This window comes from Arachis hypogaea, chromosome 16 (genome assembly GCF_003086295.3).
Source record: "Arachis hypogaea cultivar Tifrunner chromosome 16, arahy.Tifrunner.gnm2.J5K5, whole genome shotgun sequence".
Lineage (NCBI taxonomy): Eukaryota > Viridiplantae > Streptophyta > Magnoliopsida > Fabales > Fabaceae > Arachis > Arachis hypogaea.
This window is the reverse complement of record NC_092051.1, coordinates 9174124-9230017: the sequence shown is the minus strand read 5'-3', so window position 1 is coordinate 9230017 and position 55894 is coordinate 9174124. Positions and strand designations below refer to the sequence as shown.

The 55894-nt window shown below is 30.8% G+C and overlaps 1 protein-coding gene, 1 long non-coding RNA gene, 1 other non-coding gene and 1 pseudogene across 4 annotated transcripts; 3 read left to right on the top strand and 1 right to left on the bottom strand.

The window, feature by feature from the left end:
• Nucleotides 1-5041: 5041 nt before the first annotated feature.
• LOC112756317 (ferredoxin-dependent glutamate synthase, chloroplastic) lies at nt 5042-22478 on the top strand (the record flags this gene model as incomplete). Its single annotated transcript, XM_025804850.3, is given in 33 exon segments — nt 5042-5359; nt 6751-7063; nt 7636-8078; nt 8156-8287; nt 8585-8683; nt 10078-10148; nt 10894-10990; nt 11562-11654; nt 12441-12586; nt 13001-13160; nt 13498-13608; nt 13717-13932; nt 14794-14951; nt 15307-15436; nt 15741-15799; nt 15939-16044; nt 16430-16526; nt 16613-16728; nt 16815-17012; nt 17156-17266; nt 18301-18540; nt 18623-18721; nt 18836-18931; nt 19027-19224; nt 19312-19386; nt 19529-19657; nt 19751-19849; nt 20354-20496; nt 20587-20680; nt 20906-21144; nt 21272-21350; nt 21698-21781; nt 21926-22478. Coding segments are annotated over 33 exon segments (4884 nt in total). The 3' UTR covers nt 22094-22478.
• A 10954-nt stretch (nt 22479-33432) lies between these two features.
• LOC140179889 (uncharacterized) lies at nt 33433-35566 on the top strand. Of its 2 annotated transcripts, none has more exons than XR_011873775.1 (3): nt 33433-33687; nt 33886-34084; nt 35332-35566. It is a non-coding gene; the product is annotated as an uncharacterized lncRNA (long non-coding RNA). The 2 variants fall into 2 exon arrangements; XR_011873776.1 differs by having other exon boundaries at nt 33463-33687; nt 35299-35566.
• On the bottom strand, nt 33876-34094 carry LOC112762081 (small nucleolar RNA U3). Its single transcript, XR_003182438.1, has one exon. It is a non-coding gene; the product is annotated as a small nucleolar RNA U3 (small nucleolar RNA).
• LOC112759848 (U2 spliceosomal RNA) lies at nt 34414-34636 on the top strand (annotated as a pseudogene).
• Nucleotides 35567-55894: the final 20328 nt, after the last annotated feature.

Genomic DNA, 55894 nt, shown 5'->3' with positions numbered 1-55894 from the left:
CACATGTTGACGCAGGTAGGATAAGAAAAAAGCCAACGACTCAGCATTCTCCCCCTCAACAAGTGCAAATGCAACTGACAATATATTCGATTTTTCATCTTGCGCAATAGCCAAAAGCAAAGTCCCGCCATACTTTCCATCAAGGTTGCGAGAATCGGACCGGTCAATAAACCGGTAAGGTGACTAGTTCACTGGTTTAATGGTTCGATCGGAGTTCAATCGGGGTTTGACCGATTTAATTAAATATTAAATAAAATTATTAAAATTTTAATATATAATTTTAAATATTTAAATTTCAATAAAATTTAACCTAATAAAATTTAAAATTTAAAATTTCAATCTATAACCTAATAATAAAAAAAACAAACAATTGAAACACAGTAATAACCACTAACCATTGAATTTGTAAACATAATCATAATTTAAATTTTGAACATACATAATCATAATTTGAACAAACAAACAGAATTATAAAAAATATTATGAAATCAAACAAACAGATTATGAAATCAAATTGCAGTAACAAATTAAAAACAGAACAAAAAAACTTGATTAATTCATTTAATTAACAAAATTAAAAGGTAAAAAGCAAAAGACAGTAGCAATAAACAGAAATTAAATGCAGAAGACAGCAATGAAAAACAACAATTAACCCAGACAAACAAGCAACAATCAACATGATCAAATCCAAAAAAAATAGCAATTAACTCCCAAAACTGAAAACTGAAGCAGGGCAGGAATCTGCTTACAAACTCAGAAATTCATAAACTCAAGCTAAGAAGAAATTAGTAAACTTAGAATCAGAAATCAAAACCCAAATAAAAGTACAAAAACAAGAAAAATTAAATTGAAGACTGGCAGCGAAGGAGGAATCCAAGTGATGGCGATGGAAGAGGGGAAGTGAGCTCAGGCACAGAGGGGATTGAAGACAAGCTTGACGCGCGAGAGAGGGGGATCGACGAAGACACGATTTCAGGGTGGCCAACGACGACGAAGACAGAGAGAGGGCTCGACAGCGACAGAGAGAGAGGACGGCGAGGGGAAGAAAAACGATGACAGCGACGAGTATACCTTCACCTTCCACAGGCGACGATTCTTGTTGCCACCACGGTCAGTTCCACTCAGTGGCGACAGCACCTTCTATTCGTTCCGCGATGAGACCTAGCGACGCGAGGAGATGCATGGGATCTAGGAGAAGAGGATATGCGACGACGAGGCTGGATGCTGGCTGAGGAGACGAGTTCGTCGGCGACGACGGCGTTGGGCATTGGGCGGTGGCTTCTGCTGCTGTTGGCTAGGAGGGAGAAAGAAAAGGGGGCTAGGGTTCCGTGGAGTGGAGAGAGAGAGAGAGAGGAGGGGGTGGGTCTTGTGTGTGAGTAAGATAGAGAAAATGGGGGAGGGTAAAGGGTTTATATGTTTTTTTTCTTTTTTTTTTTAAATTGAAAATCGGGAAAAAACCGTTCGGTTCAAACAGTTCACCGGTTAACCGTCGGTTTGACCGATTTTTTTACCGATTTTCTGCCAGACGATTTTGCACCTCAACCGAACTGGTTAGATGACCGGTTCCTGGTTAATTCGGTTGAACCGGCCGGTCCGGTTCAGTTTTTAGAACAATGCTTCCCATATAGATGCGTTCTGTCAATGCTGATTAGTGGCTTGCAATGTTTAAAAGCCTCAACGCATGGAGGGAACGTCCAAAAAAGTCGATGAAAGTACTCTGTAAACTCATTTACCTCACCACCAACACGCACTGGAGAAGTCTTCAACAAAGCTACGATTCCGTCCATCGTTGCTTGCATCCCAAGGATCCACCGGGGCAACTCCGCATATGACTATTTCCAATCTCCGTAAATCTGGGCAACTGCCTTCTGCTTTGCCTTCCACACCTTCCTGTAGTTAGGCTTGAATTCATAGGTTGACTCAGTAGCGTCTTGCAACACCTTTATGGTAACCGCTGCATCTGCCCTAACCAAGGGATAGATCATCGCACAAATTACGTGGTAATTGAGTTGTCGGTGGTCGCTCGATATCGATGTGGCTAGGCATGTGTGGGCTCTGTTGTACCTTTTAACCTCCCAGTTACCCTTGCGCTGTCGAAGTGCCACGCGGATGATCCAATTGCAGCCATTTCCAAACTCCTTGCATCTCTCAACATACTTCAGATGATCAGATTCCATAACCCGATACTGAACTCCACGACGAATGCTATAATACTTAACACTCATCACAGCTTCCTCCTTAGTCTGGAAAGATTGACCAATCTGAAATTATCCAGAAGCATTGCCCTCATGTAGTCCTTGGTAACTGAAGGTGTGTGCATCATCTGGTTGTTGACTCACTGCTTCCAGATTAAGCGTCGAGAAATGCGGAGGTTGTTGGTGGGACCCAGAACTGAATGGCTCCTGAGGTGCAGGTGGGGGCACTGGAGTCTCCTCCTCACTATCCCCTGATATGTGATCAGACTTATCGTCCGAATCATAGTCCCGTATCGCGTCCTCAACGTGATCCGGCTCACCACTCCCAACAAGATCAGTAATCAAAACGGGTGACCTATCTGCCGGTGCTAGAACAGGTGGAGGTGCAGGTAGGAGACAGCCAGGTGCAACGACAGACATCAAAGTAGAAGCACCCCCATCGTCGTCGACTGAGGATTTGGCGCTGAAGCCCAAGAACTTTCCACACGGTTTTCCAACTTGGCAAACAACTCGTGTATTCTCATCTCCAGAAAACTCCGCCGACAATAAACTACAACACCCCATGTCTTCATCCTACCCTATGACAAATGTTTCATACTGCACACTACTTGACACGACCGCCATCGGAATCTTGTAGAACACTTTCTTCACCAACTTAGCCCCAGCTAACCCTGCCTTCTGCAATATGTTCCGATTCGACAAAGTATCAGTCGAACGGATAAAAATGCTCAACGGTTCTTTATCCGTGAACTTAACACTATGCCTGTTACTTTTTTTTATTTTACCAAAACAGTGGATTAGAACCATCAAGCTTTTTTCACTATCTATTTCTGAAAGTGTGAAAATGACTCTCTTCATATAACCTACTCCCTATCTTGCTTGGTATTTATAGGCAAAGTTTACAAAGCATAAACCGCTACACCCCTGTAGGGGTTTATGCATGTATCAAAAACGCATATAAACCGCGACATTCTTGTAGTGGTTTATGTGATGGTTCTTTGCCAACGTAATCCCCGACACTCATGTAGCGGATTACGTCCATTTTAAAAACTGCAATACTCCTGTCGCGGTTTACATAATTTATTAAAAAAATGCATTTCGATATCTAGTTTGCATAATGTGTATTTTGGTAAAATTAGTTGGTAGTTTATTTAAAATGATAAATTACCCTAATTATTATATAAAAATATAGAAAAAATAAATTTTAAAATATACATTTGAAAGGAAGAAGTGGGTACTTAGAGAGTAAGTTTAAGATAAGTAATTTCAATAAAAATGAGACGAATTCTGAATAAAATAAAATACGATGGAACAGGTCAAAAATTCATCAACACAGATGTGATTAATATATGTTTTTTAGAATGGATATTATTATTAATTAGAATTTAATTTTATATATTAATAATGTAAAATATTTTAAAAAATTATCTAATTGTATTTGTTCTTTTAAATAATTATTTATATAATCAATATAAAAGATAATTATTTTTATTATGTATTATTATATAATTAGATAAATATAAAATTATTTTATAATAATAATATATATATCAAAATTAAATTCTTATTATTATAAAAAAATATAGAAAGCTCTTAGTGTCAATTAAGTATTATACCTAGCAAGAAAGCTAAAATAAATTATCAGTCAATCTTACATTTGATAAAGAAAAATATTAAATAATTAGTAGAATTTATTATTTTTATTAATAATTAATTAATAATATTTAAAGGTATAAATTAAAAATACATTATTAAATTATTTTTAGATTCACACCAAAATTGAAATCAACGTTGGTCGTTGAGCTTTTCTCCTTGATAAATATGAATATGGTACGGCCATTATAACTTATAAGAGCCGTATATATAGCTGATAAAGATGAATATCTAATCAAGGAATCAAAAAGTAAATACGTGATCGACAGAGATTCTATGGTTGAATTAATAAACGGTTGGAGGGTAGAGCAGCAATCAGGTGTACCCGCTCCTACCGTACTGCTTCCAGCACTCCCCTGATGTGATCAATTCCTACTTATGCAATTTAATTTATTATTCTATTCCATATTTCCATGCATGAATATTATCTGGACTTATTAAAGTTTATGCCATAATATGCCATCACATTCCGAGGAAAAAGAAAGAAAATATTTTCTAACCTAAACTCGCAGGTGTATTGAAACTTAAAAATTCAAATATCTTCTTTTGTAATACAAGTAAGATTAACTCGTATTTTTATTGGAGAATATAGGAAGTTAATATTGTTTCGTATTGAATACATAACATTTCTAATTTAATTATTACCAAGTAAGGCGTAGATTGGATATTTGGATGCACAGTAATTATCTCTGGTGATAAAAGACGACAACAAATAAATAAAAGGTGTGTGGTGCGTGAAGGTGATCCTGATCCAAGACCTGACTCCTGAGCCAGTTGGTTTCTCCAATTATACTGGAAAAAAAAGAAGGGAGCGACACAGGGTGAGGAGCGTGGAGGCGCGAGGCAGGGTGACAAAACCCCGTGAGTGGGTAAGGGTCAACACAAAAACAAAAAAGCGAGTAAGAGTGGTGTGGTGAAGTGTGGTGGGTGCAGATTCATTCACAGTTCACACATCAAACCGCAACAACACACCCACACGTCACTCTCACCACATTACCAAACAAAAATCCAGAAAATAGAAAAAATAGAAAAGAAAAAGAAATAGTGAGCGAGTCATGAGCGAGTGGTGAATACTATCTGAGAGTTGCAGAGAACGCTTCCTAACCTCTCCCTCTTCTTCCTTTTATCCTCATTCTCACTCACACATTTCCATTTCTCCACAAACACACTCTTCTTCTCTTTCACTCTCTCTGCTGCTCTGTTAGTTTTTCGTTATTATTATTATTATGGCGCTGCACTCGGTGCCTTCTGTTTCTCAGCTGCACCGAGAGCCGTTACCGTCCTCGATCTTAGCTGCCGGAACCGACTCGCGTCTTCTACTCCAGTTCGCCACTCTCGGCTCCAACACGTCAGCGCGTCGCCGCCGCCGCCTCTCTGCTTTCCCTTCTACACCGGCTGCGCCGCTACGTCGTCGTTCTGCTGTCAGAGCTGTTCTCGAACTCGACCGATGCAGCAGTGACAAGAGTAGCAGCGGAGTTCGCCATTCTCAACCTTCCGATGTCAAACCACAGGTCCGATTTCGGTGATCACTTCTTCAGGAGCACAGCAAATTTTCTTTCTTTTTTTTTTTATTTTTTTTAGCTTTTATTAACTGGAGTAAACTCTCTCTCTCGAAATCGTTAGTGTTAGTTACTTAGTTACGTTAACGGCTCAATGGAAAATTGATATACGTTATGATTAAAAAACAGAACGGCTATCCAAACGAGGAAGAAATTTTTGTCAGTTAGGGGAGGGAGCGATGAGAGCAAACCAGAGACTGTAACTTCCCTGCAATGGCGAACAAAAATTGAAAGAAAATGCTGTCCGTACAGTCATAGCTAAAATTTGCTGGATGATGTAGTTGATGTAGTAGAAATTATTGTTGCGATGCGGCAGAACATATTACCACAGTAACAACACTGTTGCTAGTATTGATGTACTGCCACAGCACGTCGAATTTCCTTGATCTGATCTCGCTTGTGTTTAGGCAAGGGAGAGTGAGAGGGAGCCTTGTAGTAGGTGAGGGGACACAGTAGAACTTGACTACTAATTAGAGAGGTTTTGAAGGAAATTAAGTGAACATTCACATTCAAGCCTGCCAAATGGCTATTAACGTGGTTGGCTTTCATGTTTTCGCCCAAAAGCTTCAAAGAACTTATCATTGAAAAGAAATTTGCATCGTTGTCTCTGTTTTGTTCTGAGAGGATATTAGGAGAATAGCACCAGGAAATTAAAGTAGACCTCAAACCTCATTGTTGAGCCAACTAAAATTCTAAAATGCACTTGCTAATAAAAGATAAGCACCTGTGTAAAGGAAACAACTGGAACATGAATGGTCGAGGAACTGTGCTTTGGGTCATGGCTACCCAGTAAAAAAGTTAGCAGTTAAGAGACAAGTAGAATTCTAGTTTATCCATCTAATGCCGAAGCTTTCTCCTTCAAGAAACTTATATAAGAGATAAACCCACAGTAAACTCACATTAAGCTTTATCAAAATCTAACCTGAGATCTAAAGAACACTCCCCCCCCCCCCCCCCCCCCCCCCTCTTCTTTTGATGTCTTTCACCTCATTAGCTATCAGATTATGTTGCCCTGAAATGGTGTTGGGAATGAAAAATTCAATCTAACTGAGAGGACCTTGAATAAGTTGGATATAACTTGTATTATAGAGAATGTTTCTTTTTGTATTTCAAATCTTAATTAGCAGTCTTGCATAAGAAGAAAGAAATATAGATTATAGATTGACAAATTCTCAATCGTGGGTACAGATGTATCCTTACTAATTGCTGTAAATTTAAAGGGTTCGGACTATCGTGGATAGTTGTTTCTCAATTTCTGGCACTTGGCAGGCTTGCCTTCTGTTCATTGTGGCATGTGCATTACATGACAATATGCTGAGGGATTCTAGTCAATTGTTGGCCAGGTTGCAAACTTGGAGGACATAATATCAGAAAGAGGAGCCTGTGGTGTTGGATTCATTGCCAATTTGGAAAATAAAGCATCACATGATATTGTAAAGGATGCTCTAAATGCTTTGGGCTGTATGGAACATCGTGGTGGCTGTGGGGCAGATAATGACTCTGGTGATGGATCAGGGCTGATGACTTCAATTCCATGGGATCTATTTGACAATTGGGCAGATAAGCAAGGGATTGCTTCCTTTGATAAGTTGCACACTGGTGTTGGAATGGTTTTCCTACCCAAAGAAGTTGAACTTCTGAATGAGGCCAAGAAAGGTAATAATAATGTTACTTTGGTGTCATCCATTGATGTCCGTTTTTGTTTTTTGGGCTTCACTAAGATTTGCGTGTATAACTACTTGTGAATACATTCGTGATACTTGTTGAATCTCTAATCAAGGGCAAGGGAGTCAGTCATTCTTTATTTCCTATACAGTTTTGTAGCTTTGCATAGTTATCAGCAGCAATACACCAATCTTTGTAGATGTGCGGTATGTAGAATCTGCTTAGATAAAACAATAATAACAATAGTAAAGAGGAGGGATGTGCAAAAAAACCTATGTAAGGTTATGTTGAATCTTTAAGGCTTGCGTCAAGATGCGATTGTTTTAGATAAGGCATCAAAGAGAAACTATTTGTTTAGATAAAATATGGAGCTCAATGTAATGTAATGTTAATTGTGTAATGTTAATATTTTTTCTTCATAAATATTCTTGTGCATAGTAATTGGTCAAAAATGATCTATTGCTTAACATTCTCTCAACTGTCTCAAACTGAATTTTGCACTGTAAATCAGCAATTTTAATATAGTGGTGTTCTGACTTGCATTTCTAAAAAATCTTCTGTAGTTATTGTAAATATTTTTCGGCAAGAAGGTCTTGAGGTGCTTGGGTGGAGGCCTGTCCCTGTAAATAGTTCTGTGGTAGGTTATTATGCGAAGGAGACCATGCCCAACATACAGCAGGTATTTGTTAAGATTGTGAAAGAAGAAAATGTTGATGACATTGAACGAGAACTGTACATCTGTCGGAAATTGATTGAAAAAGCAGTAAGCTCAGAAACTTGGGGAAGTGAGACTTATTTCTGTTCTTTATCCAATCAAACAATAGTTTACAAGGGGATGCTTCGCTCAGAAGTTCTTGGGTTATTTTATTCTGACCTTCAAAATGATCTTTACAAGTCCCCCTTTGCCATTTATCATCGAAGATATAGTACAAATACCAGTCCCAGATGGCCACTTGCACAACCAATGCGGCTTCTTGGTCACAATGGAGAGATCAATACCATACAGGTTGAGTTTCATTGGCATGTTCTTTCCAAGAAATTTTAATTTATTTCAATGTATGAAATGACCAAATATTTGTGCAGGGGAATTTGAACTGGATGCAATCAAGAGAGACATCGTTAAAGTCGCCTGTATGGCGAGATCGTGAAAATGAAATTCGTCCATTTGGAAATCCAAAGGCATCAGACTCGGCAAATCTTGACAGTGCTGCAGAAGTATGTCAATTACTGACAAATTAAGTTATTAGTTATGTAAATTCCATGTGGCTGTCACTCATGATATGTTTGCAGAGAAAAGGGGGGAGGGTTTCTTTTGAGAAAGTACATAGGGAATGGTGAATGGGATCTTCTAGGCTACTCTTCTTTTGTCCTGTCCTTTTTTCCTCCTCTTGGATGATTCCTTATCCTCCTTTGTTTAACTGTTGTTTTTCGTTTATTCCTTTCTTTGTCAATTGAACACAAGAAACTATGGTCATTTTTATATCTTAATTTGAATGGTCTTCTATGGTTCAGTTATTAATAAGAAGTGGTCGCAGTCCTGAGGAAGCTATGATGATTCTTGTTCCCGAGGCTTACAAAAATCATCCAACACTGTCAATCAAATACCCTGAGGTAATGTGTCTTTTTCTTTAACAACTGACATTTTATCTTCAAGTGCTTGTGGTATCCACATTGCCGTTTTATGTTATAAATTCTCATTTTGTATGCTCTATCTGTCCTATCATTTGCATGTCATACTTGTGATTGTTTCTATTATTTCTCAAATTGTAACAAAACTTTGCAGAGAGATTCTTTGTTTATCCACAGTGGGGAACAACCCTGTTTGATTGGCACATTAAAAGATTGTGTTCCTTTTAACTCAAAAAAAGTGGTTTTCACTAAAGAGAATAGTGGAATGGGATTGCTTGGGGGAATGGGGGATGGATGACCTGGTGATAGGAACTCTCAGTGGAATGGAGGACTGATCCAAGTGTTTGGTATATATTTTGTGTTTACTTTTATTGAAGTCTCAATATAGCTATTAACTGGAGTGTTGTTGGTATATCATGAGTAACTACAGTGTCGAGTGTAATAGTAATCATAAAATCAGGGGTCGACCACGTGAATGATTCTGAGGCCGTTAGATGTGTATCATCTAACGCTCTAGGTATAACTTCACGGGTAACTGGTTTCCTTTTTAGCCTTTTGATAGAATTGTTCCGTATCAACATAGTGAAGTAGTTTGAAACTGTAACCATTTATGGAATGAAAGGCATTGATAGGCAATTGAAATATGGTTTTCTGACAACCAAATTCAACTTGATCTAAAGTTGAATTCATCCTTTTTCCTTGCTCTCATATTTTGGGAAGATTACTAGTTTAAATAGATTTTACCCCTTGGTCTCCTTTAGTCATTTTTTTATTTTTTAATAAGAAAAGAAACGAAAGACCATATCATTCTTAGTTAAATCTAAATTTATAAATTTGAAAGGCACCTAGGTTTTGAAATGGTCATTCCTTTTTTGTGTTATCTCTTATCCATTCAGTTCTTTGTGATATTTCCATTATGTTTTGACAATAATAATTTACTTTTCTACTTCAGATTAAACAGAATATCTTGATTTTCCTCATGTTTATCAACATTTAGCTGGAACTAGCGAACTAGTTGAATGAAGATGATGAGTATAGGCTTGGACAATGAGTATGATTACAAAAGTCAAAGCAGTGTTAAATAGAATTTCTGCCGATGTAACGTGAGCTTAAGTTACAAGTGGATGCTGAGAAAGGGGGGAAAAAGAAAAAGAAAAAAAAGAGTAAATAACTGAGTAGATTTTCTGGAGTGGCTGACTGGCTGTAAGCCCCCACCCACTTTAAGATGAATGCTTTCAATACTCATTTTCCAAGCTTGATTCACAAAACTGCAAATTCTTGTCTGTTGCATCTTCTTGATTATTTCTAACAATCCTCGGAATCCATTCTCTTGAATTATGCATTAAAGGTCCCTTAATTCTGTCTTCACTTCCTAGGTGGTTGACTTCTATGACTACTACAAGGGTCAGATGGAAGCTTGGGATGGACCAGCCTTGCTTTTATTCAGGTAAAAAGGCTAAGGCCAAGTTTGGGTAAACAACTTAATTAAGTTACTTTTGAAAAAATAGCTTAAATAATAAATGATTATATTAAAAGTAATTTATAAATAAGTTATTTTGTGTTTGAATTTTTAGTTCTAAAAGTACTTATTTTATAGAAATGTGATAAAAAGTAGTAGTATTATGAGAGAAGTCATTTTTTTTAACTTCTCTATAAGCTCCTAAATAGCTTCTTAGAAAGTTGCAATTTGGTTTTGAAAATTGCACCAAACATTAATACTATTAATACTATTACTTTTCATAAGTCAAAAACTCAAAAAAGTTACTTTTGAAGCTTCCCAAACGGGCCCTAAATAATCCAGAACATGATTACCTTGTTAGTATCTTACTCCATCCTTATTTATGGGACCTGACTTTAAAGCAATTGAGAGTAGCATTATTCATTGAAGCTTAGTCATTTGACACTAAAAGTACAAGTGAGGAGGTTCTAGCTTAACCTTTGTTGGCTAGAGTAGGAATCTGAAGGGCTTGCTAGGAGGATAATAAATATAGGGGAAGTTTGTTTAAAGTATTTTTTTTTTGTGTTGCAATTTTATTTCATCATGCAAATATTAGCTTTGTGCATTATTTAGACAAAATTTCCCAGTTAATTTGAATTTAATCTTTGTAAACTGTAAATAGTATGAATTAGTCTCCTCCCCCCTCCTTTTTTTTTCTTTCCTGATTGTCTGTTGGCCAATTGTTGTTGCACAGTGATGGAAAAACTGTTGGTGCATGTCTTGACCGTAATGGACTCCGACCTGCTCGGTATTGGCGAACATCAGACAATATGGTCTATGTGGCCTCTGAGGTGAATTCCCTAATTTCCATTCATTGGATTATATTTTTTATTGATGTTGTATGATCAGAGCTTCTGTATCTTGGGTAGAGAAAAATAATTGATTATTATGTCCTTTTTATTTTTTTGCTTCTCAATATCATGATTTTGATTATTTGCTTAAAGTCTGTTTATTAAATAAGTAACAAAAGTTATGTTAAACAAAGACTGATTTCACACATAAATGCAAAATAAAGGGTAGGATTACAAATATTGTATTTCTGATCATTTGTCTGTTCTTTCCCATGTATGTGGGTCTTGCTTTCCTTTCCTTGGATGGTTTCACTTGTAAATAACTTATTTTCCTTCAATGGTTTCACTTGTAAATAACTTATTTTCCTTCAATGGTTTTACTTGTAAATAACTTATTTTCCCTTCAGAGTTTTTGTTCTTTTTAAAACACATTTTATAAAGTTTATTATCCTTAATACTTATATGCAGTAATGATAAGTAGTTCCACATGCATTGATTCTGGTTCATGACTTTCAATTATTGGATTCAAGACATCATTGAAGATTTTATGGCTTGTCTCATTCTCTTCTAGGTTGGTGTGGTACCGGTGGATGATTCGAAGGTTATCTTGAAAGGCCGATTAGGTCCAGGCATGATGATAACAGTTGATTTGAATGGTGGTCAGGTTTGCACTGAAACATTTTCTTGTTTTTGGGATAATTGAAATAAGCATATTTCTTCTAGTGGCTGTAACCACATTGCTTTGCTCTTTCCTTTTTCCCCTTTTTTATTGTTGCTGAAATTATGTAACTTACTTTACAAGAGTCAGAGAATAGTTAAAAAAGCTCAACATGGTTAAGAGTTATATAATATGATTGGAGAGTATAAATGATCCTGTTGGAAACATATGAGAGTTTTGGAATTCACCATTCTGTCATATTAGGTTCTTATTTGTCAACATTCACCAGTCTCAAAACTAAAGCTGTTAGGTGAATAACATAGTTATTAAATAGGTTCTATATCTAACAAGTCACCACACTGGTGAGCCCTTTGAGCTAGACGTGTACATACCATGTGTGAAAAATTTAACTATTTTACGCAGACAAGTGGGTCAATTAGGATTGGACTTGGAAGTTGAGGATATAATACTAATACCATATCGATAACCATATCTTTCAAACTCTTAGGCGTTAAGTGAAGCCTCATCAGTAGTTTTTACATTTAACTGTATCATAAAATGTGTTTGATTAACTAATAATCAATCCATGTCACTTGGTGTTTCCTTGTAACAATATGTGGTGGCAGTTATGATCGATTGATTCTATTGTTTAAAATTGTGGTTGCTGATGCAAGAGTGCCTACATGTTTGTTTTTTCTCTACTCACCTTCCATTTTCAATAAATGCCTATCAAAAGCAACAATGTATAATATCCTGTGTGATTATTTTACATACCAAACACTTATACGGCAGGTGTATGAGAATACAGAGGTTAAAAAGCGAGTAGCCTTATCAAACCCATACGGGAACTGGATTAAGGAAAATATGCGGCCTTTGAAGCCTGTGAACTTCCTTTCAGCAGCTATGATGGACAATGATGCAATATTAAGACACCAACAGTGAGAGTTTTATGTAGCTTTTTCCTAAAATATTTATCCTTGATGATGGAAGTTGTTCCAAAGCGGTGTTGTAATAAATCATAAATTATTGTTTTACATGCTGCTATCACTGTATTTAGAGCTTTATTTGCTAGCTTGACTTTTATGAGGATTAGGAATACTGGTTTAAAAATGAATTTTTGCAATTGTAAAAGATGAAATGTTTTCTTTTGGGGGGTAAAATATTGTTCTCTATGAAGTGGGAAAAGTACCTTCATGTGTATAGTGTCTCCTGCTTTAACAAATATCTTGTAACCATATCTAAACTATAAGTTAATGTTCTATTCTTGTTGTTCAGTTATATTTTTCTTTTATTGCAGCATACAATATAACATCTTATGTAGTTCTTACTAAACCTCTGTTTGGTGGGAGCAGGGCATTTGGGTACTCTAGTGAAGATGTCCAGATGGTGATCGAATCCATGGCTGCTCAAGGAAAGGAGCCCACATTTTGCATGGGAGATGATATTCCATTGGCTGCATTGTCTCAGAAGCCTCACATGCTTTTTGATTATTTTAAGCAACGGTTTGCACAGGTCAGCTAAGTTTCTTTCTGATAACTTGTTCAACATGTAACCTATTTATTACCTGTGACTTAATTTTGCTATCATAGTATCAACTGCCAAGTCACTCCTATAATTATGTCTGTGACCATGTTTTACACATCGTGCGATGTCATGGCATAATTGACTGTGCTGTTTGCCTTGGTAAATACTGTATGTCACTTTTTAGATTCTATATATCTGTCTGTTGTCTTTATCTTATATGGTTTATTTCATTGTTAAATATGACATATCTTTTTATGAATATTCTAAATTTATTTCTGTCTTCTACCACCTGTTTTATACTTTTATTATATATTCTGGAGTACAGGTTACAAATCCTGCTATTGATCCACTTCGAGAAGGATTGGTTATGTCTCTTGAAGTCAATATAGGGAAGCGAAGGAATATTTTGGAAGTTGGACCACAGAATGCTTCTCAGGTATCTTAACATACCTTTGATAATTTTTTTTTTGTTCTTTTCTCTAGTAACTTCTATGATTCTGTTGCTCTTTGTTGTCCACAAGCTTGATTGTATTATCTGGAGCAGGTTACATTGTCTAGCCCTGTACTGAATGAAGGAGATCTTGAGCTGTTACAAAAAGATGCCCACTTAAAACCACATGTATTGCCCGTATTTTTTGATATAAGTAAGGGGATTGATGGTTCCGTGGAGAAAGCATTAAATAAGCTTTGTGAAGCTGCAGATGAAGCTGTTAGAAATGGTTCCCAGTTGCTAATTCTTTCAGACCGCTCAGATTCACTGGTAAAGACCATCTAATAGTGTTTTTATGCTTCTACCTAATTGGATATATCAATATCATAGTGCTTAAGGATGGATTGAAGTGATGATTTGAGTCATTTTTATTAGATAATCCTTAAATGTGATACACTTTTGTCTGCATCAATAATAGATAGTCCTCATTTCTTAGTGTTTGGAGACTTTGTCTGCTTCTGGTTACAATCCTATCAGTTGGTTGTCTTTTTAGAAATCTTAATTTAATTTTAAATTTAAATCTGTTGAATGAATGGATAACACAGTCTTATGTAAATTGATAGAAGTGTATTGTCTAAGAAGCACTCTGGAGATCTTAATTGTGATGGTATAAATAGGCTCAAGCCAATAATTTCTGTAACTACTTGTTTTACCAAAGACACTCCTGGAAAGATAACCATGTGCTGAACTTAAGACTGGTTGGAAGTAAATCTAGTGACACATATCTTCCTGTAAAAATGTGAGAATTTCTTTCCAACAAAAGACACCATATGGAGAAAATGAAGTACAGTGCCCCAACTTCTGCTTTTATACTTTGGCCAAAACCTGAGAGATTAATCACAGGAAAATATTTCAAGTGATCTCCCTTTTCTGTAACTCCCCTCTGCTTAAAAAGTTGAACAGTAATTTGACTTTGGAAAATGAAGTTTTACTTGAGACGATGAAGGGAACTGAATATTATATTATGGTATCAATAAATACAATATTATTTCTAAATTTTGCATTTATAATAACAGTGAAGAATTTTTGTGAATAGCTATCAATAATTTTCAATGATCCTTTTTTTAATCTTTTTTTCCTGTCTAATTTGTCATGATGCATTCCCCCTCTTTTGTCTTTGTTTAACCCCAGGAACCAACACATCCTGCAATTCCAATACTTCTTGCTGTTGGGACAGTTCATCAGCATCTAATCCAAAATGGCCTGCGGATGTCAGCTTCAATTGTAGCAGACACTGCTCAGTGCTTTAGCACTCATCAGTTTGCGTGCTTAATAGGATATGGTGCAAGGTTGTTTACTGTCTCCACTGAAGCTTTTTTGATGATTTTTAAGTCTCCTGTTTCCATATTGTTTTTTTTTATCTTAAATTGGACTAGTGTTCTATTATCTATTTTTCATTTTTTGTCTTAGATTATTAGTTTGCCAGTTATAACACAGTTGTATTCTCACCCTTGTCAAGAAGCCAATTCTCATTTAAACTGGAACAAAACTGAGTTTTTGGTTTTCCCATGAACCACTGTTTGCTGGTGTGACTATAGATAGGTCCACCTTGCGTGAGTTGTTGGGAGCAGTGGAAACTGTGAACCATTTCGCTTGCCTCTATCTTATTGAGCACTTCATGATGTTTCTAATTTCATTTTTTAGTGCTGTCTGTCCATACTTGGCATTGGAGACATGTCGACAGTGGCGTTTGAGTAACAAAACTGTAAACCTGATGAGGAATGGAAAGATGCCTACTGTCTCAATTGAGCAGGCCCAGAATAATTACACCAAGGTTAGTGATCATCTTCAAACTGAAAGACTACTTAAGATATGATGTGGGTTGATACAACATTGTCCTAATACACTTATATATACCAATAATCTAGGTCAAGTATAGTACCAACTGCCATTAGCCAGTCAAGGCTGCTAACATAATGAGTCTCAAAAAACAAGAATATCAAAATTCTAACCTTGATGTTTAAGAGAAGAAATTTTGTTCTGCTTCATGGTGACATTTCCTTCTTTCTGTTAATTAATTCTTAATAAAAGAATGTGATCTCTGATAGCAAATTATCTTGCATTTGTATGAATTTTAGGCTGTAAAAGCGGGTCTTCTTAAAATCCTTTCCAAAATGGGGATCTCATTGCTTTCAAGGTATGTGATTTATGTTAAAGAGCTGAAGGGTCAAAAGAAAATAGTATTTTCTTGTGTTTTGATTCTTTTCCTTCCTTAAGGATGTCATGCTTATGCTTTTTTTGACAAGTCAATTTATTAATTACTTCCATGTATGCAGTTACTGCGGTGCACAGATTTTTGAAATCTATGGATTAGGAAAGGAAGTTGTCGATCTTGCATTCAGAGGAAGTATGTCAAAAATTGGGGGATTAACTTTTGACGAGGTCAGGAAGAATACAGAACTGTATCTTGTGAATAAAATGCATATCATGCTTGTAAATATTTATTTGCAGATTTAACAACTATTACATTGAGCATTACATGCTAACGTGGTTTACTAATCCTGTACATTAGAAAATTACACTCCCATCTTTGAGCAAAAAAGAAATTTTCAATTACCAACATTAGGTGAAATTATACATATTTCTTCTGCATAAATAGTGTCGATTGTATTCTTCTACAGGGTATTAATTCATCCTGTTGCATATGTGCTAAATTTACATTATTACATATATCACTCATATAATGAGACATTCCTCTCTCTCTCTCTCTCTCTCTCTCTCTCTCTCTCTCTCTCTCTCTCTCTCTCTCTCTCTCTTTTTGGTGCAGTTAGCGAGAGAGACTCTGTCTTTCTGGGTGAAGGCATTTTCTGAAGATACGGCCAAAAGATTGGAAAATTTTGGATTTATTCAGTTCAGACCGGGAGGTATGCTTTACTGATCAATGAAATTGTATTTAAGTGATTATTTTGGATACATAAAAAATGACTGACTATGATATATATTTTTGAAGGGGAGTATCATGCAAATAACCCAGAGATGTCAAAGTTGCTCCACAAAGCTGTTCGTCAAAAAAGTCAAAGTGCCTTTTCAGTTTATCAGCAGCATTTGGCTAACCGACCTGTGAATGTGAGTCTTAAAGATCCTAGTTTCTGCCTTTATCTTGCATTTTATTACCCAAAATGTTATTTGAGATCTCTGTTTTTTTATTGCAGGTTCTTCGTGATCTTCTTGAGTTCAAAAGTGATCGAGCTCCAATACCTGTAGGGAAGGTTGAACCTGCTTCAGCTATTGTGCAACGGTTCTGCACTGGTGGGATGTCTCTTGGAGCTATTTCAAGAGAAACTCATGAAGCAATTGCAATTGCAATGAACAGATTAGGTGGAAAATCAAATTCAGGGGAAGGTGGTGAGGTAATACAATTTGCTTCCAATAAAACCAGTTTTATATATATGCATTCATATGGAATATAAAGAAACTGAATTTTCTTTTGTTTACGTCCATAAAATCTTATTGACTTGCACTACAATTTGATATTTCCATATATTGCATTCAGGATCCTATTCGCTGGAAACCACTTACGGATGTTGTCGATGGTTACTCTCCAACTCTTCCACATCTTAAAGGTCTTCAGAATGGGGATACTGCTACCAGTGCTATCAAGCAGGTCATTGTTCTGAAAATTTTCAAAAAAATACTTTCATTAACTATGTCAATGGAGGACATAAAGTAAAGTGCTATTTATTTTGGATGTCAGAAACTTCTTCGGATAGATTATTTTGATCCATAGGCTGTTTTCTATCTTTGGTCAGAATACCTATTAACCATAAACAATTTATAAAATACTGAAAGTTTAGATCTTCCCAAGAACGTTTGCATTAAATGGACCAAATTAAAAACCGTGATCTGATTTGCTCAGATGATGTCTTGCAATTTTATGAGTGTAATTTGTTGGTCATGAGGTAGTGCAAACTTTGCCGCGTAGGCAACCTAACCTAACGCAAGCATCATTGGATAATTCCACAGCTTGAATATGTGATCTTGAGGTCACACGACTCAATCCAAGTCTCTCTAGGCTCCCTCCCTTCAAAAGAAAACTCAAAACGAAACTATAACTATAACTAATTGCTCCTCTTTCTGCCATCCATACTTACCAGATCCTAGAATTAAAAAAATAAAATTGTTACTTGTGGATATTAGCCTCCAGGGAGAAAAATGCAAGAAAAGGAAAAGATCATCACAATAAGAGGGTAGTCTTCTCTTCTCCACTGTAAAACTTAAGCAATTGTTTCAATATCCTTCGGAGATGAGAAGGTAAATGTTTCAAACTTAAGAATCGCAAATAATTTTGGGTTATTCTAGAAGAACTAGACATTCTGATGCTACCAACATGTGATGACCTTCCTGTGGCATTATATCATAAGAATCCAGATGCTTGAAGGAACCTTTACTGACATAAATCATGATCTTAGAAGTGTGATATATCATTGATATACTAAATAAATATTCATTCTGCTCTAAATTCGTGTCCCTAGTTAGTTTTTAGTTCAAGAGTGCAAGTTTAATTTCCATAACCGGCAATCATCTTGGTGTAGGATGTATATAATCTAACATTGGTCAGCTAACAATTCTATTTGTCCAGACATTGTGGCAGGGAGTAGTTATATGCTAAAATATAATAATATATTGCATTCTCTTCAGGTTGCTTCAGGAAGGTTTGGTGTTACCCCAACATTCTTGGCAAATGCTGATCAATTAGAAATCAAGATTGCCCAAGGTGCAAAGCCTGGGGAAGGTGGACAATTGCCTGGGAAAAAAGTTAGCATGTATATTGCTAGGTTGAGAAATTCCAAACCAGGGGTTCCGCTTATCTCTCCACCTCCTCATCATGACATTTATTCTATTGAGGACCTTGCTCAGTTGATCTTTGATCTTCATCAGGTAACTCCTGTGTGTGTTTTATTTACTTGCTAAAATCATGTATTTCTTGAGCACAAATTTCCATCATAATTTGGTTGAACAGGTGAATCCTAAGGCCAAGGTTTCTGTAAAACTGGTGGCGGAAGCTGGAATTGGTACTGTTGCATCTGGGGTCGCCAAGGGCAATGCCGATATTATCCAGGTATCTACTGTGACCTTTCATTTATAAATTTATGATCCACATCAACAACATTCTTATATATTTATTTGCGATTCTTTGTGGAGTATAGTGTATGATGATGTGATTGACTTGCAGATTTCAGGGCATGATGGTGGAACAGGAGCAAGCCCTATAAGTTCCATCAAGCATGCTGGTGGTCCTTGGGAACTTGGTCTTACAGAATCTCACCAGGTTACAATTGAATCATGGAACTGTGTAATATCAATTTGTGATTCTCTATTATTGGAAGTTATGAAATGTTTTCTTGTGGACTGCTCTATTTTCAGACACTCATTGAAAATGGACTCAGGGAAAGGGTAATTCTCAGAGTTGATGGAGGATTTCGAAGTGGAGTTGATGTCATGATGGCAGCAGTAATGGGTGCTGATGAATATGGATTTGGTTCAGTGGCAATGATTGCTACTGGTTGTGTTATGGCCCGTATTTGCCACACCAATAATTGTCCAGTTGGTGTTGCCAGTCAGGTTTTGAAAATTATTTGTGATTATATGTTTTACGGTATGATTACTCTTCGCTCTTATCTCATGAGACTTCTACTCATTACATTTCAGAGGGAAGAGTTGCGTGCACGCTTTCCTGGTGTTCCTGGTGATCTTGTCAACTACTTTTTGTATGTTGCTGAGGAGGTACTTGTGGTTGCTGTTGATACTTCCATATTCTTCTTAATGTCACTTTGTTGTTACTGATTATAATTTCATGCGCCATTGAAGTTTGGATGAAGTGGTGTTTTCCTCTTCTTGGTTCTGATAAATGTTACTATTTGGCCAGGTAAGAGGCATATTGGCACAGCTTGGGTATGAGAAATTAGATGATGTAATTGGCCGGACAGAGTTGTTGCAACCAAGAGACATATCTCTAGTGAAAACTCAACATCTAGACCTAAATTATCTCCTCTCTGTATGTACTGCCACTTTTTTCCTTTCTTTGCTTTTATCAGTTAAATAAATAGCTGCTTCTCTATCTTGTGTGTAATGGATTGTTTATTTTCAGAGTGTGGGGTTGCCTAAATGGAGCAGTACAACAATTAGGAATCAGGAGGCTCATACTAATGGCCCTGTTCTGGATGATGTCTTGCTAGCTGATCCAGAGGTAAAAGTATAAACACTTATCGTTATAGGTGTTGGTAATGAAAATATTTTATTTTGATGGTGAGAAAAAAAATTGTATATTGTATACCTAGTTCTAATTTATTTTTCAGTTAATATTCAACAAGAGAGTGGGTACATTGTGGGCCATGGGGGTTAGGAGAATTTTTGTGAATTTTTTTTAAAGACAATATTTATGCTTTATATCTTGCCTCTTTCTTTGGATGTTGATTTCATTGTTCTTAATTCCTTAACTCTTGTAAAATGTTTATATATATTTGAGAGAAAAAAAACATTTCAATTATTTGTCTATCCTAATAAATAATTCAATTTGTTAAAAAAATGTTTAATTAGATGCAATATTATGAGCATGAAGTGTTGAACTGAAAAAAATAGAAAATAAAATACAAAAATCCTAATTCACTTTCCGTACAAATTTTTCAATGACTTGTGGAATGAAATGGGAAATGTTGTAGACGAGTCTTCTGTAACAATGTCTTGTGTGCAGATTGCAGATGCCATAAAAAATGAGAAAGTAGTTAGTAAGACCATAAACATATACAACGTTGATCGTGCTGTTTGTGGGCGGTTAGCTGGTAGCATTGCAAAGAAGTATGGTGACACTGGTTTTGCTGGACAACTGAATATAACGTAAGATTTCTCGTTTGGAGCTTGGTATCTAATATCTTAAATCTGGACATATTTAAAGCAAAGTTCAATCTTTTATCTCCATGCTGCCAGATTTACTGGAAGTGCCGGACAGTCATTTGGGTGCTTTTTGACACCCGGAATGAACATTCGCCTGATAGGAGAGGCTAATGATTATGTGGGGAAGGTATCATTTTTATTCTCTTCTGTCCTTGGATTGGATGATATTATTTATGCGAAATATAACTAATTTGGGAATATGAAGTTATCCTGGTTTAATGCACCCATTCATCATTGTAGTGAGCGAAATGGATGCTTGTGTTATAGACTTATAGTAGCTATGCTGAACATTTTTGTTAGATACTCAACTTTTAGCATACCGTGTCCTGATATTTTTAGCTGCTGTTGCCAGGGCATGGCTGGAGGGGAGTTGGTTGTCACTCCAGTTGAAAAGACAGGGTTTCAACCCGAAGACGCAGCTATTGTGGGGAACACTTGCTTGTATGGGGCCACAGGTGGGCAGGTCTTTGTTAAAGGGAAGGCTGGGGAGAGATTTGCTGTGAGAAACTCACTTGCTGAAGCTGTGGTTGAAGGCACAGGAGATCATTGCTGCGAGTACATGACCGGTGGCTGTGTTGTTGTCCTCGGAAAGTGAGTAACATTTCCATATTGAAGTTGTACCATTCTTCCCCTCATTCTCAGCCCTGTGTTCTCTGTAGTTCAAATAGAAGGAATTGAACTAAAATTAAACTGAATCTTCACATGTTTATCTTGACAGAGTGGGGAGAAATGTAGCTGCTGGAATGACTGGAGGGTTGGCTTACATTCTTGATGAGGACGATACTCTTATACCCAAGGTTTGAGCCTGTGGCCTGTCTAAAGATAAAATCAATTGTTTCTCCACACATTTACAAAAGATATAACGCACGTCCAACTTATTCTGCCAATTCAGATGTTTAATTTCAATTATGCTCATCCCATTCTATCTTGATACCATTTTCTATTTTTATCACACAAGTGCATGCATGGACTGTTTATATTCCCTTTTCTTGTTTTATGGATTTTGATTCCCTCACTTCCCCAGACATAAGAAATGGATAATTTGGTTTAAATCTCTCTGGTCTGGGAGCATTTTCTACATTTTGAGTAAAAACATAATTTCTATTTTACTTTTCTCGATGCTTATATCGTATACTATTTACAGGTAAATAAAGAAATTGTGAAAATCCAGAGAGTCTCAGCACCTGTGGGGCAGATGCAGCTGAAAAGTCTAATTGAAGCCCATGTTGTAAGCCCCTTCTTTACATGCACGATAACTTTTACACATTGCATGTGCAACCCTCACATAGGCAAAATTTTATGCAGATATTTTATCCATTTTATATTATTTGATATGCACAAATGAAATTTTTTAAACCTCTTGTTTGTGAAGGAAAAAACCGGTAGCAACAAAGGTGCAGTTATTCTGAAGGACTGGGACAAGTATTTACAACTATTCTGGCAATTGGTTCCACCTAGCGAAGAAGACACCCCTGAGGCCAATCCCAAGTACGAAACATCTTCTGCAGAGCAGGTCACCACTTCTTTGCAGTCTGCGTAGATTATCAACGATGTATGCAATGCTTACATCGATTTACACGGGACTGTGGAGCCGCTGCAATGGCATCCCTGCTTTGTACAGAAGTCGAAGAGGCTATCACTCAGACTGGAAAATGGTGACAAAATACGACATAAATCATTCCTTGGAACCAAGTGGCTGCATTTCATTCTCATCATATTTGCATTGAGGCCACCCCCATATGAATCAATATGAAGCGTCGGCCTTAACCTACTTCAGCGCTTTTGTATAGGCATTTGCAAGAAAGAAAATTGTAAATAAAATGCAGCTGTTTCGAATCTGATTGGGACTTTTTGTGAGTGGTAACAATAAATTAGTTGGGGCTGTTATCATCTGATCAAATGAAAAATTATTATTTTAGCGTGAATTATTGAAACGCGTCCATATTCACGTAGTTGTGAACTTGTGATTGTTTCTGCACGCTATATTGTTATACTCTGCATTACACCCCCATCTTTTTAATTAGGTTTGACATGGATTATCCTACTAGGTTAGGACAGGCCTTCAGTGTTTACAAAACTAATACTTACAAGTCACCCACTAAAATGCTACTTAAGTAATAAGTCCGTAGCAAATATCACATTCTATTGCATTACTTACACGAGGCATGTAAGTAGCTTTCCTGAACAGTAGCACTGTAAATGTTTTTTCAAATGTGTTGTAAATTTCAATTTATGATGTGATTAAAAGAGATTTACGCATAAATAATTCTATTATAGATATAATATATGATAGGATTTATTGTTGTTTGATCTATATAGCTGATTCTATTTAGTGTGATAAGAAATTGTTTAGTGACAAATTTTGGTGCCTCTTAAAATGCTATATCTGGATTCAAAACTTGACTGAGGCTAAATAGTGGATGCAAATTCTTAAATATTGCATGCCCGAGTGTGTAGTATGTTTAAGTTTGTGATATTGTAACGTATAGGATTGAGGACGGTTTAATCTAAAACAAAAAATAATTGTAAATTTCAAGAGACGCTTATCAAGCAGAGTTTAGTCCACTTAGCTTTAAGAAAGTATAATTCAAAGCAACTAAAAGAGCATTTCTCAAAATCTCATAAATTAAAAGTCTGTATCACAGAGCCAAAAATAAACAAATAAAAGTCTCTATCCTTATACCCTGATTTTTTTGTTATACTAAAAACAGTATTAAATATCAAGAAGCACGATTAATATTTAATAGTGTGATGGTGGTCCTGTTGGAATGATTTGGAAAGAAAGAATAAGTGGTCCATGTGACAAAATAAATGTGGTATCCTGATGGCTCAGGTGCACATTCTATATTTGCCTGAATGGTTATTTATGATGTGTGAATTGAACCTTTTTTGTTTCTATATTGCAGTACAATTTTGGTGTCCGAAAGTCATCATCGTTTAGGCGCTCATCAGAGTATCATAAATTGGAGTTGGTACCATTCGTTCATTGATCTACAAACATTCAAATCATTTTAGTTTTATTATGAATAGACTAACTGATGAAGAGCACGAGTCACATTTACATTTTAATGCTGACATGGAGTAGCGTGCTATATGAATAATGATGTGCTGACACGTAAATCTTCAAATTATTAAAATTTCTGATTCATTATCCGTGTTAATGTATCCCACTCCACGTTTCAAGTACAGTGATTCCTGTATTTATATTTTGTATCCTGGTTTTTGTCTCTATATAACAATCTTTTGTTCAATACTTGTTTTTGTTAGTCCAAATTGCCATTCATCACCTAATTCTCAAATTTGTTCGAATGCACGAAGCTTCCTAGTTCATCTAGGTGAAAACTTACATTCTTAAATTTTTAATTTTAAAGTTTCACCTAATGAACCAAAAACGTGAAAAATGATACATGGTCACATTAGCCAAATAAGAATTGAGAAACTTGCATTATGAATTGTCATTATCACATGCCCAATTTTGAGACTTTCATACCTATAATTTTACCAAACGATTATAATAAACTTTTACTACACCAACCTAACAAATCTTTAATCGCAAGCATTTCTTTCTCTCTTTTTTCAAGAAAGAAGGATCAATATTCAATCATATGTGAGTATATCAATTAAGAGTTTAAAATTTGATACTGGCTAATGGAATGTCCATAAAAATTAACATAAATGGTAAAAATTTAGAAGATATTTTATAAAAATATTTATCCATATTTTTTTTAGAGTAAATACTCAACCCGACTCCTAATAATTATTTCAAAAGAAGAACAACGGAGTTCTTAACAAAAAAAAAATATCCTTTTCTACTCATTTTTATTTTTATGAGACTGATGAATCCATGTACCAAAAAAATAAAACATTCTTTTTTTTGTACAAGGACTAATCAGTCCCATAAAAATAAAAATCAGGGCCGAAAATGTTATTTTTTTTATTAAGGATCTCGTTGTCTTTCGAGGTAATTGTCAGGGCTGTTTAAGATTTTTTTTTTTTTTTTTTTAAAGACGGAAGAAACTAAGAATAATTTGCAATATATTTATGAGGATTTGCTAATGAGATTCAATTATTAACATCAAATCTATAATGGGCTACATGAGGACACTACATAAGTTTTGATTACGAATTTTAGCATTAAAAGTGAAACAACAAAGAAGTTGGCATGTGAAGTGTGAAAATGATTCATACCCTCATTGGGTTGTTGCTCGTTCTATAATCTATAACCCATGATAAATTGTCAAAAAGAATTACCCGAAAATGTTAAGACTTGAAAGGAAAGAATAGGAATGAGTAGAAGGAGAGCATGATATTTTGCAATGACTTGTCACTTTCCTTTGTTCTTTGCTTTTACTTGGAAAACAAAAGAGAGGCAAACCAGGTGCTGATTGTGCCTGACACGTGTCGCCATGTCGGTGCATGAAACAAATTGAGAATCACAATGCAACCTTGCAACGGGAGAAAGAGAACCAACTTCAATTTTGATTTGACTCTCTTCGTTTTCTCCGTCTCTTTCTTTCTGCTACTTTCACTTGTTTTCTTCTCAGACATATTTTAGTATTGTAGCATTTTACACTCCTCTCTTCTTGTTAATAACAAAAAAAAATGTTTTTTTTATTTCTATTTAAATATGATTAGATGTTAGTGTGTCTAATATTATTGCTAATTTATATGTTAAAAATGAATTTAGAAATAGTGTTATTATTTATACAGAAATTTGTTTAAATATTTGATATAATTAAAAAACATAAAATATCTAAAAAATTAAATATACATTAATATAAATAAAATATTAAAATATTATTATAATTTATCTGAAAAAATTTTATAATATATATATATCGTATCTTTTTGTTTAACAAAAAGTTATAATTAATGTTTCCGTACATCATAGAAAACCCTTTTTTTTTTTCAAAACATTCTACTTTATTTTTAGTTATTTTATTATTATTTTCGTATTTAAACAAAAAAATTGCTACTCATATCAACTTAGTTAAAATAATTTTATCTTAAAATGATGATTAAAATGTTAATATATATTATGTAAAACAAATATATTAAATTATTTAATAATTTTTAATTATTGTATTCACATAAAAATTATTCAAACTATTTTTCCATCAGTAATTATAAATAATAAATATGAACATTTAAGTTTTAAAATAAAAGAAAGTTTAAGGGGCTAGCAATTTTTGTATTTTGTAGCCAGCACTTAACATGAAAAGAAAAGTGAGTGATCTCTCACCATTAAAAACACTATTGATGGAAAAGTGAGTGATCTCTCACCATTAAAAACACTATTGATGGCCAATTGATGGTTACAAAACACAAAAGTTGCTGATACCTAACACTCCTCTTAAAATAATACTTCTTCCATAACTCAATGTTCTTGCTTTTAGTTTTACTGGAGTTGAATTTTACAGCAATGTGCAATAACAATTATATAAACCTTGTGAAAAAATTGACTAATTACAAGTCACCAAAAAAAATTTAATTAATTACAAAATTATAAAGTTTTAATTTTCATACAGAATATGATCTATATTAATAAAGTTCTATGATCTATATTAAAAAAGTTCTACTATCTTAAACATCTTATAAACATAAATATTTGCCAATTGGATGACAGTCTAAATTCTTTTACACTATTGATATAATCAAACGCATTACTTAAACAGAAAATTAAAGAAATAACATATGTGAACAAAATATGAAAATAATGCTTCCTATTGTTGAATAAATCACCTACATTGCTCAGACAGTCAACAATCTAAAGCACCAGCTTTCTGGGCTCATAAAAGATAATCCTCAAAGGAGAGGGAGAGAGAGATAGCAGAATAAAAGATTAAAATAAAAATAAAAAGAATGGACTATTCAAGTAGTCTTTACACAACAAATCCAATAGATTAGTAGTTAATATTACTAATGAATAGAATGCATGCATGCAATAATCTCCATTTGAAATTTGTGTATTCCCAAAGAGAGAAATTAACAGCATAGATTATTATAGTAATGGGAGATCATTTCAGGGTCATGTTTGGAAGAAAATGCAAAAGCATAGGCCACAAGAATCAGGATTATCAGAAGAGGAACAAACATGAGTATGGTCGGCGGCGGCGGCAGCGGCGGCAACACCAGTGGCAGAACAAGGAGTGCCATGGTCAACACCACCAAGAACATCACTGATTTCAACCCAACAAGCTTTATCATTATATTCAATTAGTAATGTGGTAGTGATGAAATAACTAATTCTCTCATGTATATATAAACATGTGTATCATCTACCAAATTCTTGATCTTCCTTCTCCTTCAAGCCCCTTCAGATCAAAACCCAGATGGTCTTTTTTGCTTCTGAATTTAAAGGAAGCAAAAAGATGAGATTTTTACCACACCCCTGTAGTGTATGATGTTCTCTCTCTTACTCTCTCTCTCTCTGTTGTTATTATCTTATAGCACTGTGCCAATTCCTAATTAAAGAAAATATAGGGGCAGTTTTGGAGTTATAGATGAAAATAAATATGGGAAATTCAAACTACTACCCATGTTCTCTTTGCTTTTCTTAGGGCCTGGCTACCATTCTGCAATTCTTCTTTATAGAAGCAAAAAAGGATCCACTTTGTTACATAGTCATGACTCTCATTAATTGAAATTATATTAGAAACGCGATTCAAGATTTCTTTTTTTTTTTTTTTCAGTAGGATTATCAGTGCCAAGTGCATGCATCAATGGCAAACATGGTAAAAATTAACACGTGATTTGTACAATTTAGCAGTTAATAAAAGTATGGTAAGTGGTTTTGACTTAACTAGATGAGATACATTGCACATTTGCACCCTCAAAAACCATGGTTATGAGTCTGCCGTTTTTGTGTTATGTCTTCAAATTGTCTTCTTATTGGATATAAGAAAATAATGACATATGATGACGTGTAAATGAGTGATTTTGGTCCAATAGATAAACCATAATTCAACATTTCAATTAATGTTTTCAATCAAGATTTTGGTGTCATAATTGTCGTAACATTTTTAATTAAATCGCCTCATTTATCTCATTTAAGTTGAATTTCCAATGGGCGTTTATGGCGACAAGTCAGTTAAGAATTTTTTTTTTCGCTTTTCATGATACTAGAATGAGACCCGCTCACGATACAGAAAATTAATGATAGTATATAATAAATATTAGAAATTGCTATATTTTGTAGAATTTAAATTAAATATGTATAAATTAATATTAAATTTGAAAAGTGTTTTATTTAAAATAATTTGTAGTACAAAAAATTTGGATGTTAAAATTGTACAAAGTAATATTTTTATTTGGTAATTTAACTTTTATATTTGCCTCTCTTTCAAAAAAAATTTTTACATTTGCTTTGATTGTTGTTAGAGTTGTTATTTTCTTTTTTCTGTCGTAAGTTATTGTGAAGACATGTTCTTTATGAATTGTTGAGTTGTATGCACTTTCTATTGTGTTATTTATTTCATCTTTGCATGTATGTTTTTTTAAATATGTGTCTTAAATTTGTATGATTTTCTTTCTAATTAATCTTTTGATGGGTATGTGATCTTCGTCTGATGATATTAGTATTGGCGAAGTTGGTTCCTATAATCAATGAATAATTTAAATTAGAAATAAAAATGATGTCTTGAATAAGCGAATTTTTTCTGGAGTATTACCTATTTTATTTGTTGTAATGGATGTTGAGGTTCAGTATTTTTGGTTGGAACAAATGTCTTGGTAACAGTGTATTGTTGACAATCTTTTTTGAGATTAAAATCATTTATTTTGAATTCAAATATAAGTGTAAGGTTGCACAAACTTTTCAATTGGGGTGGTGTTTCAATGTCATTATTTTTTTAGAGTGTCATTAGATTTGAAGCAGTTGTGCGCAACACTTTTTTTTCTTCGCCATCAAATAGTACAGAAATTGTAGTAGCACTTTGATCTAAAATAGGTATTGGGTTAGTAACTAATAATTTAATAGATGAGATTATGAAAAGTATATAGAGTTACCTTATTATTAGATATTGTGGTATTTGATTACATGTGCCACAAATGTAATTGCCTCCTTTTCATCTAATATAATCATTTCTAAACAAATTGGCTCCTCTTCATTTGTGGTTGTTAATGTTTTTCATAGATAAACCACGCAAACTTTGATAAACCAATTGTCTGTTTGTTTGGTAATATTGTCTAAAGAATAATGTTTCATTGAGTAAGTTTGAGATGTTGTGTAGTTCGAAAATAAATTTTTTGTACTAAATTTGATGTTATTTGAAGGAATAGTGATAAGAGACTTATATAAGTAGGTCAAATACTATGAAATTTTAATATTTATAACATTTAATGAGTTATTTATAGAAATTAATTATTGGGGGTTATAAACTTATTGTATTGTTTATACGGTAAGATATAATAAATATAGGAATATGTATTCAATGTCTTTGTAGGTTAATTTCTAATTATCGGTGTTTTTTATTTTTTTTGTATATTTTTTTTTTTGTTGATTTAAAAATAATAGGTAATTTGGCAAAAATTGAGTGGTTGATTCTAAAATTTTGTCAAGTAAACGATGTTACTGACATGGTATTAGTAGGAAAAAAATATGTCTTAAAAATAATGTGAATAAACTTATATATCTATTTTTATATAGAAGAGTGCTACACATACAAGTCATTTTTGTTTACAAGTCTTACAAGTTGGGCCTAACACGCATGTTACTGAACCATCTTTGCGTGTTTCATCTTCGTTTTCTTTTTTACGAAGAAGAAGAAGGAGGAGGAGGAGGAAGGAAGAAGAAGAAGCGTGAAAACGACGTGAATATAAATGACTTGTATGATTTGTATGGAAAAGCGTTCTCTCTTTGCCTTCGATCTCCTTCTGTTTTTTTCGATTTTCATGGTTTCTGAAATCAAGCTTTGAAATTGTTTTGAAGATGATGGAACTTCAGAAATACACCCGAACGATTACAAAAATACACCCAAACAATTACAGAAATACATTCAAAGGATTACAGAAATACACCCAAACAGTTACAGAAATAAACCAAAGAATTACAGAAATACACCCAATATAGGGAGAGACAGTATATTTCTTCTTGAAATCAATACACCCAAAGGATTACAGAAATACACCCAAAGGATTACAAAAATACACCCAAAGGATTTAAGAAATACACCCAAAATTCGTTGAAGTACACCTCATGCATAATTCAGAACTCTTTCTCTTTTTCCTCCTCATCTTCTGCTGCTTCTTCTTCTTCAAAAACGATTTCAGTGTTTGATGTCAAAAAACAATGGAAATCGAGAATAACGAAGAAAGAAAACAAAGAGAAAAGCACGTAAATGAAGAAGAAGAACAGGAAGAGGAAGAAGAACGTGCAGCAAGAAGAAGAAGAAGGAGAAAGAGAAGGCAAGAAACGTACCTTGAATAATGTTTCTTCGTTTTTTCTGGTAATTTTGATGAAGGAGAAAGAGAAAACGAAAAGAGGAGAAGAAATTTCAATAAAAAAAGAGGGAAGAAGAAGAAGAAGAAGAAGAAGAAGAGGAAACACGGAAAAAAAAAAAAGAAAAAGAGGCACACAAAAAAACGTGAAACGGCGTATTTATAAATGACTTGTATGACTTGTATAGAAAATTACTTGTATGTGGAGAATTACTCTTTTATATATTAAGAATAAATTTTTTAATTTAATAAGTTAAAAATTAATTTAATTTATTATTGACCAATAAATTATTACATACGTAAACATGATTTAAATTCTCGATTATAACTATCAATCAGGCTATTTCGGTCTGTTTAGGCATATCCCACCTAAATTCGTGGATTAAACAAATCCATTTCGTTTAGAGAACAACTAGGGAACCAAAAGCATATCAGCCAAAAACCAGCCAAAATGTGTTTGGGTTTCATGAAAAATCGGGTTTTGGTTTGTGCTTCGTGATCCCAGGAGCAGTTTTCAAACATATTATTCAAAAAGTGATTCTAATTAAACGGTTTTGTTTACTTTTTGGCTGATCACTTTTTGATTCCATATACTTTTCCTTTCGTTTATGGATAAAAAATGTTTAACTTAGACTGTTTATAACTAATCTAATAGGTTAAATAGGTTTAATTTTTTATTTTATTTTTTAAATAATATTATTTTTAGATAAAAAATATTAAATAAAAAATATTCGAATCAAATAAAAAAGGATATTGGCTAAAAATATCTTTTTATTTAAAAAATATATAAAAAACTAAACAAACGGCTTGTTTATTTCACGTACTAATATGTATGATCTGTCATTTTTTTAAGTTAATCGAATTCAATCTATTTAACCTAAAATTTAAACAAATTTAATATTAAAGATAAAATTTACTTATTTAAACAAATAAATAAATAAATTAGTCCAATAAACTTAACTCATTTTAACGGCCCATCCTAACATTTGTTACATTTTTTAAAAGAGTAATATTTCAAATAGGTCTCTAAATATTTGCGATCCGACAGATTTATCCCTCAAAAGAATTAATTAGGTTCCGGGTCTCCAAGATATATATGCCATATAGGTCCCCAAGTCAGGTTGAACATGTTAACACAATACTCTCTCTTCTACGTGGAGGTTGTAAATGTGACGTGTCAGGTAAAGTAACACGTGTCGCGCTCAGGACACATTAGTCTCTTGACACATGGCTAAAACGACGTCATTTTAGAACAACATCAAACAACGCCGTTTTGAGGGGACAGATACGTCCCACCTTTCTTTACTAATTTTCAAAATTTTGACGTTTTAAAGTCAAATAGGTTCCCTAAAATTTTTATTATAAGTCAAAAAAGTCTCTGAATTTATAGTATATATGTCAAATTGGTCCCCTCGAATTAAGCAACTAGAACCAGAATTAGAATGAAATTATGATAAAATTACCCAAAGTATGTCAAAGTATGCAATTCCAAGCACATGAAATGACAAATCTCAAGTACAATTACAATCAAACAATTAGAATTTGTCAGTATCTTCATTTAGCATTTTGTTCTTTTGCATAACTTTGATCTCTTTATCTCCATGAATTGGGTGAATACCAGATTTCAAGTTAGCAGAAGTGGGATCATACTAATACATTGCCTTGTAGTCAACTGGCCATAGTAATCCAAGTTCAAAAAAAAATTCTATAGGTCAAAGAAATAGATCAAGTCACTGGATGGGTGAGAATTTTTTACTTTCTCTATTAATATACACAAATACTCTTTTGTTGTCTTTAACAAAACTTTTAACGTTGTAAAATACATATATTATGTCTTTACTCATCTAAATACTAAAACATAAAATTCTGCCACGAGTTAACTAAGCAACCAATACAATACAACAACATCACAACAGAATAAAAATTTTAAACACTTACATTGTTTTTGTTATTATCAAATACCTATCCGTAACCACTTCACAACTCTTACTTAATCTACACCTACAACATACTGTCTATAAAGGGTTAGCTCGTAAAATTTAAGTGAGATTTTGGGATACTTGTAATTTTATAAAGAGAAAGAGAGAGGAAGAATTTTTTTATACAAGGTACCCGCTTAAATTTAAGGACCTTTTTGACTTATAATAAAAATTTTATGGGACTTATTTGACTTTAAAACGTCGAAGTTTTGAGAATTAAAAAATAAAGGTGGGATGTATTTGTCCTCTCAAAACGACATCGTTTGGTATTATTTTAAAATGGTATCGTTTTAGCCACGTGTCGAGAGACTAATGTGTGCGCGACACATGTTGCTATACCTAACACGTTATACGTACAACTTTAACGTAGGATAAAGAATGTCATGTTAATCGATTCAATCTAACTTAAAGACGTATATGACATATATCTAATAATTTTAAAAATTTGAGACTTAATTAATTTTCCTGATGGATAAATCTGTTAGACTACCAAATTTTTAGACCATCTCCAGTAGGGAACTCATCCCAGTTCCTGTTTATGGCCCACCTGTCATAAAAAGTAACTCCACATCAGCTTTTGCGTTATAAACAATAAATAGGAACTCAAAGCATCTCTCTCTTCTCCATTAGGAGGAACTAACTTTAGTCCCTATTGTGGTCCCACTTAATTAATTAATTAAAATACTTAAAATTAATATAATTAATTTTTTTAAATAATATTATTTAAATTTATAAATTTAAAAATAATTCATTATTAAAAGATATTAATATTAAATAAATTCATATATAATAATAATACACAATATATAATTTGAGATTATACTAATTTATAGTTTTGTGTTTACAACTGCTAATTTTAATAATATCATTAGCATTTTAAATATTTAAAAATAAAAATAACCAACTCAACTAAAAATTATTTTATAAAGTATAAAAATTAAATTTATTTTTTAGTGTAAGTAAATTTAATTAATTATTTAATTAATTATTATTTAAATAATTAATATAAATTATTAATTAAATAAAAATATAATTATTTAATATAATTTTTATTATAATTATTACTAATTTAATTATTATTTAATTATTTCAGATTTTATATTATTATTTTTTTATAATAACTTGCCAAATGACAAGTTATTATTGGTTAATTTGAGTCCTTGCTTAAAGGGACTCCTTTACCTTGATCCTTGTGCGGGAACTTACTCCTTCTCTCCTCCAATGGTTAGAGTTCCTATATGTTAGAAAAAAGTCAAAGAGGAACTCACCATTGGAGGTGCTCTTAAGACCTATTTGGAGTATTAAAAAAGGATTATTGAACTAAAGATTTGATCTTGGGTTTGGACATGGCGAAAACCCAAAGAAATGATCTGACTGGACCAGCGAAACATGCCACTTGCCACGTGTCCATTAAGAGGATTGAAATTCCATTCTTACCCATTGAACGTGGCAAGTCCCCCTCACCTCGATCAGTAGTGCAGTGTTGTGACTTATGATACTTTTGATGAGAAACCAAAGCATTTGTGTGTCCAAAATCAAAAGGAAAACAAAAAAACACTTGGAACTGCTTCTTTGTTTCGACTTGCCAGTTGCCACCGCAATCTGCTTCATTTGTACTACCGTTCCAACAGGAGGACTCATCACCAACGAAGCTTCCATGGTGGACCCCATGCAAGTTCAATACCATTCCAATGGTTTTCTATTTTTCTGTTGCCAGGTAAATCAAGATGTGCAATCCCTCCTCTAAATATTTAGTCCCAAGGATAATATCTTTTTAGCCCCTTTTCTTTCTCTAAAATAAACGTCTGTTTTTTTTTTTTTTTCAAAATCATTAAAAAAAAAAAAATTTCTCGAGTGAAGAAATCATTTTGCAAATTTGCTGTTATAACAAAAAATATTTTGTGTGGTCTGTCAGACAACCGTGTGACCACCCCACCACAGTTGGTGAGAACGATCCTCCACTGCCACAGATGGAGACCTCCCAAGAGGGTTCGATCTGGACCATTAATCACGCTCTGATCACACGGTCATGATTCATCAACCAGACTTCGGTTCCTGTCTCCTTAGAACTCAAGGATACAGTTGTACGAGCCTATAGAACAGATCCTGTTCAAGTAAGGTCGTGTCCTTCTATTTCACTCTTTGATTATATAAACGCTCGAGTCTTGCTAAGAACAAGCGATGTAAGACAAACTTCGCTTCCCTTGTTAACCTCATCAGTTACTCTCTCTCTTTCTGGAATTGTATTTATTGATTTAAGATCCCTGAATATATATGCCAATAATGAAATGATGGAGATAGTAATGTTTTATAAAATGATGTAGTATTTTTGGTGCATTATCAAGTAGCGCATGAGAAAGATTGTACACCAGTTAAAATTGCTGTAGAAAACTTGACTGGTGGTCCAAAACCTTTCTCAATCATTTCTCTTATCATATTATTAATAACCTTAATTGCCGCATTGTTCCAACCTATAAGAACTGCATAATCATTATTTGTCTCCTGTTCTTATCAGTTTAATATCTGATACATGGGCTAATAGTCCATTTGAATTAAATCAATTTTTATAGGGAGAGACCAGAGAGTCCATAGTGGTAGTTTGCTACTAAGACTCTCATGTGTTGTCACCTTTGTCTTGCAATATAGCATAGTTTGGTACATTCATCCCACCCAAATCAGTTCAAATTATTCTTCGATGTTAGATTAGGATTTAAGAATTCAAAAAATGGTGTTGATGGATTATAGGGTTCTGTTGTGACAGAATACAAAGTGTGACCCATTGATGCTTTGTTATTATTCACATTAGGTTCTTTAGTAGAAGATCAATCTTCACTCTTATGTATGAACAATTCTGTTATGAAATTCTACCTAAAATTAAAGCTTACAATGGTGAAATATATATATCTGAAATATCAAAACAAATTAATTGAATGCTCTAAAGTAAATTGTAATAGTTTTTACTGAAAGCGAGTGAAATCTGAGCCATTAATCACACTTTGATAACACGGTTGTGGTTCATCGACCATGTCTTTGGTTCCTTAAAACTCAAGGATAAGCGGTACGAGCATATAGAACTGATCTTTTTTTCCAAGTATACAATTTTGTGTTCATGTATATATACACTTATTTAGCTGCATTCATTAAGACTTATATGTAAAATGCTTGTAACCATTCCGGATTTTCTAATAAAGTTGTAAGATGTTTCTTACATAGCAACATTTATCTCTAATCATAGGTCTCAGTGGCTTACTTGAAAAGAACTGTAATATATACACAATTTTTTATATATAATCCCTTATTTTGATCTTATTAATTCCCTTCATAGCAGGATTATGATCATTATGCTTTTTCATGTGGGCAGCCATGATGAATTAAGATGTGAACCCCATACACTCAACTTGCACAAGTGGAAGGAGATCATAACGGAGTCCCTGAGATACTAGTGAATTTATAATGAATGTATATAGTTACACAAGATAGGTCTTCACATTTTGTTTATAGTTTTTTTTCATATGAAATAAACCAATGATTCCCATGTCATGTATACTTTTGTGCTTCTGAAGCCTTATATATATATATATATTCTTGTTTCCAAATCTCAGGCAGCAAGCATATTATAACCCCTCAAGCATTTGTGGAAATGGTTCCAAATTATACAACTTTTGATGTATATTAGCATACATACAGATTTATTAATTAATAATATCAAGAAGCTCTTTCCAATACATTTATCTTGTTACACAAGGTATTAAGTATCAACCACTATTAAGTATTATCCGTTGTAGCTAATTATGCTGACATAATCAAAGACATACCAATGGATAACTTTAATCTTGAGGCCGTTTGGGAAATAGCAGTTTGGGAAGTAGCAGAAAGTTTGGGAAGTAGAAGTTTGGGAACTAGAAGCTACTTTTTCTGACTTTATTCAAAAGTCATAGTACGAGTATTTAGGTCCAATTTGGATAATCAACTTAATTAAGCTCCTTTTGATAAAATAACTTAAACAATAAATGACTCTGTTAAAAATAACTTATAAATAAGTTATTTTGTGTTTGGATTTTTAACTCTAGAAGTACTTATTTTATAGAAATGTGATGAAAAGTAGAAGTATTATGAGAGAAGTCATTTTTTTTAACTTCTCTATAAGCTCCAAAATAGCTTCTTAGAAAGTTGCAATTTGGTTTTGAAAATTGCACCAAACATTAATACTACTACTTTTCATAAGTCAAAAGTTAAAAAAAGTTACTTCTAAAGTTTCCCAAACGGGCCCTTAGCATTATTTTAAAAAGAACTTTTAACTTTTCGAAAAGTTAATTCATAGTTTTTTGAAGAAGTAGAAATATATGACTTCTCTTCGATAAGTTATTCTTTTATTTTCGTAAAAAAAATTGACCTCAAAACAAAAAAAATCTACTTTTATTTTTGTCTCTATAAAAAAATACTGGAAATACTGGTCCCATCACTATTTTCACCAAGGTTTCATCTGCTAGAAATATTGGCCTTCCATTATCATTTTCACGTAATGATTTATCTGCTGAAAATATTGATCCTCTACCACCATTTTAAAACACAATTCAACTAAAAATAAAACAAACGCATCTAAAAATTATAAATAAATTTAGTATTTTTTTAAAATTAAATACACATTCAAAATACAAACTAAATAAAACTAAAATTTAAAATTTAAATTTAAATTTTAAATTTTTGTTTTAAATTTAATATATTTAATTATTAATATATTACAATTTAAATACACATCCAAAAATCAAATTAGTTAGAATTCAAAATTTCGAATTTAAAATTCTAAAATAAATCTTAAACTATCTTAAATCACTAGTAAAATCCTTCGGCGATGCGCTCTTCCCCGCGACACGCACTTCCCTTGCGCACACCCTCGCGCCTCCTCCATCGATGGGCTCTTCTCCGTCCCTGGTCTCCTCCCTCGCGCCACGCACAACCGCCCCCTTCTCCCGCGCCTCCCCTGTCTCTTCTCCCACGTCGCACTCCTTCCGTCTCTTGTATTTTTACTTGCAAAATTTAAAAAAAAATTGGTTGAGTTCATTCATGTTATCCTTTTTTTCGCTTAATAAAAAGTTCTATTTTTTAAAATTTATGTATAATATTGGAAGTGTCTTTTTTTTTAAATGTATTTGTGATTATAATTTTTTTTTGCATTCATATATTTGATTTGGGAGTTGTAATGTTAACCTAATTTGGAAGTGTCAATATTTAATTTTGGATGTGTTTATGTTGTTCATAATGTTCTTATGTACATATATAAGTTTTTTTACATGAGTTTTGAATGTATTGATAAAATATTTAGAGTGCATTCTTATCATTTTGGATGTGTATTTGAGTTTAATTTTTTCTGTGTTCAATATATAATTTAGAACTACAATGAGAATAATTTAGATGTGCTAATACATAATTTGAATGTGTTTATGTTATTTATTTAATTTTAGATGTGTTTTTTACATGAGTTTTGAATGTTTTGAATAAAAAAAATAATTGAAGTGAGTTTAATTGATTTTGAAAATTCACTGATTTTTTTTAAATTAGTACACGAAAAATTGTTATGAGTTTTATGGTTTAGTTTGCAAAAAATTAATGTATTGCAAGTGGTTACAAATTTTACGGTGATAAGTATTCAAAATAAAAGGGGTTCCTTAAAAAGAGGAAATATGATTAATTAAAATAATAAAATATTAGATTTAAAGGTTGAATAAAGGCTAAATTTTGTTGTACAAGTAGCATTTTCTTTTAAAATAATGTTTCATCTGAACCACTTATTGCATATATTCCTTCCAGTTTTTTTTTTTTTTTTTTATCATTTTACCACTCTATTTTTATTATTAAATTTGTATTTAATATTGTGTGTGGTATAAAATAGCAATAAAAAAGCAAATACTAACTACACAATAATTTCTTTAGTATTACAATCAAGATTATTGTGAATTAAAATTTTATTACTATTTACCATGTACAAGAATATCGTTATGGGTGAAGATGAAGTAGAAGAACCAGTTTCTACCTAAAAAATGGAACTAATAAGAGAGCAAATAAAGAATTAATTGCCTGAACAATTGTAATCTTAGTGATTAGGTTATAGTACGTTCAATATTAAAAAGTATTTGTTATCATTGTTGTTTTAATATCCATTTTTTGTGAAAAAAAATTGTATTTTTTGAGTTATTTATCCAAACGCTACGACTTTAAAATAAATACTTCTATAACTAAAAATCCAAATGCAAAATAACTTATTTATAAGCTGCTATTAATAAAAGTCTTTATACTTTAAGCTCTTTTTCCAAAAGAACTCATTTAAGTTGTTTATTCAAAGTGGGCATAATAATTAGAAAAATGAATTGTAAACACGATATTTGGGCTTGTCATAGACCAACAATAGTGGGCTCTTGGTCCTAGTTCATAACATTATTCTTTAGCATCATTTCTTAAAAAAAAAAATAGATACACTTCCAAAGGGACAAAAACTTGGAAATGAAGGTATAAACATAAACTTAAAATCTATGGTCTTTTAGTAAAAACTATTACAATTTACTTTAGTTGTAAGGCAGCATTTATGTTAAATCCTCTACAAAGTAACAATTTGAATATGATGAATACTTCATAGGTAACATTGGATTTCAAATTGCAATCAACTAAAGAAGAAAAAAAAAAAAACCAACTTTATTACCAAACAAATACCAACACAGAGAAACACTTTACCTTTGATGTCATATGTGCTTAGGCTAGTCCCTTAACAAGGAATTTTTAACCGTTGTTTGTAAGATAGATTGGAGGGGCAATAAGGTAAATCAAATATTGAGCAGCAATATTGTAATAAGGGAGACATAGAGGTAGTTGATATGACAAGACAACCCCATGCTTGTCTCCCAAAACACTTCCTCTTTTTGGCCAATTTTTTTATTTAATTTGAATTATTTTGTCCAAATAATATGAACATTGATTCAGGTCATTGCCTCCCCCATAGTTATTTATTTCCCTCTGCTTCATTCTCTTATATTCCTGTTTTCCTGTGTTGGAGGGTTTTAAGGATTCAATAGTACTATATGCATGCTTTCTGGGTTTGTGTTGTCAACTTTCACTACATTTTAGGAAACAATGCAACTTACTTCATCTCTTTTTAAATCTTTTGTATATTATGGCAATAAACCAAAGAACATGATCAGTGTATGTATCCTTCAGATTCTTGACTAGTCATCATTAAGAAATGAATTCAATTGTGTGCTGGATTTAATTTCATGACCATTGGATTTTGATGTTCTCTCTATATACTATTACTAGGTCATCTTAGTTACATTATTAATAGTATATGATCTAAAACTAGAAGATATGTGTCAAATGAAACCATGCATTAAACTGGTGGAAAATCGGATATACTTTCTTGGTAAAAGGCTTATTGATTGATTAATTGGTTGGTTGGGTCCAATCAAGAAAAGAAAAAGAAATGCTTTAAAAATCGTCTCATGCACACTTGAAAACAATATTCTTGAGATTCCCCACTTGCCAATTATGTTAATTCTTTTTCTCTTTGATCATCTTTATCATGATTTCATTTTAATTCATATCCATAAAAAATAGGTCATGTATGTGATGTCAAATATTTATCTTTGAGATATTTGCAACTAAAGCATTGTGCTTTGCAAAAGTTGAGGGGTTGATCCAAAGCCCAAACTTGAGGCCCAACAAGCAAACCTTTTTTACATAGGGAAAGTATGAGGGAGGTTTAGGGAGTATTAGAGATATAATCATTAGTGTTACTTTTTCTCATCAGTTGAAGCTTTTGGAATGAGTGGTATCATGACATGGTATTAGAGTTCTAGATTCGAAAGGTTAAGAGTTTGATCCTTGGTGAACCTAAAAATCAGTTTAAGCTTTTTTATTATCCCTAGTACTCAGATGGTTATTCTAGATAGTATGGAGAATGTTCATTTTGTAACTCAATATTGTACAAATAGTTCATTGGCTCCCTAGCAGGACTCGTGTCTTCGGATTCGAAATTTGACTAAGTTAAGCAGTTGATGGAACCCTTAAGTATTGGAAAGTTTTCAAGTATACCAGTACTTTATAATTAAGATTAACGGTTAAAAATTATTGAAAAATCGGTATATTGATATACTTAAAAATTTTTCTTAAGTATTATATGTGTGAATATGATATGGATGAGTTTATAATGCCTAATCCTTGAAAAGGCTATAGAATAATATCTTAATCTATGGGACTTAAGATGTTTATAAATATTATTTAGTTTATATATTTGGATTTTTTTGTAGAAGTGACAAACAATTCTAAAGAGGATTGAGTTTAATAGTTGATTTTGAGTGTCTCCAAGTATTGTACCAAAATAATTTCTTTAAGTTCATAATCACATACTATTAAAAAATAGTAACATATATATTCTTATTCATAAATAATCTACCAAATATTTCAAAAATAGTATTTTGACATGATTAATCAACTTTACAGGAAATAAATGTGACAAAGATAAAAGGCTGGCTCTTTTTCACTTTGCTAACCCAATTAAGTTAGCAAGATAATTCACGTCTCCTAGTTCATGAAAACTGTTTTTTCCAATAAACATTCCTTAATCTTTGGGGTATATAATCACTTTTGCTCCTTTAATTAACTATATATAAGTGAAAGAATATATATAAGACATGATGTGATGTCCCCAAAACCATAGGCAAGCTATGTTTAAAGTTTAAAGAACATGCATTGTCACAACTACTACTTTAATTTCCCAATTTGACAAGGTCTACTCTTGTGTTAATGCTCTAAAAGACAATAAAGTTGACCTTAAACTTCTATTTTGAGGCATTAATAACAATACTATAGTATATATTTTGCTTTTCCAAAATCAAGGATTAAAATAGGATCATGGGGGAGGAGCCAAAGTTTCAATGATTTGTTACGTATGAGAAGATCTTCTGACGTGGCAGATCAAGCAAAGTTGGTTGCTTAATTATTATTCAGTGGCCAACGTTGAGATTTTCCTTTTCCTTAATTTGTTACTTTTCTTAATGTTTTTTTCTCGTTATATTATTAATTTTTACCAAAGATAGGAGACTCGAACTCGCAACCTCTGAATTGAGTATGGGGAGACTATTCCAAATTATATTATTAATTATTAGTGAGAAGAAAAACATATATATACTGAATCATCAAAGAATTTCAGTACTATTAGTTAAATTTCATTTCTAAAATTATACTTTCACTTACTTATTATAAATCTAGAGAGTCATACATCATAACTCTTCCCACAAATTGCACCTAAAAAGCATTTAAAAAATAATAATGACTAGAATGTTATATATATATATATATAAAAAATAATAAATTTAATTTCAGAAGTGGTTGATATTATTGAGTGAATCACACTATGATTAGTTTTGGATGAAGTTGGGTCGGTTTGTTTGATTGCGGTTGCTCTCATCACATTGTTTTTTTTTTTTTCCTACTTAGCTTGGCCACATTAGGAGACTTGAGACATCTAGCCCCATTCTACTTTCAACATATTAATTAAATAAGAAAAAGAAGTGCTAACAAACAATGGAGCTAGCGGATAATAGGTGTACCGAAAATACCAGTGTTCCAGTTATTTTAACCGTTGATCTGAATTATAAAAAATATATATAATATATATTAATTAAAATTAACGGTTAAAATAACTGGAACACTGATATTCCTAGATATACCTGATAACTTTCCAATGAGTGATTTACATCATCATATAGAAACCATATATATAGTTTTCTTTGTACAGTTTTATTTTTATTCATACTTGTCTAAAGTCACACATATAGATACAAAAGTCATGAATCATTGATGGGATAGCTGGAGCCTCATCTGAGTGTGCTTCAGCAACTACCTTAAGTAATTGTATATCCTTGTAGCTATATAAATTTAAGTGTTTATTATAAGTTTTATATCCTCAAAAATGAGGTCTTTAAATGATTTATAATTAAATATAAAGTATTTTTTAATTCATAAGTTTATTTAATTTTTGGAGTTAAATTAAGCATATTAAATTTTAATTTTAATATAATATCCGAATATATCTACAATCTACTCTATTATTCACTTATAGATAATATTATATTTCTCTTTTTATGAATTAATTTTTAAAATTGAATTAACTAGACACATTTAATTTTAATTTTAATATAATATTAGATCCTATCTGATTTAATACTATTGAATCACTTACCTACAAATATTTATGTTTCTGACAATCATTTTTTAATATGAAAAAATCTTTAGATGATTTTTATAAGTGTGAAATATTGTTTAACTTATAAATTAATTTTTAGGGTTGAATTGGGTGTATTTAATTTCAATTCTAATAGTATTCATCGTGTGTAATAATTATCTTTGCTAGATTTCTAATTCATGCTAAACAAATTAAACTACATCAAATAATATAAATGCTCATTTTTTCGTCATCTCTATCAGCGGGTTTAAAAGAATTGAATAGATCTAATTCACTCCAAAATATAAGTTAAATAAATGAAAAATATCTTACATTTATAAATATTATAAAAATCTTATTTTAATAGATTGATATAAGGCTTATAATATACTTATATTCGCGTCACAAAAATGACTATATTGAGTATAAAAATTTACAGATTAGTAACGCAAGATTATTGAATTGAATGGAATTTAATACTAGAAAAAAACAACTTAAGAAACGAGGGAAGCAGTTTGACAGAATTCAAAAATTAAAGAAGATAAATATAAATTAATGAATTAGATGACGAATTTTAGAGAAAAAATTGAACATAACCCAAAATTTTAAAGTTATATATGCATCTTTCTCTATAATTATATTCAATTACCTTAGAATTTACATTTATAAAAAAATTTTAAGTATATCGATATATTGATATTTTAGTAATTTTTAACTGTTGATTTTAATTATAAAAAAATATATATAATATATATAATTAAAATCAACGATTAAAAATTACTAAAATACCGATATATCGGTATAGTTACAACATTCCAATAATAATAAGTGCAATACTTTACTATGTGTACTATTGTGTGTTTATGAAGAACAAATTTAATTTTAAGAATTGAAAAATTAGATTGTACTTGCATTTTGTAATTAAAAGGTAGAGGGTGAAAATTGATTGTACTAGCTAGTGGCCATTGGCTACACACTCTTAACTGGAGTTAACACTGTGGGGTCTATAAAAGGCCACTGAACAGACCAAAACCTCAGAGAGAGAGAGAGAGAGAAGAGATGGATCCACACAATGACAATCTCAGTGTATAAGAGCAAGTAAAAGGCAAAAGGAATGAGAGAGACTTCAATTTGATAGAGAGAAGAGACGTGTAGAGAGAGTGGATCGGATCATTAATATTCTTGTGTAGCCTTTGATTCAAATATTTCATTTTATAAGGTTTAATTTAACAGAAATTATTTTTAATATAGAGATAAAAATGATATTTTAGTTTAACATTAATCTTTAAAGTGTATAGTATTTTAGATGTACTAAAAATATGTCAACACGTATTTTATATGTTGGTTAGAATGTTGACACGTGTTCAATACGCAGTATGCATGCAACACGCATTGTGTATGTTGACTTTCTACTTGTAAAATTTATCTACATATAATTACACCAAATTATTTTATTTTTAACAAAAAATATCAATATTTTTTTATATAAGAAAATTTAAAAAATAATAATAAAGAGAAATAAATTTATTTTTGAAAATGATTAAGAATGAAGTAAATAAATTGAGTAAGAAAAGAGGTTATATGGGTAGAGAGTGTGATGTGATGAATGTCCATTGAAGAAGAGAGAGTGATGGCACGTGGAAGTGAGTGCCATGCATGAGAGACCCCCCACTAAACGTGTTTAAATGCTTTCTCCTCACTAGTCAAAACTCATAACTAGTCCCTTCATCATTTTCCGACACGTGTCCTCTCATACTGATCAATCAGGTGTACAAAACCAACTTTCAATTTTAAAAAATAATATTTTATAAGAATTAAGATTGTTATTATTATAAGCATGAAATATAAAATGAATTAGAAGAAGAAGAAGACCGTTTTAGTTAAGAGAATTATTGTGTACGGATAGATATGTATATGTGCATGGATGGTAGGCGTTTTCAGGTGGCAATGAAGGGAAGTTAGAGAGTGAGTGAATGAATGCTGTGGCATGCACATACATATATACACTACTGTTTCTACTATATATATATATATATATATATATATATATATATATATATTGTTTCAGATGATCAGAACAGACTGAGAAACATAATGCCACAACACAACACAACACAAATTTAAAGTGATCTGATAGATAGAAATTAAAGAGAGAGAAAGAAAGAGTGTGAATGAATTCCATTAGCATTCATTCATAAGGCAGGCTATGTAGCCTTTCCTTGAAACGTCAGTTCAAGTTTCTGCATCACATGCATTCCATCATTGACTTGTCAAATCATTCAGAATCATTAACCAACATACATACATCATCTTCATCATCTTTCTTAACCTCAAATATTTAGTTACACTCTTCTTTCTACTTCTCTCATTAAATTAAATTCAATTTCTTTAATTTCCTTATCTATGTCATCCTATAAGAAAGTTTTTAAATATACTAATATATCAATATTTTAATAATTTTTAATCGTTAATTTTAATTATATATATTTTTTATAATTAAAATTAACGATTAAAAAATACTGAAATACTAATATATTAATACACTTAAAAATTCTTCCATCTTATATATAGTTACCTCCCACTCCCATTTAAGTAGTAAATTATATAAAAATTAATTAAAATATTTTAGATAATAATATTATCTAATTAGTAAATATTATTATTTTAAATTTTTATTTAATCTATAATAATTTATACTTATATTCACAAATATTTATACACAATAAATATATAATTTATATTTATTAATATAATTTTTAATTGTATTTTTTTAGAATTTATATATATAAATTAATAAAATTTATTTATTAAAAATAATTTAATATTTATACTAGTCAAATAATAGTCAAAGTTATTAAAAATTGTTAGTCTCTAAAATTTCTATTATTTAGATCATTATATTGTGTGAAATTAATTTATTATAATCTTTTTTGTCTAAACTAATACTTCTGAAAGATTCACCAGTATGTTTTGATTGTGTGATGAAAGGTTTAAATAAAAAACGTGGACAGAAGCATAAAGTTACTCAATAAATTGAGATCACCGATAAATATAAAACTATAACTAATAAAAGCTTTTTTTAATTACTTTTTATTATTAATTATAATTTCTGCTAGACTGAACATCTTGTTTTATATATTAATATTTATCATTGGTCTACATAGATAACCTTGGTTGTATACATAATGAAAAGGTTATTATAGTGAAAAAACTAATTAATTACCCACTAGAGTTTAAATTTGCTTTATTAAAAAGAACATTTGATACTGCTTTTATTGTATTTCCTTGTCAGCTCTGACTCACACAGAGGATACCACACAAATTGAATCCAAAAAAATATATGTTACCACCATCCACTGTTAAAATGAACGCAGCCAAAATGAGTAACAGTAAAAAGTTCTGCATATTCTATTTTATCATAAATTAATTATTTTTATCATTTTATCACTCAATTAACAATTTTTGTCACAATTCATAATATAAATATTAACTCACAACATATATAATATTTAATATGTCTAATTAGATAATAAAAAAATATGTTTATTAAAGTTTATTCATTTAGTTTTTTTTTAATTATATAAACTCTTATCTTAACATAACCTGATGACACTAAATTAATAAATTTTTATAAATATATTTGTTCAACATATAATTAAATATGTGTAAATTAATATCCCATATCATTAATCGTTGACTGGAAAATAAAAATAATTAATTTATAATTTTTAAAAGATTAATTTAATTGATAAAATTCATTTAAAAATAAATTTAAATAACAGATTTTAAAAGATTAATTTGACTATTATATTAATTCAAACTAGGGGTGAGCACGGATAGTGGATACCGATTACCCGTTCGAATTCGAACCGAATCAATTAAATTGGTTCTGAAACCAACAGATAATCGGGTCCAACCCGAACCAAATCGATGACTTTTGTTAGTAATTGGTTCAGATATCGGTTTTGGAAGTACAGAACCCGAACCAACCCGCGAACCCGATCATATATTAATTAAATAAAAAAATAAAAAAAATATATGACTTTTCCATTAGACAATGATTATTCATTATTAATATGTTTTGATTTTAATGAGTTTAGTTTTTAATGTATTTGGTGTTTAACATGTTTGGATTATTTCTATTGATGTTACATGTTTATTGTACTTGTTGAATTTTTAAGATAAATTTTTTTTTTTTTTATGAATTTCAAAGTCATCGGGTACCTAATTATCCGAACCGAACCAATCCATTCTTAATCGGTTTGATTTGGTTCGAATACATGTACAAAAAAATACAAATTCAAACAAAACCAAACTAATTACATTTTGATCGGTTCGATTTTAATTTTACCATAAACCCTAATTCAAACATTTTCCGTTATATAATATGAGTAACGAAGCCACGCATATGAGCAAAGTAAATAAGTTAGGGGCACTTGGTGAGGAACTGGGTAAATTTTTATTTAGGTGGGTCTCACCCCATTTTTATTTTGTTCAATTTTTTCCTCTTCAGTTTTCCTTTTAACCAAACAGAGGACAATCTTCATTTTCCTTTCAACTTCAATTATCTCCATTTCCTTCCTTCCATTTTTTCACACAACCATAACAAAGCCTAAAACTTCCCAGTGAATTTGTGGCTTTCCCAGTAAGATAAATCACTTTACACCTTTTTCTTTAATTATATAAACTATATTTATTATCTTCTTAAATGTAAAGATTTGAGATTCATATATAATTTCCTTTTTTTTTTTTGGTTCTAAAATAAAGGCTTACAGCATAGCATATTAATGATATGAAATATATATAGTTACAGGTAAAAATTCACTTGTAGATTATTTTTATATAAAATTATTAATTAAAAATAATTAAATAATTAAATATATTTGACTAAATTATTATCTAATAATTTTAATAAATAATTTTATATCAAAATAATTATACAATTTTAATAAATAATTTTACATAAAGATAATTACAAGTGAAATTTTATCATAATTGAATGTGAAAATTAAAGCTAATAACTAAGGACTTTACGCTTCATTCCCCTGGGGAGAAAAAAGGGCATCTTTTAATTATGTGGTTGCTTTAGTCATGTGAACTTCATTCCTTGCTGCTAACTAACTGTAATTCACTGTAGTTAATGAGATTCTGATACAAAAGCCAAATTTGCAATCTCTACCCGTTTGTTCTTGTAAAAAGCAACGGATTTTATTTGGAAATAGAATCCTTCTATTTTTTTTTTACGGTATTCTCTAATTCAATAAATTAAATATTAATCTATTATAGATCAAAATTTTATTCAAAAAATTATTATTATCTAATAAATTGTTATATATATAAGATAAAATTCGAACTATCAACATGTATTTAAGCATATTATTGAACCTTTAATTTTTCCTTTATCATAATAATAACAATACTAATTAATTTGTTATTTTGTAATCAATTTAGATCAAGTCTGTTATTCATTTCACTTGTTTCGTTAAATAAATGTTAAGATTTTAAACTTTGTCCTTATATATATAACAATTCAATCATCAGCGGCGACAGATTATTAACAGTAATGTTAAGAAAAAAAAAAATCAGAACTTGTCTTATTTAATATTCATTAATTATTGCAACAATTAATAAATACTAAATAAAGCAAATTTTAACAATTTTTAATTAATATTTTTTTTTATCAAATATTTTTAAATTATTAAATAAAATTCAAATTTATAATAAATGAGTCATTGACTTACCAAATCCTATTATATTATGTAAAGTTTGCTTAGTCATTATTATTATACTTATAAGTTTAGTTTGAGGACTTTTTATTTAATTAATCTGCTAATTATGACAAATGCATCACTAACAAACACAACAAATTGCTGTATGTTATAATTATGAGCCATAAGCATATGATTTGCTAGGGATTCCTTTTGAGGGGGCATAAATGGAGAAAAAAAAAAGTCAAAGCCAAATGATCCATGTGGGTTTTCTGGGACCCGTTTATTGGGCAACTTTCTTTGATCTGAAAACTGAATGCCATTATATTTATGAGCAAGTCCTAATAAGCAACATGGTTTTAAACTTTTGGTTCTGCAACCGGAATTACAGTTCTAATAGTAATTGCTTAGTAATCTATATTTTTTTATAAATTACATATGTATAATAATAAATATAAACTTAGTTAATATAATAAATGCTTTATATTCCAACTACAGAATTTTAGGTTTAAGTCTTCAAAATAACTAAAATATATTTTTTTTATAAGTTACATATATAATGAAGGCCATTTAAAAAAAATGTATAATAAATTCTTTCCATATTCTCTTTGTATAATTAAATAATAGATAATATTATGCTATTGCGGTTTTTTCCATATTGACTTTATAATTAGCAGATTTTTTATTCTTATTGTTATTGTATATTAATATTCAAAATTATAAATAATTTATTTTTCAGTAGATAATTTGGATCAAATTTGAAAATAAAAAATAGTAAAATTTGATTAGGGTGGTTGTGGTGGAGGAAGCAATGGTTTGAGAGGATGGTGTGGATTGTAATTGAGAAAAAGTGGGAAAACAAAGAGGCGATGAATTTGTGTAGATGTGCTTTATAACCGATATGATATGATATGATATGATAACGTCAAACAAGGGTGAATCTTAGGAAGTAAGAACACAACACACATCAATCTAGAAATTTATGTGGGTCCCACAAAAATCTGTGGTCATGTGATGCAGAGAGAGAGAGAGTGTTTGCAAGTCGCATTGTTGTGTTGTGATGATGGCTTGGTTGCCCTAATCGGTGGAGGTCAATGCCTCAAAGGATATATATGTTTGTATAAGGTAGTTTTAAATTTGATAGATTAAATACTAATTTATTATGCATCTAAATTTTATTTAATAATTTGTTATTAATTAATAATTTGTTACATGTATATGATAAAATTTGAATCTATTATATTTATTTAAACAAAAAAATTAATTATTAGACTAATTTAAATTAGTTATAGCTGAAAGAGATATGAATTATATGGAGGTTAAAATAGACTTTTATTGTATACTTTAACGGAAAAAGAATATTAAATAATGAATCAATTTGTATTGGTATAATAATTAATTTATTAGTCTAATTAAATAAGTATTAAAAAATTAAATTGTGTTTTATTTATATAATAATTCATTAGTCAATCGATCAACTCTTAAATAAAATTTCGATTCGTAATGAATTAGTGCTTAATCCATTAAATTAGGAATAAATTACCATTTGTACCCATAAAAGATATAAATGCCGACAAATGTACACATATAAGAATAAAACGACAATTATAACCACGGAAGATGATTTCTGTGTGCCAAGAGTACCCGGACGTTGGTTACACAATTGATCCGTTAGGGTATTCTTGGCACACGGAAGCTATCTTCCGTGAGTACAATTGTCGTTTTATTCTTATATGGATACATTTGTCAGCATTTGTATCTTTCATGGATATAATTATATAAATAGTAATTTATTCCTAAGAAATATCATAAAAAATAAATAATAAATAATAATTTTAATTTTAATTTATTGAAATTATTTTATATATTATAATTATATTTATTATTTTAAATTATTATTTATAAAATAATTATTTATTATTTTTGTATGCAGCTAACAGAATTTTATTATATATATTAAACCAATGATATATGAATTTATCTATATTGAAGAAGTCTAGTAATTATTTTCTAAAAGTCTTAAAATAATTGATTTAATACTCAATTTTACCTCTAAAATTTGAAGTCGGATTCAATTCGATTCTTAAAATTTTAATAGACTCAAATTGGACCTTAAAATTTATAATTGCAATTCATATTAGTCTTGAACTAATTTTCTTTAACAACGTCTTGATTTGATACATTAATTTATTATTATTTAAATTTCTCACCTAAGTTCCATGCAATTAAAATTTATTAGAGTTCTAAAAGCTTGATTGTTGTTTCTAAAACTGTAAAATTTTCAAATTAAACATGTTATTATCATCTTCACGAGGATGTTGAGAAGCCAATCAAACTTTTAAAAAATTTAGTAGGTCTTAGTCACATAAAATTTAGACGAAAAGTCTAAATCTTAACAAGTTAATATATAAAATTAATACACCATTTATAGAAATCAACTCAAAAACTAACATAATTATTATTGTAAATTTTAGAAATTAAATTAAGTCAATTATAATCTTACAGATCAATTTAAATCCAATCTCAAATTTTAAAAATGAAATTAAGTATTAACTCTAAAATAATTTCGAATGAAGCTTTCTCGATGATCCTTGTTTAAAATATTTAGTGATTAATTTTCCATCACATATCGAATTATATATTGCCAACTTAAGATATATATATTTTTAATTTTATACATAATACATAATTCTTAATAAAATATTTATACTTAAATACATATACAATTCTTATTAAATTACTTTCACAAACAAACGAAAATCCGGCTGCTCTTATCTTAAAAATAAAGGTATCAAACGAATTCTCAATTATGGAGTGCTTATTATTTTAATTTTTAACAACTCCACATATAATTGGCTTTTTTATTATTATTATTGGACACATGAACTAAAAAATAAAAAATGTAACCGAATATTATATATTCTCCTCCATGAAAGTGTTCAATAAAAGAAGTAAAACGTAAACCGTCGAAAAAATTTTGAAATTATTAAAATGTTAGAAATTTTTTTAAATTTGTTAACTGTAAAAATATTTTTGAAATAAGACAAAATAACAAAAAAAGAACATAAATTTTTTATAAGTTGCAAATGTTTTTTGTGTTTAATAAATTGTTTGTGTATTTGTTCCAAAATTTTGTGAAAATATTAATATAATTATTTAGAAAGTACATGAAAAAATCGAGTTGAAATTTTTAAATTTTTTATTTTTAAAATATAAAAAAGGTTGGCAAAAAATTATTTTACATAAATTACTAAATTTAAAAAATTACAAATATTTTATTTTTAATTATATTTACAAAAAATATTAAAATTTGATTTATAAAATATTTTTTGAGCATTTATATTTAATAGTTATATATTTTTATCAAATTTTAAAATATTAAATTTTTTTTTGTGATTAACAAATTTATAGATTGCTTTTATAAGTAATTTAATAGTTTGAGAGTATTTTTTTTTATAGTTTATTCAAAATTAAAATATATTTGCCGGCATATTCTTTCGTATCTCCTTTTTAAATTATTTTAAGTTCTTCTCATAATTATAAAGAAAAGGAAAATAGGAAAATAAATAAATAAATTATATAAACTAATTAATCGTTCAAAATTTATCATATCAAGTAATGAAATATTATCTAAACTAATTAAATGGTAAAGGTCTTGGAAGTTTTGGTTTGAAATGATGGCACCAATACAATTTTGCATTCTGACAGAAATGTATTATATGGTCAAATAGGCAAACAAGATTATTGGAGGGGGACCCAATTATATAATGTCAAAAACCAATTGGGGTTTATTGATTGCAAATAAAAGTTCCTAAGATCATTATAGCTATGTGAAAGTATTTTGCATCAGACCCAATTGAGCTAGGTGGGTCATGGATGACTAGACTATCACATTATTATTCATTTCTTTCCAAAACTTCTAGATATAATAATTATCACAAAACAATCATAACTTACTTTATTTAACACTAAATAAGATAAGTTATAATTATTTTTGACCGATTTTTTTTTGTTACCCAATATTTTCGTAATAATTATATTACTACTTGAAATAGGGATTATAATGAGAGTAGTATACATATATAATAGCAGGTTCAAGTGCTTTTGTTTAATGATTTAATATTCTCAGCAATTAGCCACCTTTTTCTCCATAATAATTATGTTTAGAGGCTGCCTCTCTTGTCAAATCTCTTAATAATTATTATTTAGTAATACTATTAGATGTGTGTCAAGATTCCATTTCGGCCCTTCCATATGGTGAAAAGTGAACATGTTTTACCTATGAAGGCATCATCAATATTATAAACAAGTAAATATCTATATTAGTCTCTAAAAAAAATTAGATTAAATATTTTAATTTTTAATAAATTTTTATTATTTTAAAAGTTTTTAAAATAAATTAATTTTTTTTATAAAAAAGATTAATTTAACTTATAATAGTATTTATTAAAATCTAATTATTTTATAATAATATTTGTTAAAGACTTATTTATTTAATATGCATATTAAATATTTTATTATAAGTAATAGATAGACCACACTATCTCACAAAACTCAAAAATAATAAAAATATATTAAAAATTAAAATATTTGATATGAAATTCGTTGAAAACTAATTTGAGTATATCCTTTATTTTATAAACCTTTTTAAATCCATTTATATATAGAAATGAATTCTCAATATAACTTCATTAATTAAATTAAAACTTTTTTTTTAATTAGAGGTCTCTTATTCCACATCCCTTTCCAGTTTCCACACTTTTATATAAATGTCTCTCTTTCAAAGCTGTAACGCATTACTATTACTTAAGAATTGGAATCCAATCGAACATTGAAGTAATTTGTTTATTACACATTTTCATTATTCAAGCTAGATTCTTTATATGTAGATTATTATTATCAAGTTTGAAGATTATTATTACTTAATTAAGATAATATTCTGCTGATTTTGAATTAGTTCTTGAGTTGAGTTTTAATTATTCCTTTGGTCACTTTCAAGGGATCTTAGACTACTTGGCTTGCTTTACAAACTAAGTTCAAAGGAAGAGAATCAAAATATTAAATAAATGCATGGTTGGTTCTTGGTTGCTACTATATATATTTGCGATTATTTGCAAAATCATGCATTTAAAAACATTTATTCTTTTGGTTGATAAAATAGCTATATATCGCTTAATTGATGAAGTCACATAAATAGTTTACTTCTCTTTATTCCATGAATTAAGGTGGGAGGTTCATGCACAATATAACCAACCTTCCAACAAATTTGTTAATTGCGAATTAAAAGTAGTTCTAGGAGTTAGGGTTTTTAAAGGAAGACTATTAGGTAGCGTTTGGTGGAGAGATAGAGACGAAAAGACTGAGACTGAGAGACAGAGACTAAGAGACAAAGATTGAAATAAATCTCAGTATTCTGTTTGGTACAAAATGGGAAATAGAAATTGAAACAAGAATAAAACTCTAATTTAATTTGCACAAAGGATAAAATTAGAATTAATTAATTAAAATGAGGATATTTTAGGTATAAAATGTCATTAAAATTTCAGTCTCAATCTTTAAAAATTTTAGTCCTCTGTGTCTCTACTTTTTTGAGGTACTGAAATATTGAAATTTTGGAGACAGAGACAGAAATTTTAGTACCAATCTCTGAACCAACAAACATAATACTGAGTCTCAGTCTCTCAATCTCCGTCTCAGTACCTCAAAACAAACGCTACCTTAGAAATTAACATTAACAATTATATATATATATATAATTTGTCTCTTTTTTTTTTTTTCCCCTCGCCTCACATTAATTTAATGATGTTTCTAACTATATAGATTATAGTTAGAAATTTTTGTAAATTTATGAAGTGTTGAATGATTCATTTTAGGTTTAGATATCATTACGTGTTATTGAATTTCAGAGTCGCATGATTAACATATATGATAAGATAAAATAATGATATAAAACTCCTATCTTATGATGTAAGTCTTTGATAATTAAGACATTATGTGTATTTATTGGATATTATACATGGTGTGTGTTATTGAGTATCAAAACGTCACATAAATATTAATTTTAAAAATTAATTTAAGGAATTAGAATAAAAAATATTTTATACGTATAAATTATCCAAAAATCTTATCTTTAAATACAAAAATTGTAGTCAATGAGTTATAATTCAAATAGCATAGTCTTCTTATATACTCATCTAAAAAGTCGCAAATTTGAATTTCCCTATTTTTGGTAAAAAAGATGCAAAATTTGTAGTAATATTATGAAAAATTGTTAGATCAAGAATGGTAATAACAAATCTTGTATTAAAATATTAGAGTTTACATTTTTTAAGAAAAAAAAAAAGGTATTAATTGTTGGTAGGTTGTACTAGTACTCAGCGAGAATAACATTTCCATATATATGCTGATTATATTAATTAGTCAAAGTGGAAGTATTTGTCATCATATGATATATATCAAAGGCAATATAACATTATTCAAGACCAACAAAAATTAAGGAATGCATGGCCTAGAATCCATGTGGTGGAAGCAAAACCACATTGTCAAGCACCTGAATGTTTGTTACCATTATTAGGTCTAACATATCTCCAACCGAAACAATAAAAAATCATGGTGTTAATTAATTCATGTGAAAGAGAGAAATTATATTCGTATACATATATAGTAGGATAACTTAAAGGGGTTATTAGAATATGTTTAAATTAAATTTAATGCATGTGAAATTGCTTCAATAGTATTCCCCCACCACATACGAAAAAACTTTCATGGTGGAAAATTTTGACCTTAACACCCTCCACAAAATTCTCACATCGATCGATGAGAAATTCAACCACTTTCTATCTATGGAATTCCCATCGTTTCCCCAATAACGTGATGTCTAATCACTATCTTACCCAACACCATATAAATAACTTGATATAAAATACGAACTTTTTAATTTTAATATGGAGGGAGGGTTAGTGTATAGTAAAATTATGAAAGTATACGGTGTTTTATCAAGGTATGAGGACTGTGTAAGATAAATCGGACCGTTCGATTGGAGGTACTAAAAATTTTGAGTCCGATTTGTGTACTGACAGAAAATCTTGAGTCCGATTTGTGTACTAACAGAAAATTATGGATCCGATTTCTTCTCACTAAAGCAAAAAATTGAAAGCCGTCACAATCGTGTATATCTCCCCAATACTCCATAACTCAGCATAACTCACATATCAATCTTATATAAAAAAAATTAGCCATAAAATACTCATATATATTACAAAAGAGTAAATTCAAAAAATTAACTTTTAATTAGTTATTTTAAATAATATTATTATACATTATTTTTTAAATTTGAGATTAATTATAATTTAAAATTTTAAAAATAAATTAGTTGATACGGAAAATATACATATAATCTAATTGTTGTTTTTTTATGTATAATAATATATTTTTATTTTATTTAAATATTAATCCATTAATAATTTAAGACAGTTATGATATTTAACTATATATTAACTAAAATTTAAAAAATGACATACATTATGAAATAGAAAAAAATAATTATGTCATTTTATAGTAGTAAAATTAAACCATGTCGCACCTTAACATTACTACTCCTCCTTTGATAAGGGGGACAAAGAAAATATATTTATAATATAGACGACAAATAATGAAGGAGAGTCAAAGGTCAACCAGATGCTGTCATTGTATTAATTAACCATTCAAATACACATATAGCCAGACAATCTACCTGAATTACCAATTCCCTTTGTCCCTTAACTTAGAGGAGAACGTACTAGAAATCAAAACATATATTCAAATAAAAAAATCTAATGATCTTCAATTTGGGTCTCCTAGATTAGGCAATGACCAAAAATATTACTAGAGTAGATAGATAGAAATAATATAAAAAATATAAAAATTAACTTTTACATAATTTTAATATTTAAATTTATAATTTAAAATTTAGTATTAAAATTTTTAATCTAAAATAAAAAATTTCAGATAATTTTTAAAAAAGTAAT